This window comes from Talpa europaea (genome assembly GCF_964194135.1).
Source record: "Talpa europaea genome assembly, chromosome: 6".
NCBI classification, from domain to species: Eukaryota; Metazoa; Chordata; class Mammalia; order Eulipotyphla; family Talpidae; genus Talpa; species Talpa europaea.
The window spans coordinates 80,969,971-81,042,059 of NC_140072.1; the positions used below are offsets into that span (position 1 = coordinate 80,969,971).

Here is a 72,089-nt window from a genome sequence, read left to right on the forward strand (position 1 = left end):
TTTTAATCTTAAGCCATTACATTAATGGAAACATGTCTGGATCATTCCCATCTACAAGGAAGATGATAGTCTGTTTCATCATAGGTACATTACTTTTTAGCCAATGAAGTCACAATTCAGCCAATTATTGGCAAACTATGAAAAACATTGTAGTCTTCGAATTTAGGGCAATTCCTCCACATTTAAAATTAATATTAAATCCTTTTTAAATCTCTTTGCTTTGTTCCCAACTCCAGAACAAAGAGTAATTTGTTCCAAATGCTTCATCTCTGGAATGATCTTGATGTGAAATACATGGACTCATTTGTTCTGTCTAGGAGTTTTTGATATTTTTTTAAAAGTATATTTCATATTCATGACATCAATAGGTAAATTATAAACACTTTCAAGGGCACTCTTTTAATTAAATTCCTAGAATTTAACTAGAATTAGGTATATTTCATGAACTAATCTAGAGATTGTGATGAAGAATTTTTTTAAATGTGTTTCATGTTTATGCTAAAAATGAAAAAAAGTCAAGTATCTTTAAAGGACAATCCTTTTTTAAGCCTTTAAAAGTTAGGAATATATAATGAACTAACTAAGAGAAGACTTAAGTTTTCAGGAATGTTACTTTGTCAGCGCAATTACAAAAGTCAACATGAAATTGAATATTACTCTGTAGAAGATAAAACAGTTCCTTTTCAAATAATCAATGTTACTTATTCTGGCTGTTGAACAAAACAGGGCAAAATTCACATTACCAGAAAAATATGTTAATCCTTTGCAATACATTTGCAATACATTATTCAGTTCTTCTTTTCATATGTTTCAAAGAGTATGTTAATAAAAATACCTTACTACTATTGGACAAGTATTTTACTTGCAGTCAGAGAGCAGCTGATATATACTGATTTGATGCTATAAATCAATGTATATCCTTAAGTGTCTTAATTATGATACCATTGGTAAAATTAAGACTTACCAAAAGAGAACCAGACTATTTTTTTAACCTTTTTTTTTTTTTTAAGATTTTTAAATTTTTTTTTTAATTTATACAAGCACTGGGTACAGTCAGAAGTGTGGGAGGGTGAGAGAATTCACCAGAGCCAGAGCAGGGAACAGAACAGGCAGACTGATGAAGAAATACACTGCTGAAGGGAGCAGCAGGCGCGGCAGGAGAGGTCTGCCGCACCATGCAGGACCCTCGCCAGCGGCCAGGGATTGAACCGGCGCTGCAGAGGCTGTGGGCAGCTTCACAGCCCAGAGCTCAACCCCTGCGCCACCAGGTGAGGCCCGAGAAACAGAATATTATTGAAACACATAGGAGGAAGCACAGAGTAAAATGAGCTTAAAAATTAATATTTTCATTGTTAAATTAGAAATATGAACTGAAAAATTTTAGAAAAAAAAATCAAGGTAAAAAGAAACAGCTAAAGGATAACTATAAGATTCTAGTCACCAAGTTTAATGTTTTATTTTTCTCCCTATTTGAGAAAATACTCTCTATACAACTTTTTATCCTGCTTTTGAAAACACTTAAATAAAAAATATCCAACATTTTGCACTTCTCAATTTATTAATTTGTTAGATAGTATATAGCTTCAAAAGGCATCTCAAAAGCACTGCACTGTGGAAAATAGTACTATTGAATTTAAACACAAATTAAATGAGAAAAACTAGGACATTGAGTTATTAAAATTACCTGATATGAATGATTACTTAGGCTGTCATGCAGCCAAATGTGTAATTATCAAATTATCTGATTCATTTGGTTATAGCTGCCCATTTCTATAGATAGTATGGGCACAAATGTGTATTTTGTAGCTTGAATTGCCTGCATTTTCTTGCTACCTTGATTTCATAAAAATAAATTTAATGGGGCCTCCCTGGTGGCACAGTGGGTTGAGCGCAGTGCTGTGAAGCTGTCCACAGCCTCTGCAGCGTGGATTCGCTTCCTGGCTGGCCAGGGAGATACCCACATGGTGCGGCAGACCTCTCCTGTCTTGCCCGCTGCTCCCCTCAGTAGTGTTTTTGGTCCATCTGCCTGTTCTGCTCCCCACTCTGACTCTGGTGAATTCTCTCACCCTCCTGCACCTCTGGCCTGTACCCCAGTTCTTCTATAAATAAAATAAATCTTAAAAAAAAATAATGTTTAAGGGTAGGTAGAGGAGGAGAGAAACACAGATGTATACCTATAGTTGAACAAGTTGGGGTTGTTACTGGTGTGTGAGAGAACACATACATGTGAGAGAACACACACCATGGGAAACTGTGGGTGTCTCAGTAAGAGGGAGTTAAAGGGAATATTTTGAAGATTTAGAATTCAGATGGGTGACTTGGGAGAAGGTCTAAGAAAGCAGGGTTTAACTCTGGATTGGATGCTGCTAGAAAGTCAGCAATTGGGCATCTTAGTAAATCTTACCTACAGGGAGGGGAAACAGGATTGTGAATAAAGTTGTAATTAGTAAAGAAGCAGCAGTCAGTCATTTTGGAACAAGACAGGGCTGTTGGGTATTTCCTGTTTTTTCTGTGCCTGGCCAAAATCACAGAGTGGCCTTGCTTTGGTTCTTTATTGTAGTCTCAGAGCAACCTTGTTTGAGATTGGTATTCTGTGAAATTGTTTATGTCTAGTGGGAAAGTCACAGGGTCTAGTGTGAACTCAGGGCTATACTTCTTAATAGCTACAGTTCAGTAAATAGCAGATCTTACAAGTTGATATGTGGGCAAGTGTCACATTGCCTTTTTTGTAGCAAGTAAAATTCAATTTGGGGTTGGGTAGATAAGAATATAAAAAAAATGTTCTACCAAAAATGACAGTTCAATATACTCACTGGTCCCCTTTCAAAATAGTTGGCCCTTTCAAGAGCTAATCCTTTCTTCTCTCTTCATACTATGTTTGAGTATTCTGCTGCCTTCTCTGCAGCCTTCTCTGTTGTCTCTAAGTGAGCATTTGGCAATAAGACAAAAACAAGTTGGCAGTCTTTTCTCATGATGAAGGTGATGCTAAATGAGGATTTCATTTTTGTTTTGGAAAAAACATTCTTGTAAGTTTTCAATAATAAATGAGAAAAAAATTCTATCATGATGTTAAATTCAGGTTTTCTCTGCTCTGGTCATCACTAAGCATTGCTAATATCATTTAACTCTGAACTGGTCTCCTTTTCATTACTTTTTTTTTTTTTTTTGCTAGAAAATGAATGAAAATCCCTTGCTTCTGCCATTTAGAAGCGTCTCTATGATTCTCTACTTAGAGTTGCTGCTTCCTTGTTATTCTTTGCAGAATGATCTGCTGTCACTTTGTATGTCAGTGTGACTAGTTTAGACTAGTAAAAAAAGTAAGTTATGAAGTATTTCATGATCTATTGGATGTAATCAGTTTGTTCTTATTTTAAAATTTAGGAATACCGCAAGCCACTGTCTGTTACATCAACTGGTTATCTATCCATGTACATGTTCATCCAAAAACATGTACATAAAGCACATGCTTCTTGCCTACACAGCTTTGTCCTAGACATTAGAGGACAGAGTGAAGATTGGGGCTTAGTCATTGTAGTCCCATAGCCTGCCACTTGCTAGTTATGCATGTCATGTCAGACAATTAATTTATCTCCCTAAACCTTAAATTCTTCCTCTGTAAAAAGTGGGGGTCATACTAACACTTCCCCTTAAGGCCATGGGGTAACTGGAAGAGATCATTTGAGTTAAATGTTTATTATAGTGCTTGTCACAGTTAATATTCAGTGAAATAATACTTTATTTATTTTTATAAGATAAAGTAGTGAATTACAAGATGCTGTTCTATCTCAAGGAATGAACTGAGAATGTCACTACCTAGTGAGATAAATGGGTAGATTGGAGGCATCTAATTATTCTTAGGAGGGTGTTGGGTGGTAGGGAGAGCTTGCTACAGAGAAGGCATTGTCTAAATAAGATCTGAGAGATGAATAAAAGTCATCCAAATAGGAGAGGGTGAGAGAGTAGGGGGGAAGAATGAGACTAGTGGAGAACAGGTGGTCCCAGCATTGGAAACACAATGTCAAGTACCCCATGTGACAGAGGGCAGTTTCTCATGGCCAGATAGGTTGAAGAGAGAGGGAGGCAGTGGAAACTGTGACTGGAGGGAGATCTCAAGACCCATGTGTTCAAAGCTTAATGCCTGAGTACCTTGACTCTATCCTCAGGAAACTAGGCCTCTAGATTCATTCTCCATTATCACAACTGGCCTCTGTCCAAGCACTTAAATAATTTCTTAATGAATGGGATAAAGAAAATTGCTTAGAAATTTTTATTACAGCACGAATTAAAAAATTAATTTTTTTTTTGTCTTTGGGCTTAAAGGTCAGACTTAAATTCTCATTCCTATGATGTAGTGAAGATTGTCCATGCGTGCCTTAGCCCATCTTGATTTTTCTTGCTTCCTTGTTCCTTCTGCATCCCTTATCCCATTCCCCTCCATTTTAAAGACACTTTTAAAAATTTTGACACAAGGTCTTAAATATGCATGCATCCTTATAGAATGAATATGTAGTATTATGTGTTTTTAACATACCTCATGGTATTCTGCTATACATTTCTTCCTGCACCTTTTTTTTCTTCTTGCTATAAACCATCAGTGTTGCTAAATGTACTTCTATTCCATTGCTTCAAACTTCTGTATTTCCCATATAGTATACATTGTAGCATTACTTATAATAACAGCTTGAAATACCTAAATATTGGAATGGTTTTCTAGAGAAAGGTTAATTAATGTTGGTACATTAGTAATGTAAAATATCATGCTTCATCAGCAGTGATAGTGCTAGATACCATGGGAAAAATGTGTTTATGACAATATCAAGGGGGAAAGCAGAGTTATTATCTTTACCTTGTGAAGCCACCCACATAAAAATACATATTCTTAAAGCAAAGGGATCTAAAGGGTCAGAGAAAAATGAAAACAGCTTGTATGTCAGACCTAGGGAGTTATGGGTAAAATTTCTCTTGTAGCTTTAATGATTATGGTATGCCTGGAGATCTGGTCTATATGCCATAGGTAGTGTAATCTGGGAGAGAAGAGATCAGAGCAATACCAATTTGCTGCCTGCCTGGGATCTGGGTGCCCCTCCTCAGCCAGAACGGCCTCTTTCTTCTCTTCCAGGTGTGTCCTGCACTCAACTTCAGATGCACAGGAAATAAAACTGAAATTAAATTTTTTTCATAAGGCTTCGATCTAGTATTGTGGACTTTATCTTCAAAATTAAACAAGAAAAGGACGTGCATAAGTCATGTATATGAGTCTTCATTTCGTACAAAAAAGGACAGGTGATTCTGGAAGGTTAAGAAACTGTTAATAGTGGGCCTCCTCTGGTGGTGCAGAGGTTGAGCGATGGTTCCTTCCCCTGCTGACAGTGAGGGTCCCACAAAATAAAAACAAAAACAACCTGTTAATAGTCATTGCCCGTGGGGAGCAGGTATTGGGGATGTGCAGTGAGCAGGAGGCACATTTTCTTAAATGTATGAGAAATAGTTATATCTTCTTTTAAAAACCATGTATCAAGCATCACTTTTCAGTGTTTAAAGCCGATAACTTTTTAAACACCGCTCTTAAAATGCTTGATTTTTAACTCACTACCGAGCCTTCCAAAATAACATTCATATTTTGAGTCTCAAATTGTGCACCTCGCTAGTGCCCACGCTGACTAGCGCTAAGGCTGAGGACGCAGAGCCGCCTCGGAGGGACCCTGGGGGTTCTGGCGCGATCCGCCGAACAAGGGCCACGCGTCAGGCTTCTCCCTCCAAGTTAGGTGCGCGCCACCCTCGAAGGTTTCCTGGTCCCTGCGGCCCCACAGCCCCGGGGCGGGCCTCGCGCAGTCTCCCGCGCGGCTGTCCCCAGGCCGCGCCACCGGCTCGCGGGGGTCTCCGCTGGGTGTGGGGAGCCGGCGCCCCCGGCCACCGCCGCCCACGCCGCGCCCCAGGGTGGCCGCCCCGCCCGCCGCGTCACCGGGCGCGGGCGAGCACCTACCACCGGCGGAGGAAGGACGGGTGAGGCCGCGACCCTTCCCCCTGCCGGCCGCGCCGCGCCGGGGCTCGGGTCCCGTAGGCCCGGCGCTAAATTTAAAAACTTAACCCCTGCCAGCGGCTGCCTCCGGAAACGAAAGCAAAGTCGCCCCAAGGCCGCCTCCCGGATTCTCGCGGCCCGTCGCGCGCCGCGCTACCCGGAATAGACCCTCCTCCCGCCATTTTCTACCCGCTCCGGGCAGGCCCCGCGCCCCGAGGGCTGAGGCCTGCTCGCTCGCGCTGGGAGGAGCCGGGCGCCATGGCGGGCGGCGGGGACGGCGGGGATGGGGCTCGCGCCCGGCAGCACGTGTTCCTGCTCCCAGGTAAACACGCCCGGCCCCGAGCGCGCTGAGCGGCCGACGGGGGCGGCGCCCGGGCGGGCTCCCTCCTGCGGGGGCCCTCGCCTCCCCTGCGGCCCCGGGGCTCGTCCCCCCCGCCGGTTCCGCTCCCCGCGCGGAGGCGAGCGCCCCCCGCACGCCCCTCGAGCGCGGGGGCCTGACGGCCTTGTAGTCCCCACACAAAGTTACGCAAGTTGGTTACACTCTACCCTTTACAGCTTGTTAAGGTTTCAAAGCCGAAAGTCAGGCTCGCCACGGACCTGCGTTCCCAGGCTCGACTTCCTCGCGCACTCGGTCGTGGGGAGGGAGCAGGGCCTGCTAGCGCGACCAGGCTCAGGGTCTTAGGGTGCACGGGCGGGGTCCGGAGCGCCTGCCTTGAAGGTGTAATTTGCTACCCACCGTCCCCCCACTAGGTTGCTGGCCCAGTGTCTGGAGCCCTACAGCGTCGGGATCTAGGGTCCAGTGGGCCAGCAATGGCCTAGGAGATAATAGGGCCCCTGCCCTGGGCCAGGCCTTGGGTGGCTGGGCTGGATGATGGTCGCTTCCAGGACAAGGGTTCTAAGAGACTCCAGAGGGTGTTGACCTTAGGAGTGCTGGAGCCAGACCTCTCAGCCTGCCCCTGGACCAGGAGAAGCTGCCATCCAGGGCCTTGGGCGCTCGGGATGATGGACAGGACAGTCAGTTGCTGTATCCCGAGCAGCCCAGTAAGTGGCAGAATAAAGGAAGTTTAGGGAGATTTAGCTTTTATATCGGATGATGGTTGATGTGATAGTATATCTCTGGTAATAAGAATCCGTTTTGTTCACTGTATTTTTAATTTTGAGATTTAGCCCAGCAAATGCAACATTATTGCAGTAAATATTTCATGACGATATAGTTGCCCAGTAATCTAGATTTTTACTGTGGATATTGAAAATTGTTACATGACAGTTAAGGATATGTTTTGTATGTATGCTTAACTTTCCCCCTTTATAAAGAGGTAAAACATACATTCAATAAAATGTAAGAACTTAAATGTACAATTCAGTGAACTTTTCATATCTAACTCTGTAACTCTCTCCCAGGTCAAGATGTAGAACTTTTCTAGGAAATTCCTCTTGCCTGCTGCTAGATAGCCTAGGCTTTATGCTGATGTCTGTCACCAGCAATTTTTGTTTTTGCCTGTTTAGATAAGTGTGTAGTCCTTTCGCTCAGCATTATGTATGAGATTCATCCATACAGTGTATAGTAGTAGTTTGGTTTGTTGGTTGATTTCTGTTTTCATTGCTGGGTATATTTTATTGTATGAACATTCATAGTGTTTATCTCCTCTACTGTCGATGGAACATTTGGATTGTTTCTACTTTATAACTACTGTGAATTACACTTCTGAGTAAGTTTTTTAATTTTCTCTTTTTAAAGTCTATCGAATTTTATTGATTTACCGTGTATTTGTAAATCTGTGTACTTTAGGGGTACCTTCACATTTCAACATGTGTACATGCTTCACCCACCCTCCATCAAAATTCCATTGCCACTACCCTATCACCTTTATCCCCTCATCTCCTTTTTTCTCTTCCTCTCCTGTCCTCCCTTTCCCTTCTGGTAACCCCGGTAGTTTTCACAGAATCTAAGAGTTATTTTTGTTGTGTTTTGCCAGTTTGTTTTATTTGGTTATTTATATTCCACAACTGAATGAAACCATCAGGTAATTGGCTTTCACTTTCTGATTAATTTCACTTCATTCCAGTTCCATCCATATTGTAACCAAGGCACAATCTTTTTTTTTTTTTTTTAAAGATTTATTTATTTATACAAGTACTGGGTACAGTCAGAAGCGCGGGAGGGTGAGAGAATTCACCAGAGCCAGATCGGGGAGCAGAGCAGGCAGAAGGACGGAGGTACACTGCTGAGGGGAGCAGCGGATGGCAGGAGAGGTCTGCCGCACCATGTGGGACCCTCGCCGGTGGGATCGAACTGGGGCTGCAGAGGCTGCAGGCAGCTTCGCAACCCAGCGCTCAACTGCTACGCCACCAGGAAGGCCCGCACAATCTTATTTTTAATAACTAAGTAGGATTCTATTGAGTATATACATCACAGTTTCTTGATCTGGTTATATATCTGTGGACTTTAGGTTAATTGCATGTCTTAGCTATTGTGAATAATGCTGCTGTGAACATGGGGGTGCATAACTTTTTATTCTAGTGTTTTTGTATTCTTTGGATAAATACCTAAAAATGGTATTGCTGAATCATATGGCATCTCCATTTTTACTTCTTAAAGGGACCTCCATATGTTTTCCAGAGACTATACCAATTTACATTCCCACCAATAGTGAATAAGAATTCTTTTTCTAAGAAAATTCTTGTAGGAAATTTCTCCAGGGTATATACTGAAGAGTGTCATTGCTGGTTCTAGGTACTTCCTGTTGAGCTTTAGTACATGTTGCCCAATGATTTTCTAAAGTGGTTCTACCTTTTTACCCCCACCCCACCAGTGTGTGAGGGTTTGTTGTTTTATGGCCTCACTAGAGATGTTTGTATGGTAAAACAGTTAATGCAAAATTCAGGTTTTTTATTGAATCTGGCAAAGGATTACTTTTATACATGCTTTACATGAGAAAAACCATCCTCTCACTTTTTCCACATTAATGAGTTGTAAAGGGTAGGAACTCTAATCATTCTTTTAGAATGAAATACATGATTATTATTATTGTTGTTATTATTAGGATATACACAGTGGCTGAGGATAATTTTGCATTTCTTATTTTGTTCTGTTTAATCAGCACTGACATTTTCATTCTTAAAGCGTTTGTGTCTTTATTGTTTTAAACACAGAAACCTTCATAATGACATCATTGTTCACAGCCTTGAAAACCAAAAGTTCATGTTTACAACTGAGCTGTGAGAAGAATTTCAGTGTGATTCCAGTTCAAAGTTGAGATGTTCTGTAATCTTTGAACTCATTGGAGGAGTAGGCTAACAGGCTCTTCAGGAACTGATAGGAGGAACTGTGTGGTCAGGCAGGCCAGTTCTGAATACAATTTGAGCTTTTGGTCCTGTAGTTCCTCCGGTCGGCCTCTAGCGCCACCTGCAGACTCTGAGAGTACAAACATTGATGGTTGGGTGGTTACTGCAGAGTGACCATGCTTCACAAACTTGAGGACAGCAGTCAGTTGGGTCCCACCTGTGAAGTTCTGGAGGATTTTTAATGCTTTAAATTTATAAAAAATTCCCAGGTGCTGCTGATGCTGCCGATGGGGGTCAGCATTAGGAACACCTGCAGTGAGACCAACCCTAGGTATAGTGGGGGCAAGGAATGACTCACCTCAGGTTCAGCTGTCTTTGCACTGGGCCAGAACGTACATGGCAGAGGAGTGCATACATGCACACGGTAGGAGGCCTGCCTTCACAGATGTTTTTTTTTTTTTTTCCCCACCAGATGGGGAAATTAGCCCCAGTAGATTACACATTTGAGAGGAGGGGCTATATATCTTTGGCTGAGTGAGTACCTTAGGTATAGTAAAGTTGGGTCCTTAGTGAAAAATACATTATATACCATTTTTCAAAAGTATTTGGTGGAAGCAGTTTTAGAAGACTTCTGGAATACTGGAAAAACTGCTGTATACTGAAAAGTGAGCAGTGTACCAGTGTACCAACAGAACCTTAGAGATTTATCCATGAGGCAAGTGTCAGGTCACCAAGCCTTAGGATGACACTTTTTCCCAACATTTAATTCATATTATTTATTTAATAGCCTACCATAGCATTATGTCAAATCTCAAAGAATATATTTAAAAATATTATTTAGGTCTCTTTGCCTCTTGGCTGGTCCTAAACAAAAGTTTTAATTACTCTAAGAGCCCATTAGTGTCTCTACTTTTTGGAATATGGTAGAAGTCTCCATTCCTCTTTATTGCACTAACAGTAAGTTTAAATCATGTTTTTCTCTAGTCCAAGTCTTGTATAAGGCTGTCAGTTGTCCACTCCACTAAGTTGGAGTGGACCCTAAAGAACAACTGGGAAGAGGGCCTCCCCGGTGGCGCAGCGGTTGAGCGCTGGGTTGCGAGGCTGCCGGCGGCCGCTGCGGCACCGGTTTGATCCCCGGCTGCTCCCCGGCCACAGGAGGAGGGTCCCACATGGCGCGCAGACCTCTCCTGCAGCCCGCTGCTCCCCTCAGCAGTGTACTTCGGTCCTTCTGCCTGTTCTGCTCCCTGCTCTGGCTCTGGTGAATTCTCTCACCCTCCCGTGCTTCTGACTGTACCCAGTGCATGTATAAACAAAACAAACAAACAAATAAATAAATAAACATGCCTCTATTAAAAAAAAAAAAAAGAACAACTGGGAAGAGATGCAGTGAGTATAGGACAAGACTATGTTTTTTGCAATTATAGCTGAACCCTGTTACTGAGCCACCTTCAAGGAAATGTTAAAACATAAGGCAACCCTAAGGTTATATGAGTTAAAAAAAGGAAAGATAGATGTATGAGTTAAAAAAGGAAAGATATGATCTCAGGATTATTAAAGAACTCATTTGGGTCCACTTAGGCCAAAAACATTCCTTAATCAGTCCCCTGATTATGAAGTGCTCAGATCTAACTGGACTTCAGATTACATCTTCAGCTGTAGACAAGTTTTGCAGAAAAATTACTCCCTTTTATTTCATGAAAGTGCATGTTAAAAAGTATTTTCGGTAAGTTTGTGTTTGTTATTTACTTACCCATAGCTAGCATAATTTGAGGGAGCTAAGAAACTCAAGCTTGCCTGCCTTCCTTAGGCATTCCAAATACAGTAAAGAGCTTTTTATGTGATGTGCCATGATTATCACACACAATATATATTTTTAAATATTTATTTATAATACAAGAACTGGGATGTAGGCCAGAGGTGTGGTGGGGGTGTGTGTGTGCGTGTGTGAGAGAGAGAGGATTCACTGAGACTGGTTGGGGAGCAGAACAGGCAGATCTACTGAAATACACTGCTGAGGGGAAGAGCAGGTGAGACAGGAGAGATCTGCTAGGCCTTGTGGGTTAGCTCCCTGGCTGGCCAGGGATGGAACTCCTGCTGCAGTGGCTGCTGATAGCTTGATAGTGCTGTGTCTTTAACCCCTGTGCCATCAGGGAGGCCCTCATACACAATATTAATCAGATTTGTCGCCAAATGAAATGCAAAAAATAGATGTGAAAGCATTGTATGAATGTAGGCTCTAGAACTTTGTTCTACGCAAAGGATTTAAAAAGTCAAAAAGGGAAAACAGATTTTCTGATTTAATGATATATAATTTATTTCAATGTTATTTCTCATTAGTCTTATAACATTTTATAAGCTCACAAACACTTCTTGCTTGAATAAAAAGTAAACGTTTAAAGTATGTGGCAAACAATTACTACATACCTAAATGACTTTTCAGTGACCCTAAAAAAAAACAACAAAAAACCTTTTTCTGCTTTACCTAACTACACATGGTTAATTTCAGAAATGAAAATTTAAGCAGGTTTTTTTGTTCTTTGTCAAAACTGTTTGTATGTATGTTTGTGTTTAGAAATATACCCTCTTGGCTGAAAGCTACCTTACCTTCTAAAGAATGTATTCACATGGGAGGAACTTGCACTCATCTTGGCCAGGGCTAGAAAACCTGGCCAATTCAAATGCTGATTTTAGACAAGCTCTGAATAATTAAGCTGGGTTTCTTGGAAGATGTGTCCTTTACTGCATAGTCTCCTGCAGGCCTTGAGCAGTGTGGAGCCTCTGAGTTTTCCAGCAGGGAACCTGTTTAACATTTTCCACACTGATCCTGGGTCTGGCTTTGTCTTTATGAAATGTTTTTTGGTGGGAACCCAACTGACCTCTCTCAGATGGCCGCTGGATCTGCTCCCCCTCCTATTTGAACACGTCCTGAAGTGGATGGACTTAATCAGTTGCCAGTTGGTTTAATCAGGCTGTTTCCTGTGCCTGAACTTGTCCTGCTAGTAATTGTTCCAAAAGACCTGAGACATTTATTAGCAAGAACTCGTGACTCCCCCAGGGCAGAAAAAAAGTCATAAAAGGAAAGTCAGAAGTGTTCATCATTTTTTATTTGAATAGCAGAATGGGGACTACATGGATTTCCCCCATATCTTCTGAGATGTTAAGAAACCAGGATCCGTCAGTGTTCTCTAAAGCCTGGCTATAAGAAAATACACCTACAAACTAGATTTATGCTATTTGATAACTCTGTATCCTCGAAATTTGTAAAGCCTTCATTTCTTCATCTCAACAAGCAAACAGTACTAGTCTCCTGGGTTGTTGTCCATTGGCACACATTACACTTAAGCTCCATTGTACCTGAGTTCTTTGCCCTGGGCCAGGGACAGAGTAGGTAAACAGTTACCAAAAGAATAAATGTCTCACATTCCATTTCTGCAGTCTTTGTCTTTGTTTACACTTTCCTTTTCCCTTCCTTCCACTTCTATCCAATTTCTATGGTTTCTGTAAGGCTCTGTTCAATTGTAGTTTCCACAAGGCTAAGCCAATTGCTCTAGTTCAGTTTCACTTCCTTTGAAACTCCTTGACTTTGTATCTCTCTAGACCTGTACTCACTCTTCTCTGCCTGGCAAATACCTGTTTATCCTATAAACTTAGCTTCAGTGTCACTTCCCCCAGGAAAACTTCCCAGGGAGCCGTGTTAGTGTAAACATGTTAAGGATACTTATTTGATTACCTATTTATATTGTCATGTTGAGATCACTATCATTTTTTTTAAAAAGCTAAACATACCCAATACATGACAGTAGCTGGAAAGAATCTAAAAGCAGTTCTCCACAGTGAAGCTTCTCAGTGGGGAGTACCTTGATCTTAGGAGACAGAGCACACATTGCCCAGGATTCTTGAAGGGAGAGCATGCCACTTAGGACTTCAGACTTTTTTTTTTAATAGAGGCATGTTTTATTTATTTGTTTGTTTGTTTGTTTATACATGCACTGGGTACAGTCAGAAGCTCGGGAGGGTGAGAGAATTCACCAGAGCCAGAGCAGGAGCAGAGCAGGCAGAAGGACCGAAGTACACTGCTGAGGGGAGCAGTGGGCGGCAGGAGAGGTCTGCGTGCCATGTGGGACCCTCCTCTGGTGACCGGGGAGCAGCCGGGGAGCAGCCGGGGATCGAACCGGTGCTGCAGAGGCCACAGGCAGCTTCGCAACCCAGCGCTCAACCGCTGCGCCACCGGGGAGGCCCAGGACTTCAGACTTTTTGTTCAGAGGTCCATTTCCCTTTTAAATATCTTCAAAAGTAACTTTTTTTTTCTACGTATGACTTTGCCAAAATGGAATGAGCTACCAAGCAAAAGGGTCAGACCTGCATGTTTTGTTACCTATTTGATTATCTTCTTCTGAAACAGCGTCCAGGCTCTGTGAGGTCTCTCTAGCCAGAGCTGATTTCCCTGTGAGGGTCAGAGTCCCAGCAACATTTGGTGAAGCTTTCTACTGTGATTAATTGCTCTTTTAATCTTAATTTTGACCTGCTAACTCTATTTACACAATTTTTTCTCCCAGTTTTTAATAACTTTTTAAAATAAAAATAATAGTACATGCTCAGTATAGAAATTTTATTAATGCAGAGCAATATAAAGAAGAGATGAATTTCTCCATCATCCTGACAGCCAGAAGTAACAATTTTAGAAATATTTCTTTCCAGTTTTTTTTATGTTGAGTGTATCACAAAATGAATACTTGTATTTTTCAAATTTTTGTCATCTTTCTGTTTCTCTATTTCATTATTTACTCTTCCTACTTATTTGTGAAACACTCAGGGATACTGGGGTTATAGTGTATGGTTCTGTTCACTATGTTTCCATTCAGAATTAGAGATGATGCTTACATTGATGTAACAGAGAGTTAGGTGACTGAGATTTTTTTCCTCTCAATTTTGGTAAGTAGAGGTGCTCACACGATGACATGAAAAAACTGACAAGAGAATTTATAGGTCACACTTTGAGCACTGAAGAGGCTTTCCATATATATATTTATATTGTAACAAATATATCAAATAAGTTTGTTTCCCTTACTTGATAATAGGTATACCAAATAAGCACTGTTGCACTCTAGAGAGGTTATTACATATTTGGAGTAGATTATCTTTAAAAGCAGGTAAAGACTGGAAATACAAATGGGTGGAAGAGAGGCAAAGATAAATTCACAGAACCACTAAACAACTTGATGGCAAAATAGGATGTTTTGTAATCCATTTGAGATTGATTATACTGTCTCCCTGCACACATACCTGGATGTACTTACCAAAAATCGGATGCCTGTTTGAATGGACCATGGATCTACCTTAGCATGAAAATTGCTATTTTTTTTTAATGTGCGGCCAGTGCATACTGAATGTATGTTAAAAAATCATATACTTCTTTAAGGAATTCCTTAGTGGATTCACATATTCTTGGCAAGTGTCAGCTATGTGTTGGGAACAGGGGTGGTGGGGGTCTTTGAGAAAAAAAGGATCTGGAACCACAGTGCTGTACACCAACAGATCCAGGGCTTTTGCAGCTCTGAAAATTAACTTCCTCTTCTCAAAATAGCTTCCTCTACTTAGTGGGAAACAAACTGTACACTGCACCCAGGCCTCAAATCTCCTGGTATCTGCTGGTAGAAGCTGCCCTTCTCTTAGTTCCAGTTGTAAACCTTTCTTCCTTTTTTTTCAAAAAAGATTTATTTTTTATTTATTTACGAGAGGTTTCACCAGAGACAGAGTGGGGAGCAGAAAAGATGTATCTACTGAAATACACTGCTGAGGGCAGCAGTGGATTACACGAGAGGTCTGTTGCTCCATGTGGGTTAGCTCCCTGGCCTGGTATTGAGCTTATGCAGCAGTCACTGGGGATAGCTTGATAGGGCTGAGACTTTAACCCCTGCGCCACCTGAGAGGCCCTCTAGTTGTAAGCTTTTCAAAGCAGCCTTCTGACTGGCCTTGTAAGCTTTTCAAAGCAGCCTTCTAACTCACATATAATATCACATATAACTCACCTTCCTGTAGTCAGTACGGGACAGGCACAAGGTAGGAGAGGGGGTGAACAAAGGGGTGTTTGAGGGGTGCTTTTCTAGAAGAAAGGGTACAGGGTAGACAGCATAAGAACTAGGAAGTGCCATCACTTACCAGTGTGTCTGAGCTCTGTCCAGAAACATCAGCTACAGTGACCTGACCTGTCCCAGATGGGCATGCTGCGTTTCTCTTTAACTGGATGGTATATAGTTATGATTGAGGCTTATCTGTATAGGGAATGGATTTTGGCAATAACTTATACTGTCCATCATTTACCCAAGGTTTATATCATATTTAGAAGTCCAACACCTAGGCCTGTATTTTCTGATCTTATACCTTTGCAGTATGCTTTGATGTTTGTTTTTATCATAATGACCTTGGGAAATATCAAGTGAGCTTTGTTATCACTATTTTATAAGACTCAAAGACATGAATTAATCTGTCCAATACACAATAGGAATTAAGTGGCAGGGACTGTTGGTTCTCCTGAGTCATCCAGAACCCCTGCTATGTGCCAGATGCCACTTCTAACTGAATGGTGGTGCTCACCAAGTGGGAGAAGTGGAGGTAGCCAGGAAGGGTGGAGATCCCCTCTGTTGTCAATGTGATGATCAGTGTGATGACAGGGGTCAGGCACACCTTTCCTAGAGACAGTCCAGATTGTTACTAAACATCCCAGTCAAGGCTGTCCTTTCTGCCTCTCTGGAATTTTCCTGCTTCCCAGATATTTCAAGGCCTTAACTTCTTCTCTGTGTTGCTGGTCTCTGTAATCTGAGTTGGCTGCAGACCTGAAGTTTTCATCAGTTTCTTTTTCAGTGCACAAGCCAATCCTAGAAACACGACTGTTGATAAGGGCAGTCCTGAAAGAATGAAAATGCTATCTTCTGTGGTCTTGGTGAAAGCCAGTTTTTATTTTTCTTCAAAGCTTCAAAATAATTATGTAGTCATAGAGGAGCCCATTACTTGGAAATTATTTTTCTAATGTGTTTCTCTCTCTGGCCTTCTTGGTATGCCTCCTGTAGTGTTTAAGGAAGCTGGGAGCTTCAAAGCCAGGAAAATGAACCAGATCTCTTTGATGGCATATTGTTATTACTGGTTAGCATTTCTGGAACTAGCAAGCAACTTGAAAATTATGCCAATTTGTCTTGTATGCATTGAACTTTTATCCTAGCAGTATTTCCAATGTGATATCTCAGATGGTCAGGCAGAAAGAAACCAGAGGGTCTGAGTGTATTGTTAATGACTGAAGTCCAAACAAAGTGAACTGGGACCTATTTAATACCCAGTGTAGCATGGCCATAACAGTGATATTCTCTCCTCTTATTGGATCTTCTTAAATTTAAATAGTCTTGATGTAGTATATAAAAATACTGTGAATGGTGTTTTGATGTCTGTCTTCTGCATACAATAATGGACATATGTTTCTCAGAGCTATCTGCCGTGTGTCCAAATCAGACAGGGTCATGAACAAATGTCCATTGCTTCCAGGTCACAAGAACAAAAAGGTCACTCACTCTCTCTCCTGTCCCATATCTTTAAACTTTAAATGAGATGAAAAAACTTGTCTAATCAAGTGAGGGATAAAAAGAGCTGTCAAGTTTAAAAACATGGTGATGAATAGCTTCGTATCAAATGTGCAACAACCCAGACTATAGACTGTAGGTAAAAAGTAATGTTCCATTAGGCATTTATATACTTCATGACTAACTTTGCAATATTACGGAATGGTTAAGTCTGTGTGTTGATACATTCTGTGTATCCTACTTTTTAAGCATTGAAATGTCACAATATAACTGTGATAGTATATTGTCACCTCCAACAGGAAGATCGGGTTTATTTTCCTTGCCATTGGTCCAACTTGACTTTATCTTTTTTTTTAATCACTATACATTTCTTGTACCCATAATAAATTTCTTGCCTCCAACTTTGTTTTATTTTGATTCTGCCGCCTTCTCATTCTCTCCCCCCAGCTTCCCCTCTCCTTCCCCGCTGCCATGCTTTCTCTTTGGCTGCACCCTGGCATAGTAAGATACTGGCTGGCTTGGAGTATGGGTAACTGATTAGATGACTCTCTGATCTCTGATTCTGAGGAGGAAGAACAAGAAAGGGACAGGGGTTTGGGATGTTTGTATCATTAGAAGAACTGTCACACCAAGATAATGATTGTGCTTCAGAGCTGCAGTTTCTGTTTTCTTTTTTTTTTTTTTTAAGATTTGTTTATACAAGAACTGGGGTACAGTCAGAGGTGCAGGGGGGTGAGAGAATTCACCAGAGACAGAGTGGGGAGCAGAATAGGCAGACGGACTGAAGACACTGCTGAGGGGAGCAGCGGGCAAAGCAGGAGAGGTCTGCCGCGCCATGTGGGTAGCTCCCTGGCTGGCTGGGAATAGAACCCATGCCACAGAGGCTGTGGACAGCTTCACAGAGCGGCGCTCAACCCGCTGCGCCACTGGGAAGGCTCAGTTTCTGTTTTCTGAGTTAGAAAGAATGGGACTTGAGATTAAGAGTTTCTTTGCAGTGTTGTAGTATTAAACCGTTACCTGAGTTTAAATTGAATAACTGAATAACTGTGACCTTCAACAGGTTTCTTAGCTTTAAGCAAGTTTCTCATCCAAAAAAGTGGGAGTTAAAAATAGTACTGAGATCCTAGAGATGTCATGAGGATTATAGTATATAGCCTCCATAAAGGACATTGTCTGGTATATAATAACTGCCTGATACATATTAGATGTTGTCATTTTACATTCATTGGACACAGTTGTCTCTATGCCATTGGTATTTTTTCTTTAAAGTTCAAATATGAGGAAAGTGACAATTTCCTTTTGTTGGACTATTTAGATCAAGATGGTAAACAGATGCAAGATTTGCTGCTAGAGTTCATGGAGACCAGTGGGGCATAAAATTGGATCTTTACAGAGAACACAGAGACCATAAGAAAGCTGCTGTGGAATTGGTTAGATGTAAGAAATTGAGACTTGAGATCCTTGGAAAATTTAAGATATCATTGAATCTGAAATGGCCAGAAAGACTGAGTACCTGCTTCTGATTTATCTGAAATTTTTCTATTTTTGTAAAAATATTCTTTTCACCAGCATGATTTAGGTCTTTTATGGAGGAGAAAGGATAAAGCTTACCTTTTTTTTTTTGAACTTATAATGTAGAAGTATTGCAAATACAATTTTTTTCCTCTACCACCATCTTATACCTTTTTGACACTTTCTCCCTTTCCCCACACCCCAGTTCTTGTATACATAAGTAAATAAATCTTTAAAAAAAAGAAATAAAAAGAAATAATGATCCTAATTTAATATCTTTTTGGAAAAAAGGTAATTGTTAGCCCTGTAATTAAATCTGTACTAAGAGCTTTTGACTTTCACATTTTGATCTTACTATTTCCTATGCATCGTTGATGTTTTCATGTGCTTGAGGGAAAGGGAAAAGATTCTTAACTGAGTGTTTATTATGTAATCTAGACACTTTTCCATACATTATATTTAAGCTTACTAAAACCCTGTAAAATAATTACACCCATCTTTATAAATGAAACTCCCTGAGGCTCAGGGAGTTTGAATAGTTGCCCATGGTCACACTGTTGGATCAAAAGAGGAGTTGGGTTTAGACAGAGTATGGATTATGTCTGACTTCAGATCTTCTATGCTGACATTATCAAAGAGATAAAAATCAATTTTAAAAAGACTTGCCTTTGTCCACACTCCCATTTTCTTCTATGATTCTTCCCTACTATCCTAAATGCTGGCTTTTTTTTTTTAGATTTAGTTATCCGTCTACTGTGTTTAATGCAGGTGAAAGAGTAATAGTTAAAAAAGATGAAACGTCCAAGCTTATAGAATAGTCCAGGGTTTTCCACATTTAAATGATAATTTAAAAACTCTAAATTTGATGGAGTCTTTTATATAGTCAAGAGTGTGCCTAAGACAGATAAAAACTAAGGAATTTAGCAGAAGTATCATAGCAATATGAGTTCATTTTTTTCAGACCTAAGCCTTCAGAATCTGGTGGGATAAATCCCATCCCTCCATAAAAGCTATGAAAATATTGGTAAACATAGCCGAAATCAACTTCTTCAGAACTCTTGAAAATTAGCCAACGGCTTCCAATAATTTGAAGAGTGTTTATTCAGGAAAAACTGCTGAATCTCGTTAAGCAGGGTTTGTGACACTAACTTGAACAGCTCCCATCTCCTTCTGCTCAAGTCTGTAGTAATCTTGAAAACCGGCAGTATTGCAAATATGGTACTTGTAAAAAAACCAGCAACCTTGCAACCACTCGATGGAGCAGGCTTTGTTTGGAACTACTCAAAAAGTCCCATTTCCAGAGCTTTATTCTTATTTGACCTATTTTACTGTTCTCTGGAAACCCCCCTTTTAGGGCATTGTTGTATTTGACCTGATTTGAAACTCAGGATTTGCTCTGTAGGAAAGTCTTATCCCCAGGGCCTTTGTCAAATACAACCTGTGAGGATTATTTAACATTATAGCTGCTGAGGGGGCAATATCAGTTGGGCAGATAAGAACCTGGGCAACGACCTAAAAGGAAGATATGGGGTAAGATATCTGTAAGGTTTTTTTGTTTGTTTGTTTGTTTGTTTTTTAAAAAGCCTGTCATATTCTTAGGGAATCAGAAGACTGTCACTATATGCTGGAGTGCGTGCATGCCCAGGAAAACTTGAGAGAACCCCAGTTTCTAACCTGTAACCTTAGGCAAGCAACAAATAAAAGATAAGGCAGTAGTTTGAAGTGCTTAAGTATTCAGGGCATTCCTAACACACATACAGAACTCATCAGCAAATGCTGGGAGACTTATTGGTACAGAACATTTTAAAAAAACATTAGGCTCCTCATTAGCTAACATTAAGCTAATTGAAATATCAGTGGTTAGAATTCAGAACTATAGGAATTCAGACCTTCTAGAATCCATTCAAGAAAGCCACCATACTGACAGCAACTATTATAATGGCAGTAAAAAGCACTAACAACAGCAAAAATTGGGCGGAGTTGGGAGAGGGGCGCCTGATTTCCAGAATTGCTAATTCTGTTATTATACTATGTGAATATTTGCTTTTCCAGAGAAAGATATAAGACACATGAAATAATGGGAAAGTGTGGTTCTTACACTGGGGAAGGTGGGGGGAGTCATGAATAGAAACCAGCCCTTAATGAACCCAGATGTTGGACTTATTCTACAAAGATTTTAATCAGTTATTATATATTCAGTGAGTCATAAAGTAGAATATATAAATAAAGAGATAGAAATTATAAAAGAATATATAAATTCTGGAGTTGAAAAACTATAATTGAAATGAAAAACTCACTAGCAAGCCTGGCACAGAGATTCGAGATGGAAGAACAAGTAGCAGACTGAAAATAGATGACTTGAGATTATCTAGCCTGAGCAACAGAAGAAAAAAAAATGAGAAAACTGCACATAGTTGAAAGACCTGTGGTCACCCTATGTTTAATGGAAATCCCGGAAGAGAAAGAGAAAGAGGGGGCAAAAGGAAATAGTTTGAGAATTAATAGCCAAACTCTTCCCAAATTAATGAAAAACACTAATTTATACATCAAAAAAATCAACAAAATCCTAGTAGAGCAAAGAAGATTTATGCCTACACATGTCATAATCAAATTGTCAAAAGACAATGACTAAGAGAGAGAAGACAGCAAGAGAAAAATGCTATCACACACAAGGACTCCTCGATAAGATTAACAATGAACTTCTCATTAGAAACCATAGAGGGGCCTCCCCTGGTGTTGCAGACATTGGGCGAAGTGCTGTGAAGCTGTCCGCAGCCTCTGCAGTGCTGGTTCAATCCTGGCCGTCCTGCGAGGGTCCCACATGTTGTGGCAGACCTCTCCTGTTGTGCCCGCTGCTCCCCTCAGCAGTGTATTTTGTCAGTCTGCCTGTTCTGTTCCCCACTCTGTCTCTGGTGAATCCTCTCACCCTCCTGCGAATCTGGCCTGTTACCCTGATTCTTGTATAAATAAATAAATAAACAAATAAATCTTTAAAAAAAGGAAAGAAACCACAGAGGCTAAGAATTAATGAGATGAAATATTCAAGATGCTGAAAAAAGATTCAACTAAGAATTCTATATCTGACAAAACTAAAAAACTGAGGGAGAAACTAAGGTATTTCCAGATAAAGAAAAATTAATAATTCATCGCTAGTAGAACTAGCAGATCCACAAAAATCATAAAATGGGCAGTTTACATTGAAAGGAAAAAATACTAGATAGTAACTTGAATCTACCAGCTCGCTGGTAAAGTTAAAATATAAATTATAAGATAATAAAAGATCTATTTTTGTTTATAACTCTTCTGTTATCTGACTTAAAATGTAATTTCATAAGGAAATAATTATAAGACTGTTGGGCCTATAATATATAAACACATAATTTATATAACCTTAATAGCACAAAGAAGAGTGAGGAAAAGTTATATATTGCAGGAAAATTTCTATATATTATTTCAAGTTCATATTAATCTGAACAACATTGTTGAAACTTCAGATGCTAATTGTAATTCACAGGTCACCTCTAAAAAAAAATAACTCCATTACCATAACCAAGTTGAATTCATCCTAAGAATTCAAGGGTGGTTCAACATCCCCAAATTAATCAGTGTAATACACCGTTTTAAGAAAATGAAGGTCTGAAACCACATCATCATCTCAATAACAACAGAAAAGGCACTTGAGAAAATCTAATATTCTTTTATGATTAGAAACACTCTCAACAAATTAGGAATAGAGAACTTCCTCAGTCTGACAAATGGCATCTGTGAAAAACCCTTAACTAACATCATGCTAATAACACATTTCATATGACAATTTTTTACATGTTGAAATTATTTTAGATATATAAAACAGAAGTTGTTTTTCCTGTTTTTAATGTGACTTTTAGAAAAAAAAATTGCCTAATATGGCTTACATTTGTAAGATACATTTTATTTCGATTGGACAGTGTAATTCTGAAACCAGGGCTTGCACGGCCTACCAGATCTGGGTCCTAGTCTCTGCCCCACAGGAATTGGATGACTAGATATGAGGATATAAAATAAGTAGACAGTGTACAAAGAAGGAAGTGTATTGAATGCCGCCTTTCCGTGAAGAAAGGAGGCTTTGTTTTTTTTCACAGCTGTAGCCTCATTGCCTAGAAAAGTATCTGACCTGGTGACATAAATAAAATTGGTTGTATGAGAAAAGATTCAGTAAGATGGTGGTGTTCGTTATTTATTTATTTATGTTTATTTATTAAGCATTTGCTATTTTCTAGGTACTGCTGTGGGTACATTGAATCAAGCAAGTAACAAGGTAGTTTAGTGATGGCAGACAGGGCCTGTGATAATCACCCAGCCATGAGATGAGAATACAAGATGTTGTAAAGGAACTGGAGAATGGTAGCTCCATTTGACAAATTACTTTTGTTGTTGCTAGATTTTTTTGTTGTGCAAGGCAAATCTTTAATGCTTTTTGTAATTAGGAAAGTATATTGTCTGACTTATGATTCCCAAATATTGGAACCTAATTTAAATTTTTTTTAAATGTTCATATCAATCAAAATCCTTCTGTGCACTGGGTTTGGCCCAGGAGCCAACTAAAGCTTCATCAGGTAAAGTGAATGTGTAATTCCAGTGACTCCTTACCCATTGAAGCAAAGAATTTAACTAGTGCTACTACAGCAAGCCTTCCCTGGCTTCCTCTAACTATTGTTAGGTTTCATACTCCATGACACTTGTTACATGGCACACAGTTACATTTACAGTCTAATTTATGTCTGTGATTGTTTATTATCTATCTGTTCCTTGGAACACTCAAAAGTTCCCCAGGTATAAGGGCAGGATCTGTTTTTGCTAATCACAATTGATAAGTAGATGAATGAAGTGGACAGGCGAGATTAGTTTTGAAATGCATTCTATAAAGAGAGGCAAAACAACATGAGTATAACATCTCACTTGGAATTCTGTGTTGAAAGACTTAGTTCAACAGCCAGTTGTTTTCTCTGCACAATGTGAGAAAAGATGACTTTTTTCCCCTACCAAATAGTGTTATGTATGCTAAAGTAGGTCAAAGCATATTTTGGGAACACTAGCATTTGCAGCAGAACACATTAATGTCATGTTAGTATTTATTTGTATTTGGTAATTCTAAAGTTCTCAGAGTTTGACATTTTAGGCTATAGCTAATCCTCTGGATTTACTGCTCTGCCTGGGAAAAGCAGAAACACTCTTCCCTTATATGGTTATTAAATATATAATTTTTGGATTCTCAGTATTGGTAAATTTTAATTATTTTAAACTCTGGAGGAATAAGAAAGCTGAAGCGAGAACTGGCAAGGTTCAATAGAAAAGTTTTCTTTGGAAAAAAGGAAATAAAAAATATTAATAATTCACCAAGTTAAAGTTGACAGATTTACTGTAGTACTGAAATAAAATAGAAGTGTATACTGCTGAACTAGAGAGGCCATCTTTTTATGCCTTGAGATATAGTAAAAACATCTGATGCTGGAAAAGTGAGAAGCAGCAGGGGGTGAAAGGAGAGAAAACCACAACCTGTTTTAGTTTTTTTGGAAAAGTTTTAACAGTGCTAAACTTCACCCTTTATATTTTTATAAGCTGCAGAAAGTCCTAAAAGATTCTTAAAATGGACTCAGTATGGTTCCGTTTAGATAGCACTCTCAAAATGTCAAAATTATAGAGGTGAAGACACATTAGTGGTTGCCAGGGGTTAGAGATGGAGCAGGGAGTTCTGTCAGTTCTTATTTTGTGCATCTTTGGGAGTGTAAATATTTAGGGTTGTTAATTCCTCTTGATCCTTCTATCATTAAGAAAAGACCTTCTTTATCTTGGCAGTGTTCTTTGCCTGATATTAAGAACCATTTCGTCTTTCTTGTACTTATTACTAATAGGATAGGCATGATGTATCTTCTTCCTTTCTTTTACTTTTAATCTGTTTGTGTCTTAATATTTAAAGGGTGTTGCTTTTAATTGGATTGTACAGATCATTTGCATTGAATGTGATTTTCTGTATGGTTAGGTTTAACTCTGTCCTTTTGCCATTTATATTTTGTTTGTCTCATCTGTTTGTTTTTTTTGGTACGTCTTTTACTCCCATTTTGTCTTGCCTTGAATTGAGTATTTTTTTATGATTCTGTTTTCTCTCCTTTGTTCTCTTATTGGTGATGGCAATTTTGTAATTTTAGTGGCCACTTTAGGTTTTATTTTACTCTTTTAGCTGGTCACATCTACCTTCAAGTAGCAATGCATACCCCTTCACATATAAGAATCTTGCAGGAGTATGCTACTTTTATTTCTTCCCTTCCAAGCTGTCATGCTGTTATATTTTATTTATATGTGTATAAACCCCACTCTCTTTGTTTAGTCAGTCATCTTTAAAGAGATTTAAATAATAAGAAAAATTCATATTTGCCCCTGTAGTCACCATTACTAGCGCTCCTTGTTTCTTTGTTTAGATTCATATTTTTATCTGGTATCATATTCCTTCTGCCAGAAGGACTTCCTTTAGCATTTCTGGTAGTGCGGGTCTGTTGGTAATTCTTTCTTTCAGCTTTTATATGTCTGAAAAAGACTATTTATCACCTTCATTTTTAAGTGTGTTTTCTCTGGTTTCATCATGTTTTAATACTTTAAAGATGTTTCTCCATTGTCTCCTGTCTTGTGTTTCTCATAAGAAATTTACTGTCATTTTTAACTTCGTTTCTCTGTATATGACGTGTCTCTTTTTCCCCTCTCTATTTGCTTTAAGATTTCTTTTTATTACTTGATTTTGATATATATGTATTTAATCCTGTTTCTTATGTTTTGGGTTTATTGAACTTCTAGGATGTGTAGATACATATATAGTTTTCATGAAAGCATTGTTCAGTAATGCTTTCTTCAGATTTCTTTTTGTTCCCCACCTCCTCATTTTCAGGAATTCCAATTCTTTATATATTATCAGGATATATATAGTTCACTGATAATCTTTTAATTTTAAATTCTTATTTTCTCTGTGTTTTCATTTTAAGTAGTTTTTTTTCCCCCCCAAAGAGTTATTTATTTATTTATACAAGCACTGGGCACAGTCAGAAGCGCGGGAGGGTGAGAGAATTCACCAGTCAGAGTGGAGAGCAGAGCAGGCAGACTGATGAAATACACTGCTGAGGGGAGCAGTGGGTGTGGCAGGAGAGGTCTGCGCACCATGTGGGGGACTGTCGCCCGGCTCGCTGCGCCACTGGGGAGGCCCCCATTTTAAGTAGTTTTTAATGCTGTCTTCAAATTCATCAATCTTCTGCGATTAATTCTATCAATTTGGGTTTTTTAAAAAATCTTCTATGTCCCTGCTTAACTTTTTTAAAGTGAGGGATACTGTTTTTAATGCCACTGTGTGTTAATTCTAATCTGTCTAATATCAGTATTCATCTCTTAATAATTGATTATTTTTCTCATTATTGGCCATATATTTCTGCTTCTTTGGTAATATTTGAATAGATACCAGACATTGTGAATTTTGCCTTTTTGGATGTGAGTACTTGTTTGTTCCTATAAATAATCCGAGCTTCATTCTGGGACATAGTTAAAGGTTCTTGGAAACAACTTGATGTTTTCTAAGGTCTTGCTTTTAAAATTAGTTTGGTAAGACCAGAGGAGCATCTAGTCTATGACTATTTATTCCCTACTAGTGAAGCAAGACCCTTTTGTGTTCTCTGCCCAATGCTCTGTGAAGTTTGAGGATTGAGGTTCCATCTAGGAACAGACCCAATTCTGGGGCCTGAGTGTGAGTTACTTTCTCTCTAATCTGTTCATATTTTTCTCCTGGCTCCCAAGTAGTTTCATCAGTTGGATGTACTGACAGTGGAAACCGGTAGCTTTGTAGATCCCCAGGGTTTTCTTTGTAGCCCTCTTTTCTGTATGCTGATTTGGGGACTCTAGCTGTGATGTCTCCAGAACTCTCAGCTCCATCTCTTCCATTCAAAGAGTCTGCCTGGCTTCTCCTGGTTTCTCGCATTCTGTGTTATGATCTGAAAACTCTCCCAAGGCAGTAAACTGGGGCAATCTCAGGACTTACCTGATCTGTTTCCCATCTCTTGGAGACCACTGTCCTACATGGCTTAATGTCCAGTGTCTTGAAAATAGTAATTATGTGTGTGTGTTTGTTGTTTCAGGTGGGAGGATAAATTGGGTTCCTGTTACCCCACTTGGTTGCAAGTGGAAATCTCAAAATTAGATTTTTTTCTTCATGTATTTAATGTCACTATTATTTTATTTAAAAAGTTATATTTTAGCTATTTATGAGTAAATCAATTTCTAGACATGCTTGATATACACTAATGCTAATGTATATACACATTAGTAGGCCAAAGTAGAATGCCTGGAGACTAACTCATGAATGTATTTTAAATATTTAGTATAAAGGAATTATTTCAGTGGGGCATTTTTCAATGGATGATAGCGGTACAACTGGACAACTCATTTTAAGAAGAAATTAAATTTGGATTTTCTTCTCATGTCTTTAGCCTACACATATCCCAGATAGGTTAAAGATATACTGTAGAAGTATGAGAAGAAAATACAGGCAATTCACAAAATCTTCAGGAAGAGAAAATCTTTTTAAGTAAGACACAAAGGTTACAACCATGATGAAAAATATTGATATGGCTACATAAGGATTTTATATCTTTTATAAGGCAAAAAAAAAAAATACTAGAAACATAGCTGATAAACTTACTCTGTAAAGACTTCTCATTTGATAGTGAAAGAAAGAAGACTATCCCACCAGAAAAATGGGCAGAGAATGTGATTAGGTAGTCACAATTATAGGCAAAAAATGTATGTCCAGTATTTATTCTTAAATTGTGCTATTTCAGATTAATATTAATAGTAACAATAAAAATAATTTTTCAAATTCAACATTTCTTTCAGAATATTTCAAAGATGCTTCAAAGAAGGCAAAAAGTGGACTTATGATTGTAAAACTGGTTAGCCCATGTACAGGTATGTTCTTTCCTCCCTTGGATATTTTTAAACATTGTGACTAGAAGGAGTATATACTAATTTGCTTTGTGTATTTACTCTTTCAGAATAATTTTTAAAGGTAAGATGCCTTTATAAGATGGCAAAAGCAAGGTAATGACATTACTAGTCAGTCTCCCCAGATAATTCACTGCATCTAAACATTTTTTATTTCTTTTTATAATTTTTATCTATAGAACTAGAACTATTCATCAGAAATACTGGCAAAACAGAAAAGTAGTATGTTTGATTTCTCTCTGAAAACTTGGGCTTTTTTTTCTTTTTTAATTTATTTTTGCATAGAAGAACTGGGGTGTAGGCCAGGTGCGGGGGTAAAAGGATTCACCTGAGATAGAGTGGGGAGTAAAACAGGCAGATTTACTGAAATATATTGCTAAGAGGAGCAGCAGGTGAGACAGGAGAGGTCTGCTGTGCCATGTGTAGATTATCTCCCTTACTGGGCATGGAACTCAGGCCATAGCAGTGATAGTGTGACAGCACTAAGACTTAACCCCTAGGCCACTAGGGATGCTCCTGAAAACTTTGACTTTCTTAAACTAACTTTTGTAGGAGTAATTGTCTAACACTGGCCTCTATTTTTATTCATTTTGTGGTATAAGTAAAATAAACAACCAGAGTAAAGAAAAAAGAAGCTTTTACCTGGCTTGCCAAGATTTGGGTAGTTTCATTTTGAGTTGTATTTTGCTTTTTTTCTCACCAAAGAGTAATCTATTTTTGCCTTGTGGAAGGGTAATTTTATTTTTATTAAAAGCCTTGTATATTAAAGATACACATTTTATTGGAAATAATTTTATTTTACCTTTATATTCAATGTATTTTCTGTTTTGTTCTCTAATCTTTAGGCAAAGTATTAAAACATATTATAAACATGTACTGAATATTGGTGATATTATTTATCTCTATGTGGAATTATTATTCCATTAATCTTTTTATAAGATTTATCAGGTTATTTTATAAGGTTTTACATAGACACTTGGTATTTAAAAATCTGGAGCATTCTCTTAGTGACTATAACACTGATCAATGAAAGCAAGAGAAAAATCAAGGAGTACTGACTTGTTATTGTTAGGAAGATATAAATAGCAGCAACAGAGGGAAAATTTTTTTTTACTTCCTCCAGGTTTCTCTTCAAAATGAAATCAAATGTAATTGGTCAGCTGTATTATTTGGAACTTAGTTATGCATAAGACTAAGAGAGGTAATAAATGTTTCTTCAAGAGGTTTAGATAACAGGAAAGGGTTTTTGGTTTTTTTTTTTTTTTTAAGATTTATTTATTTACTTATACAAGCACTGGGTACAGTCAGAAGTGCGGGAGGGTGAGGGAATTCACCAGAGACAGAATGGGGAACAGAACAGGCATACTGATAAAATACACTGCTGAGGGGAGCAGTGGGCGAGACAGGAGAGGTCTGTCATGCCATGTGGGACCCTCACCCATGGCCGGGGATTGAACGGGCGCTGCAGAGGCTGCGGGCAGCTTTGCAGCCCAGCCCTCAACCTCTGCGCCACCAGGGGAGGCCCGATAACAGTAAAGGTTTCAAGGCATTTAAAAAACGTAAAGGTACCAAAAAAATTGATCTGATAAAATTTGTTTTATCTGAATGTCTAGACAATGGAGAAACAAATGTTTTTGTTATATTGACTATAGAAAAATTAAGGCTAACATTTACTGTACACTAAGTGCTGTTCTAGGAACTTTACATAGATACTGTCATTTTAATCCTTATAAAAACCCTGTGAGGTTAGGTTCAGCATTGCTCCCATTTTACAGGTATGGAAATAGAGCCACAGAAAGTTTTGCATAGCCTCCTGAAGGGCACATGCTAATAAGCGTGTGATGGAGACAGAGATACTCAGAGTCTTTCATGACACTAAGCTAAGTCCTTGTATTGAAGGAATAAAGCCTGCAGATGTGCATAACACCCTCTTCCAGCCTTTTTTTTTTTTTTTTTTAAGAATGAAAGAGAAAAGCCATCCAATTTAGTGGATATTCCTTATAGTTTGAAGCATGTTATTGTTTTAGGGCCCTTACCTTTCTCACTTAGAGCTAGCCATTAGGGTTTGCAGACTCAGTCCATATGTTGAACCCTACATGTAGGGTGACGTTTGTTGCCCTGGTGACAGGGACCCACATGTAAGCTCAGTTCATCTGGCTGAAATACTAGGTTGGGGTAATTTAAGAATGGATTTTCCCTCACAATCTGACAGAGGATTCAATGAGCGCCTTTGTAGCAGATAAGATAAATGATTTGTACTTTTTTATTTATTGGTTTAAGTTCAGTGAGGATTAGAGAGCTGGAAAGTAAACATCTGTATATAATAACTATAAGGTTTTCTGGAGTCAGTTTATGTAGAATATATCTATGTATGTTTATGTTCATTTTAAGAACATTCCTCAGAACTATTGGACGTTTTGTGATTTTTTTTTTATGTGTGTGAAAACTTACAAATAAAAAGCAGATTTATCTTAACAGGGGAAGGAGCCATGTACTTGTTCAATATGTATCTACAGCAGCTGTTTGAAATAAAAGTTTACAAGGAAAAACACCATTCTTGGTTTATAAATCAATCAGTTCAATCAGGTAAGTGACTAGTATATATATATATATATATATATATATATATATATATATATATATACATAAATGTATGTGTATCTCCATTAACTAAACTTTTACATTTTCAATGAACATGGGGGTTTGGGTCTGTCCCCTAGTTTGGAATCTGGCCAGGGTTTAGCCTTCCTTGGCATCAGAGCAGGCTTGAAAAAGGAATGATAATTTGAGCAAATTTAGAGCAATACCTGTGTGGTAGGAAATTTTAAACTAACGACTCACATTGTCTCCTAAAATACTGGCACACCCTTAGCAAGAAGTTAGATGACTTTGTACCATGGAGTAGTACAACAGTGTGTTGACAGGCAGCTCTTTGCTGTTATCTTTGTTTGAGGATCTTAAGTTTTTATCATCTTACTTCCTTGAACATTGATATGATATATTCTATAGAGAAAACAAAGATTTTTTTTTTAATGTCTTGTCATATAAATTACTACTGCCACTCCCTCCAAACCTCCAACACATGTACCTATCCAACACTGAAGTTCTGTTTCTTTTAATGTTTCTTTAATTTGGGAACAATATTGACTCAGTAGGAAAAAGGATACCGTGTGTTTTCTGATCTGTTTTCTGGGATCAGGCTGGAGAGTCATAGGATAGTGGAGGCAGTCTGCATCCCCTCTACCCATTCTCTCATTGTTTCCAGAGAGTGCTTCTTATTTTTCCTTAAGCCCTGTGCTGTCTGTGACTGTGTAGGACGTCATTTAGTGCTAAGGCAGAAATGCTACTTTGCTTTCCTTCTAAGGCATCCCAGTTAAGGGGTTTATTACTGGTAATAGATATCACACACCTCTATGAAGGAGAAGATTTTATGTGGCTTTCAGATGACCAAATATAATAGTCTGTATTTGCCTGGTAGGTATAAAGTATATATTCTCTTTTATTCTTGCTGCTAATACTCATTTAGCAATATATGAGTTCCAATTTAAGTGAAATACATTTACAGTTGGGTTTAGCTAGATCAACACAGTAATATCCAAATGAAACTAGAAAATATTAGGAGGCAATGATCAAAGTTCTCTTAGTTTTTTGTTTTTTTTAACTTAATGAAATAGATTAATATATATATATAATTTAGGTCTGTTTAGATAGATTGCTGTGCTAGAGAATGAAAGTAAGTACATGTGTTTCCTGAAACCGTACTAATAAGTATTAAGATAGATGAATTGTTTATTGTTCCATTTGATTTAAAAAAAAAAAAAAACACCTCTGCTGGTTCTCTTCTGTGGAAGGGGCATCTGAAATGCTTAGAGGGACATGCAATAGAAGAAAGATACTTGGAAAGTAGGTAGTAGGCTAATTTGTTTGATTTGCCCTTTTTCCTTTAAGCCTGGAGATCACCGTTTACTTACTGTAGAGCTCCCAGTTTGCTTATGCTCAGTCTTGTTAGACTCCTGCCCTTTGCTTTTTTCTTCTAGAGAAGGGGATAGAATGGGGTCTGGTGTGGGTAACAACCATCTGAGCTTTGAGTCGTTGGCAATTAGGGATGTGAGCCCAGACCATAGAAAGGAGCTATGTACAAAGAGTAATGTTGCTTTCCCATGGCTTCTTCCTAAAAAACACAGGAAATTACATTTTACTGCAACTTTACTTATATAGGTTTCTTAGTATTTGCCTAGTTTACATTCTGGCTGTATTCCCTTCAACCACCACTTTTTATGAGGAGGGAGGTAAAGGAGGAGGACCTCTGTTAAAAAAGATTTGAAAAGTTAAAGGTCAATTTTAGTATCTTGGCTCCCTTCTATACTCATGGATTTGAAGACCTATGGTGTAAAATCTCATGGACTACTTTCTGCCTTTTGAGAGAATCACATAGAATCTTGGGCCCATAAAAGAAAAGCTTCTGGATTTGAAGCTTCACATAATTTTTCATCCTTTTTTTTTAATATTGGGAGTAAGATGAAATAACAAAATCGCCCTACAAAGACATTTAATTTACTTTGTTCTTATTTACTCTGTAGGGGGTCTTCTCCACTTTGCCACACCTATGGACCCTCTATTTCTGCTTCTCCACTACTTTATAAAGGCTGATAAAGAGGTGAGTTTCCCAGCTTGGGATATTGACAGTAAGGAAACAGATTAAGTTTTTTTTTTCTTTTATCGCCTCTGTCCTTTTAATGTTACTAATGTAGATACCCTATACTTCATATTTGATGTGGTTGGTGTAAAACGTGTGTATGTATGTGTGGTACAGATGAGAGCACTGACACACAGACCTGACAACCAGCACCCTAATCTTGGAGTTATTTAAAACTTTGCATGCTTTCTCCTGGCACAGCTTAGCTTCTTTTATTCTCCCCCTTTCCTACATTCTCTTGTCTTTTTCGTTGTTTAGCGAAATTCTATTCCTTGTTTGATCATATTTTCCTTTATCTGAAAACTGCATGGTAGCCAGTAGAATTAGGGCATACAAGCAATGAGGCTAGTAAACCATGTGTCTATAACAAGTAGAAATGGTTCTAGGCATGACCAGTGTTCAGAGCAGAAACTTGCTCCTGTTTGTGGTGTGTCCTAGGATAAATTAACAGAAAACCACCAGCCTTAATGACTTGGGAGGATTAATCCTCATCTGAACTTTGAAGTCTCTGGATGCTATGACTAAGAGATTCAGATGCAGAATGAAACAGAAATACTGCTAAGTTGATGGTTGCCTCTCGCAAACCATCTCACATTCTTTTCAAATGCTAGAAATATACTTTAAAATAACTCATGATACATGTAGTTATTTCCTTCCCTACATTTTAGATGTGACCTTTTCCTATTTCCCAGCACTCAACCGCTGCGCCACCAGGGGAGGCCCACCTTTTCCTGTTTTGTTACAAAAAATATTGGTATGCATATTTGAGATGTCCCTTCTTAATCATAAAATTTATTTTAACATCAGTAAAAATAACCCTTCTTCTTTAAATTTTTATTTGTTTAGTTATTTTTATTTTACTTATTTTTATTTTACTTATTTGTTTACTTATTTACTTATTTTTTACTTATTTATGCAAGGTATGGGGGTTGGGGGCTGAGAGGATTCACCAGAGACAGAGTGGGAGCAAAACAGGCAGATCTACTGAAGTATACTGCTGAGAGGAGCAACAAGCGAGAAAGAGAGTTCTGCTGCGCCATATGTGGTTTAGCTACCTGGCTAGGGATCGAACTCAGGCTGTAGTGGTGATAGCCCTGAGACTTAACCTCTAGGCCACCAGGGAGGTCCCCTAATAATCCTTCTTTTTAGCTATCTCAACTCTTAATTAACTTTATATTCAAAGCAAGTTGCTTGTTGCATGCCCTTTTTAAGTATATATGATTAACAAAAACAGGGTGAAACATCAGTTAATTATGAAATTATTATCTTTATTATTACTGTGTGGTAGTTCATCAAATATAAATAAAATATTGTCTTAAAGCATTAAATACTTAGAATATTGACTATTACTCTCTGAAGGAAAAGGTAAATTAAATTGAGGTATTTTTGCCTCTTATTAACCAAACGGAAGGTATGATAAGTTGTCACACATGCTCCTGAGCCAATAAATATATTTCACCCTTAAAAGAAAAGGTACATTGACAGAAAGATAACTGATCAGACACAATTTTTGTCTTGGAGTTACCACTAAAGCAGAAAGGTAAAGTTAGAAGAACAGGGGCCAAATCATACACCTTTAATGAAGACTGCCCTAATAATTTAGACAGACTTGCCTTTTTTTTTAAGACTTATTTTTATTTATTTATGCATATAAGAACTGGGTTGTAGGCCAGAGGTGAGAGAATGAGAGGATTCACCAGAGACAGAGTGGAGAGCAGAACAGGCAGATCTACTGAAATATACTGTTAAGGGAAGCAGCACCATATGTGGGTTAGCTTCCTGGCTGGGGATTGAACTCATGCCAGGTGATAGTTTGATAGCCCTGAGACTTTAATCCCTGCTCCACCAGAGAAGCCCAGATTTGCCTTTCCATGCTGCTATAATAGTAAAGTTAAGGGAAACTAAACTTATGTACAAAGAATGTTCTCAATTCTTGTCTACACTTAACGCCCATTGGCTATGAACTCTTATAAACTTGGCTGAGACTGATTTTTTTTAAAAAACAATTTATTACTATATTTTTTTGCATAGAAGAACTGGGTGCAGGCCATAGGTCCCTGGGGATAGAGGTGAGAGCATTCACCAGAGACAGAGTGAGGAGCAGAACAGGCAGATCTACTGAAATACACTGCTGAGGGGAGCAGCGGGCAAGACAAGGAGGGGTCTACTGGGCCATGTGGATTAGCTCCCTGGGTCGGGATCAAATTCAGGCTGTCATGGTGGTAGTGCTGAAACTTAACCCCTAGGCCACCAGGGAGGCCCACTGAGCCTGATTTAATGTCTGTGCAGCTTCATTGCACTTGTCCCTCTACTTGTTCCTCTCTTTGTTCTTTTATTATGATGTGCATTTGGGAGCATTGGAAGACAGCTCTTACAAAAGATTCACTTTTGGGGGAGAGATGGTTTGTGTGTCATAGCACTTCTTTCTTCAGCCTTAGACCAAAGATCAGGAGGAGGGGCATGTATACCCTCTTGGCTTGTTCCTGGCAGTGTTAGCATGTGATCAGAACTCCCACTCTGTAATCTCAACTGATTCTTCTTCAAATTGAATGGATTGAACCAGTCCTACATTTCTGCCATCTTTGCAACTTTTCTGTGCTTTTCCAGATTTATTCTTCCCTATTTCATCCAGGGACTCTAGCCCTGAGATGCACTGGTTAGAACCCTAATGTTTCACCATCTTCAAAAGAGAGCTGAGAGTCTGTTCTGGCACCTTTCCCAGGTTAGAGATTCTTAGATGGAATGAATGACTTTGAATTTAGTTTAAAGGTCCAGTCCGAGGTAATGTATCTTTTTCTCTTTTAATGTGAGTGTGTTTACTAGAATGTTTGTATTCTGACTGAACAAAAATCTTTTTTCAGGGAAAGTTTCAGCCCCTAGATCAAGTTGTGGTAGATGATACATTTCCCAATTGCATCTTATTGCTGAAACTTCGTGAACTTGAGAAGTTACTTCCACATGTGACAGAGGAAAAAGGTATGATATAGAACCTTGAAACCAGGGTTATGGATGCTAAAAAGACTGGGCATTTGTCTGAGAATGTAGCTGCTTTTCTTTTTTCCCCAAGTCCTGAACATGTACCAACTGTATAGGCTGCACTGCACCAGCATTCTTGGGAGGAGAAAGTAGCTTCTTGATGGCCCACTGCATGTAATACTTACTCTAATCAGTCATAGGGGAAGCTGTCATTCATAGTTGCTTCCACATGTTGATACTGGTCCTCTGTTGCACTGAAGTGTTCAGTGTTGAATTCCAGCCAGTGAAATATGATGGCCTGTCTCCTATAGTCCTGGGATCGTGAAGCTTAAACTTAAGTCTCAGTTCTTTGAACTAGTCTGTGACTTTAGGTAAGCCACTTAACCTAAATGACTCAGATCTCTAACCCCGATCTCTTATTCATAATATTACATGAGACCTGTATCTATTGATTAAAAAAGGATTTATTGAGCACCTACTAAGTAACATAGGTTGAGCACTAGTGCTAAGCTCTGGGAATAATTATAAATATGATGTTATTCTTTCCCTCACTTTACTTCAAGTCTGATGGAGGCAATGAAAAGTAGCCTATAACAATAGAAAGTAATGAAAATGAATTTTGGGTTTTCTGGGGAGGCACATGACTGATTTATAACCTGACTTGTGTTGGTGGGTAGATGGGTATTGTGTTGCTTTCCTAGGAGGAACAGCCTAACTGGAGTCCTGGCATGTGGTCAGAGTAGCACCATACATATATAGATGTATGGAAGTTTTTCATGTGCAGGAAGTTCCAAGGAGTTGAGTATAACAAGAGTATAGAATGCTAGGGATGAATTTAGGTTCATAAGGACTGATGATGTGGGAATGCTACGCAAAGGTTCAAATGGAGAAGGGCGTTATATATGTCTGATCTTTACCTGATGGTAGTGGAATGTCAATGAAGTTACAAGCATGGCAATGCTAGAATTGGGGAATATAATGGAGAAGCTAAGGCTAAGTCCTCAGAGGCCACTGTAATGGTCTAGGCAGGAGATGATGGTAGCTCAAGATAGAACTAGAAGGAAGTAGCAGTGTGAAAATAGAACCAACCTCATTTAGTGATTGGATGGTGGTCAGGGAGAATGAAGAATCAAAGATAACTTTGGATTTATGCCTTGACCAACAGGATGTGTGGTATTGGCATGCTGCAGTCAAGGAACTTGGGTGGAAAGAGCAGCCTGGGGTAACCAAGAGATAAATTTTAAATAACTATTTATTTGTATTTTGAGAGGAGGAAGTGAGGCAGTGTATGTGAATATGTTTTGACAGGTTAAAAGTGCTATATAAATTTAACATCATTGTCTCAAAAAATCATCCAAGTAGTTTTAGGGTTAATATGGAAACATAGTATGAGAACCAAAACAACAGGCTGATATGTTGTGGTTATTTGGGGTCACAGATGGTTTGGCCAACTATTACAGTTCTTCTGGGACCAAGAAAGTGGTTATTCCAAGAAGTGTAAGCTTACGGTGGGAAAGGAGAGAACCTCCCTGATTGCATTTCACACTTGAGGGGTCTACTAAATTCACACTTGGCCAGACTTTGAGCTCCATTTTGGAGTTAAGGGATGTGTGGTGCCAAAGTTTTATCAAAGCTGTTCCATTTAAATACATTCCCTGATGCTGAGCTTGGCAGGAAACAGCAATCTTTTTGTTGTTGACAAATGAAGTAGCTCATAAGCATTTCTGAAAGCTAAAAAATGAGGAATAATTATAAGTCACTTTAATTTTGCCAAGTTAATATATGTTGAAAATGCAGTTAAGTTCATTGTCCAAAATTCTTACATTAGCTGTAAGGACAGTTAACTTAAACCAAAAACTATTAATACACTGGCATTTGTTAGCTTACAGCCTGTGTTTCAAAGCAAGAGGTATTCTCTCTCTCTCTCATTTCTTCCTTCTTGCGGACCAGACCCCTGGCCATTTATTGAAACATTATCTGAACTCTTCTAATCTCCGTCACTTCTTAGCATTACCTGACTTTTTAGACGTTCTCCTGTAATAGAAGTGCACTACACTTATCTTGTTTGACCAGATCTAAATAACCAGACTTCAAAGTACTGTGCTTTTCCCTTTGGCTCTTCATGGGAAAAGATGTCTATCTCAGTATACTGTCCTTGTATACACAGCTGACATCAGGAAATATAGTTCACATATTTGTGTTCTGGGTCAGGGGATAAAGCTAGTAACATGGAATTGCTTATGTATATTTTGATGAAAAGGCCTCTTTGAGGATGAGGTATGAGAGATGTTATTTTTCTTTTTTGATTTTATTTTTAAGCCTTCCATTACTTTAAATTTGCAAACTATAGTTTATTAGGGAAAGAATTTGATTATGAAGGAACTGCTAAGTCTCCCAGAGAATTGCATACATCTTTTGCCATGTGAAATTTAATCTGAATTACTTTGTGTTTTGTGTTACTACATTAAATTTAAATAGAAAAAAGGAAAAAATTGAGGGCTAGATTTTCTAGAAAATTAGTATATATAAATGTTGATAATACGCTTTTGAGAAGGAAAGTGTGTGGGTCAGGTGAAGCAGCTTTTTTTTTTTTTTAATAAATTTTATTTTTATATTCCCCATACAATTGCAACCCCCTTATTTTGACCCCAATCCCTCCCCTCCCGGCCCCCCACCCCCCATAGAGTTCATAGTTTTTTGTTGATTTTGATTTTCACTTTCTTATAGTTATTCATTTTCCTGGTCCCTTATTTAAGTTTTCTAGATTCCGAAGCAGCTTTTTTTATGTAAATGTCTTACTCTCCTTTTTAGAGAAATTATTATATCCGTGCAGGTTGGGGTAAAATTTTATTTCATTGTGGTTTGATTTGCATTTCCCTAATAAGTAGTCTTTTTGAGAATCTTTTCATGTTTCTGTTGGTCATTTGTGTCTGTTTGTAAATGTGTCTATTTGCCCATTTTTTAAATGGAAATATAATTGATCTATAACATCAGTTTCAGGTATATAACATAGTGAGTCAATGTATGACTATATTGTGAAATGAGCACAATTTTTTTGATATCTGGTATTATCCTCTGTTAATAATTTCCCTTTGAGTGGCAAAGAGAGAGCGAGCTTTGATAGCTGAATGAAAAATACTGTTCTCATCTTGAAGAGTGAGCTTACTGTTTTAATGCAATACATTACCCTATTTTAGTGATTGCTTTGGTCTAGTTAGTCTAGTTAACATCCATCACCACATATAGTTACAAATTATTTTTTCATGTGATAAGAACCTTTAGATCTACTCTCTTAGCAACTTTCAAATGTGCAGTACAGTATTTTTAACTATAGTCACCATGTCATACATTATATCCAGGACTTTTGTACTGGAAGTTTGTACCTTTTGACCATCTTCACAACCATTTCACCCCCTCTCTACTAGCAACTACCAATCTGTCCTATCTTTGAAGTTGTTTAGATTAAACACGTAAGTGAAATTGTGCAGTATTTTGGTCTTTTCTGCCTGACTTTTCTTAGTACAATGTCCTTCAGGTCCATATAGGTTGTCAGAAATGACAGGAAATTTTCTTTTCTTTTTTTTTTTTTTAATGGCTGAATATTGATTTAGTTGTCTTTGCTTTTAGTTCAGTGATTTTTTTTCATTTTTAAGCTACAGAATTTTTTGAAGTTGTATATTTTTTTTAATTTTGAAGTTATAGAAAAACTCAGAGGGAAGCTTACAGGTATCTTTTGTACCCAACCCAAATAATCAAATATTAATATTTTGATATATTCACTTCATATTTCTTTTGGGGAAAGAATTTCTTTAAGAATAATCAGATAATATAACCTTAGGATCTCATGGCCTGCAAGGAAAGTTAAAAATGTATTTGATTATAGTTTTTAACAAGTCATTCAGACTTCATTATCCTTCATCTGTAAGATGAATAGTTTAAAGGGTTGAATATATGCCCCATATTCCTGCTATCCATTATAATTAGTACTCTGCAACATTGTTCTAAATCAAAAAGCTTTCATTCTCTTAGTTTTATTGTATTGAGCTTTCTGATGACCAACATATGGACATTATTAAGTATTGCATTTAATAGTGTCTAATATCTATCAAAGAGATTCTTTAAGAATTAAGTAAAATAATGTAATTTAATCAATGCCTGCAGAATGCTGTATGCATAGTAAATGCTCAGTAAATGTTAGTACTATTAAGACTTCTTAATTAGAAATTTTTAATTATTTGCTGATGTTTAAGTACTGGGCACACAGTGAGGTGACCAAGAGACGTTTGTTTGATAGTTTATTGATTAATATATATTCAAGTGATTTAAGGAAAATGAGAATCAGATAACATTACAAATATTTACCATAGATTGAGAAAATATGTACTACCTTTGGGCTTACAGTTTTATAGACATTATTATGTCCTTGTAACAACTTCCTTTCCTTGTTCAAAGTCTACATTTTTACAAATGAGGATACAAGTTGCTCAGCATTTGCATAACTTGACCACCACTGAACAACTTGAAGTGGTAGAAGCAGGGTTTGAACCCACTTCTGTCTGACAGCAACTCTCTCCCTTCTTATTCTTATAATTGTATAATGCTTTGAAAATACTCAGAGTTGTTGGGTGTTATGAAAATAGAAACATTTTTTTTGATGTCTGGTATTATCCTCTGTTAATAATTTCCCTTTGAGTGGCAAAAAGAGAGAGAGCTTTGATAGCTGAATGAAAATACTGTTCTCATCCCGAAGAGTGAGCTTACTGTTTTAATGCAATACATTACCCTGTTTTAGTGATTGCTTTGGGTCCTGGCTGTTAATTTGAATTTGGATTATTGTCTATTTTTAAGTTAGTGTTTGGTTCATTCTTGGTATTTCATTGTACAGATTATAATATAAGAAAGAAGAATACTGTAGAGTGGCTAGGTAATATCCTTGACAGTAGGCAAAGATAAAATAGAAAGCTGATGTTTTTTAACTTCTATCATCTCCACAAGCACTGTGTGGCTAGAGTAAAATCTGAAATCCTCAAATTCCCCAACCAGCTATTTGATATTAAACTCCAGATGCTGTCTCCAGAAGTCTGTGGCATTAAAGATCTGGTTAAGCCTGCTAGGTTTATGAGAACCTTCCCACCATTGCCTTCTCCCTGCCGAATTAACCCAGCCATGGTTGTTTGTATCTGAATGATGATTGGCAGTGACCTTAGTTAGCACTGCCTGTTTTATTAAGAAGGAAATGATGTGTCTTTGTTTGCTAACTCTGGGGCTCAGCATGTTTCTTGCCAAAGGAGCTCACATTCAGTGGAGAGATGATAGGGGAAAGGACTAATAAAGGGTTATGAACTTCATCTTGAGTGTAACACTGTGTTTCATATTGCAAGCAAAGCTGCACTGTGCTGTCTGATGTGATTAACTGGAAGAGCCAGGAAAACTTACCTGATTAAAATACCCCAAGTATGTTGCCAAGTTTCTATCCCCAGGAGGCAGGAAAAAAAGGAGACCGTATGAGTTTCTCAGTTATGGAAAACATTGAGAAAGTAGATGTGAAAATGTGCTCCAGGCAGTTTGTTCAACAATACATCGGGGAAATTCAAGTTTGTGAACCGATTACCCAATTGCTGAACATGTTATTTAATTGTAGACTCACTTTTATTCCATCTTTATTTTGTAAACCCAGTCTTTCCAGATGTTTGAGACCAGTTTTATAGGCACCATACACAGGGAAAAGAAACTTTTTCAGTATATGCACATATTATCTAATCACTAACTCCACAAATATTAAATTTAGTATGCAAATGAACATGCCATCATGTTTTTCATAATTGTGGATAATCTGTGGTCTTTATGAATATTATAAACTTCCTTGATTATCAAAATTTATAAATTTCAAAAGTAAGTAGTGGTTTTTACATTGACCTTTGTGTGGCGTTCTGGGATACTCAAGCTGGGTATTTTTTAGTCATCATCTTGTCCAGGTAATGTTTAATTAAAAATAAATTGATAATTAAAAAAATTCCTTGAAAAAACTTAAGTCCTAACTGACTTCACTGGTAATTCTGCCATAATTTAAGGAAGAAATAATACTCAATGAAATAATAAATCTGACTCAAACTTTTTCAAAAATTAAATGAGAAAGGACTGTTTCCCAATTAATTTTCTAAAACCAGAATTTTCACAATAGCAAAATAAAAAATATATGTTACAAAAAGGAAACTAGTCCAATATCCCATTTGAACACAGACTGCAAAATCATTAGTAAAATATTAGCAAACCAAATACATGAAAAAGATAATTTATTATAACAAGTGGGGTTTATTGAAAGAATGAAAAGTTGAACATTAGAAAACCAATCAGTATAAAAAAAGAACTATCTGATTATCTCAATAGATGAAGAAAAAGCATTTGACAAAATTGAATCATAAAATAAATTCTCCACAAATTAGAGGTAGAAAGGAATTTCCTCAGTCTGATACAGGAACCTGCCTCCCTTATTCAAGGGGGATACATTCCCCAAAGGATGCCTGAAACCATATATAATACTGAACACTATATATACCATGTTTTTTCCTATTCATACCTATGTTAAAGTTTAATTTATAAATTAGGCACTATGACAGATTGACATTAAGTAATAATGAAATGATTATGATATACTATAATAAAAATTATATAAAAATGAATATGGTTGCTATCTTTCGCTCAAAATATCTTATTGTATATGATATTTTTGAACTGTAGTTGACCACAGGTAACTAAACAGCAGAAAGTGAAACTGTGGATATGGGGAAATTTCTGCAAAGGGCATCTATGACAAACCTAAGCTAATATCATGAGTTATCTTAACGGGCTGAACACACTTTTCTATCCACCATAATAATAGAAGTCCTAGAAAGTTCCATAAGATGAGAAAAAGAGATAAAAAGGCATACATTTTGAAGAGTAAATAGTGACACTAAATTTATAAATAATGTGGCCATATATATAAAGAAGACAGAAAAATCTACAAAAATATTCATTAGAACTAAGGTCTTAGTATACAAGGTCAATGTGCAAAAATCAGTTGTATTTCAACAACAAATGCTGGCAAGGATGTGGAGAAAAAGGAACCCTGTACATTGCTGGTGGGAATGCACACTGGTCCAACCACTATGGAAAACTGTGTAGAGGACCCTGGGATTACTAAAAATTGGTCTACCATATGAATAATTCAAAAGGTAACCTTCACTCGTATGTACATTGCAGCACTTTTTACAATGGCTAAGATATGGGAACAACCTAAGTGTCCAAAAATAGATTACTGGATCAAGAAGATGTGGTGTATGTATATACAATGAAATACTGCTCAGCAATCCAAAAGATAAACTCATGCCATTCACAGCAACATGGATGGAGCTGGAAGGGATTATGCTCAGTGAAATAAGTTAGAAGGAAAAAGGAAAATATTGGATGATTTCACTTATAGGAGGTATATAGGGAAACCAAGGAGGCAGTGAAGAAAAAAAAAAAAAGAGACAAATTTGGTAGGCAGACTATATCAGAGATATATAATAGGAGAAGTGGAGGGAAAGGGATTGAAATAGGGGAGGGAAAAGCACAAGAGACTATAGTGATGGTTCATGGGTGACTTGGTGGTGGGAATTTTATGGGGACTACACCTGAGAGGAAAAATCAAACATTATACAAAAATGAATAATGATGTTATATATATTTTAATTAAATATATTTACTAATAAAAAATCAGCTGTATTTATGTATACTGGTAGTGAAGCAATGGACAGTGGAATTAAAACACACTCTGGATAATGTAAAAAAATGATAGAGTTCTACTGATAAATGTAACACAATTTGTACAAAACCAGTATACTGAACATTAGAAAACATTGCTGGGAGAAATTAAAGGAGAATTAAGTAAAGAGGTGTATGATGTTCATTAATTGAAAGACATAATATTATTACAGTGTCCTTTCTTTCCTATATTGATCTGTAGATTTTATGTAATGCCTATCAGGTTTTCTTAATTTTGATAGAAATTGATAAGCTAATTCTAGAATTTATGACTATGCAAATGACCTTTAATACACAAAATAATTTTTTTTAAATATTTATTTTATTTATTTATACAAGCACTGGGTATAGTCAGAAGCGCTGGAGGGTGAATGCCATAAAAATCAATTAAAGTTCACCCTCACCTCGTAGTCATACCAAAAAATTCTCTCAAAATGGATCATATTTAAATACAAAAAATGAAAACATTGAACTTCTAAAAGAAAACTTTGTGACCTTTCAGGATAGGCCACAAAAAGAACTAGCCATAAAAAATTATAAGTTACATTTCATCAAAATTAGTATCTTTGGTTTTTAAGAGACATTAAGAAAAAAAAGAAAATAAGCCATAGATGGAAGAAAATGTTGAGGCGACATACATCTCATAAAAGATATATCCCAAATACAAAGAATTTGTTTAATACAATAATAAGATGATATACAACAAAAATTTGAACACACACTTCATGAGAGAAGATTTTGAATAGCCCTAGGTACATGAAAGGATGTTCAATATTATTAGTCACTGGGAAAATATAAATTAAAATCACAAAAGTGTATCATTAATATCCACCAGACTGGGTAAAATTTTAAAAAAACAGACAATAAGTGGAACAACTAGAATTCACTCTCCTGACTGGTGAAAGCATAAAATGCTATATAATCACTTTACAATTTCTTACAACTCAGTAATTAGATCTCTAGGTACTTACCCAACATATGAAAAAATATGTCCATGCAGAGACTGTGTAAGACTATTCAGAGAAGTCTTTGTTTTTGTAACAACATTTTAAAAATAGTCAAAGCCTGAAAACAACCTCTATGCTCTCCAGTAGGTTAGTGGGTAAATAGGGAAATCCGTATATGGAATACTACTTTGTAATACAAAGAAAAGAACTATTGCTATCGGAAACAAAAATGGACAAATCTCAGAGAAATTACATTGAGCAAAATCTTGCTTGAATAAAGGCAGGAGTAAGTAACAGTTGTGTGATTCAAGCCTGGACAACAAAAAGGATGGTTTTGGGAGAAAGGTATATAGTTTGATTTCAACCCATAGGGCTCAGCACAGGGCTTCAGGCTTTCTGCTTGGTTTGTTCAGCCTTGTTGATCCAGGTTGACATCTCCCTGGGAGAAAGGTTCAGCTGGTCTTGAAACAGAGGAAGCAGAGCCAGAAAATAGTAGAAAAAGTCATCAGAGACATAAAAAAATGGAAGAAAGAGGCTTTATAGAACCATGGAGGAGAGGTTTTTCCATGAAGGGCAGGGTCAGAAATACTGAGGGTGAAGACCTCATTGATCCTGGGTAATAGATACTTCGGAGTCATAGCTTTGAAGTCAGTTTAAGAATCCTATTGCTCCTGCTTACTAGCTAACTTTGGACAGTTATTTTCCAGCCTTTTAAAATGGGTATAAATAATGGTTTTCACCAAAGATTCATTCTGAACATTCAGTGAGAAAAGCTGTATAAAGCACTTAGCACAGGCCTACCTAAATATACTTTAGTTTCTGATACTGTTATCATTAGCAAGTTGTCATTTCATAATTTTAACTAATATTAAGTATGTGCTGTGTGCCAGGTAGTGTGCTTTTGGATTTGTATGGATCATTTCATTTAATAGGCGACTTCCCAGGGTGACATTGTGCGGCAGGCATGTAGGAGTACAGGCAGTCCAGCTCAGAGCCTGTGTTCTTAGCTTTTTCCAAAAGAGCATTTTCAGGAGGGAAAAAACTTGCCTGCAGTGTGCTTAGGGAGTGGGAAAGATGAAGGAAACTGACAGATTGCAGAACATTATTCTAGGAAATTTTAAGGTAGAGCAAGGGAGAAGAAAGAAGTGGAGTCAAGGTTGATTTCTGAGGAGAGACCTGAGGCAATGAGCTTCTTTGGAGATTAATTGTTTTAGGCAATGAATAGAATGTCTAAAATCCATTCAGTAGCATGCATTATTTGAGTGACTGCTGTATATGCTTAGATTTCCCCTTAATGTAAATGGGTTAGGACATTGTCTCTAGGAAAGTCGACTCCACTGCAGGCTGTGTGCTCAGATGATCTTGGCCCCAGATAGTAGGTGTTGTCCATGGAGTTCTTAAACTTCTGTTAGAGTGCCCTTAGCATCTGTCCCTCCTTTTTATTATTGCAGTGACAGGTCTTTTGAGAAGATGGGAGCAAAGGTCAAGCCCCCTGCATTTTATTACCCACCATGTTGACAACCACAGGCTGAAATGTTGAGGAAATGGACAGGAGCTAAGGCCAGGAAGTTGCCAGACCCTCTCCCATATAAACCATTTAGTGCAACTAAAGCTGTTTAACACTGCAGAAATCACTAGGTAAACAGTTTTTACCACCACAGGTATGGAGGAGAAAAAGAGAAAATATTATTCTGTATAATCTTGGACAGTCCCCACAGAGTTACATTTGGCAAGTTTGCATCTACTCATAGGATTTCCATTGATCACAAAGATAACTCCTGCCTGGGAGCAGGAGGCAGAGAGTTGCCTTGCTGATTGTATGGAAATTTAGAAACCAGTGAATAAAATGTTACCTAAGAAACAATGGTTTAATAATGGTGTGTATAAAGTTAGATGGATTGTGAGGAGAAGTATAATTTATAAGATGTGAAACTTTTATCCCCATAAAGGGCAAGATTGAGTTTACCATAAATATAAATTCCCCTGAAATAGGTGTGATTATATTGTTAATGCATTAAAATACTCCACTAATTCTACCAGGACAGTACTAAGTAGTTAACAAAATTTTTCCCCCTGAATTTTTGCAATGAACTTAAAAAGTATTAAAAATAAGGGCAAGTGTGAAGTGTGGCTCTATAAAGCATGTATTTATGTACATATTTGAGTATCGGGCTGCTGTGTATTTCTTACTGTGGGCTGTGGAAAAAAAAAACAAGTACCTTTGAAAGCCACTTATCTAAAGCTGTTGTGCACTTTCACATGATTAAGAAACTCACCAGATCAAATCTATTGATGACAAAGTTTTTATAAGTTTCACCTAAATTTAGTTTCGGTTTTCCTTCTTGGCATTTCCATTTTATTTCAGAAATCTTTCATTGACAACATTGTGGTGAGATTAAAAGTATTCAGAGAACTGAAGGTTGTTTGGTGTTTACTGAGTTTTTTAAGTTACCTTTTCTATAGATTTGCTTGTATAATTTGATGTGTGTGTGTGTGTGTGTGTGTGTGTGTTTTTAATTCTCAATGATTAGAAGAAGTTTGAGATACTCAAATTCTGTTTGGATTTTTTTAAATGTCTCAAATATACTCTCAGGAGCTTTTCAAGAATATAAATTATTGTGAAATATTTTTAAATTTTAACTTGTGTATGATTTTACATATTGCTTAATCCAATGCTGTCTTTTTTTTTCTTTTTTTAATTCAATGTAGAAATAGGCAACAAGAAATATTACAAGTACAGCAAAGAGAAGACATTAAAATGGCTGGGAAAAAAGGTATAGTGCCTCTCCGGTACTTGTTGGCATAAAAAGTGTAATTTCCTTTTAAATAATTGGAGAAGATGGTAAATCTGAATCCAAATCCCATCTTGTATATAACACTAAAGAGGAAAATTTTCAAGCTATCCAAGTGTGAGTCGAAGTCTTTTGCTTTTTATCCTCCCTAACTTGTGATCTCTTGATTTACCTCGATGTTTTCCTGTCACCTGCAACCCATTTCTGTGTGACCCAATAAATAAAAAAAAGTTCTTGACATTTGTTGGTATAGATTTGAGTCTTCCAAGTCAGACAGTACAGGCCTGATGTGCATTTGCTCTTGTAAATCCGACAGTTATCTTAGAGGTTGATGTTACCCATACCAAACCAGGCAGGGCACTAAGACAGTGGGATTCACACCTAGAGGAAGTGTGTCCCACTCTCGGTATCTCCATGCTGCAGTGGGATCATCTTTCAGGCAAACCTTGTGTCTTCCAGATCCAAAATACCAGACTTATATAAGATCTGGAAAAGTAATTTTCAAATCAATTTATAGGTCATTACCTATATTTCTCTTGGAATGGGAAATGTTAGGGTAGGAAAAGATATATTAAGATAGAGTACAGAATAAGGACAAGTGTGAAGTGTGGCTCTATAAAGCATGTATTTATGTATATATTTGAGTATCGGGCTGCTGTGTATTTCTTACTGTGGGCTGTGGGAAAAAAAGAAATACCTTTGAAAGCCACTTATCTAAAGCTGTTGTGCACTTTCACACCATTAAGAAACTCACCAGATCACATCTGTTGATGACAAAGTTTTTATAAGTTCTATAGATACCGGTACTGATTCTTCATATGCTCTATCTTGTAGGTGAAAACATACTAGTTTGTAGGGGTCCTTGGGTTCACTCTGGGAAAGGTTTCACCAGAGCTCCTGTTTCAGTGACATGCAGCGAGTTTTCCAGGCGAGTTGCTCCACGAGACAGAGACATTAGTTATATTTAAAGGGCAGGTTTATTAGGGAAGGGATAAAATAGTTAGACACTTGCATAGACACAAGTGGGCAGGAAGAGCTGCCCTAGAAGGGACAGGTTTGCTAAGAGAAGCCTGCATGTTTGCAGGCGGGTGGCAGAAAGCTGCTACCCTGTGGAGGGAGAGAGTTGGTGAAAAGAGGCACCTTCATAGTCACACGTGGACAGTGGGATTGCTGCCCTGAGCCAGTGCAGAGACTGCTCTGATGTAGTCTTCTTCTCTTTGGGAGGGGCTCACGCCTTGTGAGCCCTCAGTTGGTTGCTAATTTTGGATAACTATGTAGAATTTGAAAGGGGTTAGAGATTCTACAATGGGCTCAATCTCCTTGTCTTTAACTTTGGGGTCTGTTGGGCTCAATCTCCATATCTTTAGACCATGCCTCGGGATACTAGTGTTGTCTGGGCTTCGGGATACTAGTTTCTGCATCTGGTTATAATAATCTCTTCTGCCCCCACCTCCTTATGTGAGCCAGGTTTCTGGTCTTGTGGTGCACCTTTTTAAAAGTTTTTTTCTCCTATTCTTGTCCTCCATCAATGTTACTGGGCACACTGGACTTGGAAACATGGAAATGAACCCTGTAGAATTAGGCTCCTGCTATAAAAAGTAGTGAAAAGGTTTTAAAACTGCGCTCACATTTCATTTTTCATTGATCTTTGTACTAGAATTCTATATAGATGTGTAGATATATGTATATACAGTATAAATGTTCATTATAAATGCTGAACAGAATCTTGGCATTTACTTTGTATTTTAAGCAAATGATAATGACATAAATAGCAAGTTTGCATTTATTGTTACTATTCTTAAATTCTTAGAAAGTAGGAAATTTATATTAATCTGTTTAGAAAATTATTACATATATATGTTGTACTTGGTTCTGTTCTAAGGACTTTACTCATTTAATCCTCACAGCAATCCTAAGATAGGTACTATTTTTACTCCCATTTCACAGATATAGCACAAAAAAACTGAGTAACTAGCCCATGATTGCAGAGCAAACCCAAGCAGCCTGACTCCAGAGTTAGAGCTCTCACTTGCTACAATATGTTCTCTCAGACTGGAGGCCTGAGGACATCCATGTGTTGAGATGTCCAGAGTGGTGGTCTTTTCTCAACTGTCCTCTCTGATCTTCTGATATCTGGTAAAGATATTTCTAGGCCCTCAAATACTTCTCTTAAATGGATTGGCAACCATCTGGAAAGTTATAGAATTTTAAAAGTTGTTATAGTTGAAAATGCCTTTTGGTTATTTTGTAGGTTAATCAGACTGTGGCAGCATTAAAAAACAATAATGTGAATGTCAGTGCCCATGTACAGTCAACTGCGTTTTTCTCTAGTTGCCAAACTTCAGATGACAAGGAAGGTAAGTAAATTGTTTCATCAGAAAGGACTTTTTTGTCTGGAGTAAGTTGCTTGTGTATAAATGCCTGTCTCGTGATCTTAAAATCTTAGTGTCTCAGAACTTTGTTTTTTGGCTAGTGTTCTTGTAGAGCTTGTGGCAGGTATGCATTTCATTTTAAAACTAAGTAATATTTCTACCATAGTTCACTTATGTCACTAACTGATACTTAAATCATTTGGCCAGCAAATATTTCTTTTACTCTAATAGTAATAGCAACTCTAACAATCCTGGCTATCATTTATTGAGGATGTATTGCATGCCAAGCCTTTTACTAAGTTGCCAGTGTACATACATCTCATCTGACCCTCCTTGTAAGTCTCATTTTACAGTAAGAGTCTGTGTCCAGGCTCACCACAGGTAAAACTAAGCTCCTGATGGAGCTTGCCTCACTAAGTCCACACTCTTAACCATTTTGCTGTGCTCTTCATGTGGCACATTGTCTCCAATGGACTGCATCTGTTTGCATCAAAAAACATGTCCTATTGTGTCTCAATGTTTTGTTTTTAGATGAGAATTGACTCACTTGGCATTTTTCCTTTTACATTATTAATGTACCTTTTGTTTTTGCCACTGTAGTATCCTCTTATTTTTATGTGTGTAGCTAAATAACAGTTTTTTTTAAAAGTTATATAATGCAATCAACATTCTCAAGTGATAGGACAGAAATTATTCTGGCTTTAAGCTCCAAAGCAGTGTTCCTAGTTCTAAATATTCAACTCTGAAATATCTGGCGTTAGTCATTAAGAAAAATAAAAACTAGAAACAGTAACCTCTTTGTGACTGATCCAACCTTTCGTATGCAGAAATCTGCCTTGTAATACTTTTTACATAATATTGCTTACCTTTATCATTTTGGGAGTAATGGAAAGTGCCTTTTCCATACAGATTTACCAACTGTCAGTGTCTTTGACTGGCTTTAACAAAAGAGAAGGGGTTTAATTAAATGGATGTGTGGATGGATGGATGGATGGATGGATGGATGCATGGATGAATGGATGGATGGATGGATGCATGGATGGATGGATGGATGGATGGATGCATGGATGGATTGATGGAAAGATAAAATCATAGTTTTTGTTTTAAGGAGGAGGCATTTCAGGGGTTATTTAGACAGATCTCATTTAAAAAATGAAAAACTAATGTCTCAGAGAGGTAGATAACTTGTCCAAGGTCACCCTTTCTAGCTCTAAGTCCAGTGCTTTTACCACCACTCAGTATAAGGGCCTGGGTATGTATGGTTATAGTGCCATAAAGTAAACTTTATACTTTTTAGACTATTTCCCTTTTTCAGATCTTTAGCTTAGTATGCTACCAGAAGCAGCAAATGATATGTTGGCTTTCTTAAAATAGTTTTGTCTGCTCATGACTCAATGGATAATTACTAACCCAGAACCATAAGCACATTTAAGAAGGACCCAGTGATAACTTTCAACTCTACACTGGCCTTGGAAATCTCTTACTGAGGCCTCTTTGCGATCAGGAGGTTCCTGTAGCAGTACTTTCTAACTAATATTGAGGCACATTGTTACCTTAGCTTCAGGGCAGAAGAGAAAGAGGAAAGAAAGAAAAGCAGATGACTAGCCAAGCAACAAGCCTGGAATATTACTTTTGGTACTTTATATCCCGTGTGATTATTCCATCTTATGATTTAAGTTTACTTATCCCTGAAATACTGAATTAAGGAACAGGGCTTGAAAACAGATTTTATTATTTTATGTAACTGTATTAAGTTGATATCAGAGCTTCATTTTAATACTGAGGATCCAGATATTTAAACTTAATGATTATCCATTCTGAGGATTTTGGTTTTAATATTTTTAAAAGCATTTTATTTTGGGGAGGGGAGAGTGTGTGTGTATATAATGTTTAGGCCTCTTGTGAAACGAACTTAATAGATATCTAGTTTTTCCTCTTAAATGAACATATTTATTAGTTGAATTTATTCTCTATTGAAACAGACCTAGGAAAGATTAGCCTTTTAAAAAGATATGAATATTTCATTTGTTATAGCTGATTTCTGAACTTTATTTGTATTCGAGGATCTCAACTAAGAAAACAACCCTGAATTTTTGTTTTAACTATCATTTAGTGGATATTACTATATTATGCTTGTATTATCATCATATCTTTGATATTGATACCAGAATTGTCAGGCCTAGTCTCCCAGTCAGGAACAGATCCCAGGCTGCAGGTGCAGCGCTGAGTCCCAGCCACTAGACCACCACAGGTTGGTGTCTCACGAAGCCACAGCAGGAACTTTGCAGACTCTCAAGCAAGCAAGTGAGAAGAGGCTGGTTTGTTTAGAGAAAGAAAAAGTTTATTGAAGAGAAAAAGAACAGAAATAAAGTGGGACTCCTAGGCCCTGAAACCAGGCCAGGGAGGGGCAAGGAAGCCAAAGTGCAGTTGTGTCTCAGGGAATATATACCTTCTTTCCCTCATTATTCTAAAGCTCCACCAGTCTCTCTGTGATTGGTTAATTCTCGGTTGTCTCACTTAATTTGCTACTGAGCAGGGGATCTTTACATTCCTTATCTAACAGGTTTGTCTTTCCCCATTTGTTGCATCTTCCTCCTTGTTTGATAGATTTATCTTTATGACCCAGTCTCCCAAATGAGCGCCCCTGCATTTTAGGGAAGAGAAAGTCAAACATCAGCTGTTGAAGAAAAACAGGCTGGTGCCCACCGGTCTCAGTGCTGACCCCTTCTCATCTCCCCTTTGCATAAATATCCGTGCACTCTGTCAAAGGGCAGGACAGTGGTCTTTCAGATATGAGTCTGCTGCCTTCCTAATTTGTCAACAAATTAAACCACTCTCCTTTTCCCAAATTCCACCTCCCTTTATTAGCTGAGGGAAACTGAGGCCTGCGTTTGGTAACAATGTTGACCTTAGTCTTGGAATGTTTATTATTCCCAGCGGAATTAGTTACATTCCTCTTGTTGCCCTTATCTCTGAAGCCTTCCTTGATTCTCCCGAGGTCCCCACCTGCACTGTCCTTGAGGCTGCCTAATTCTCCCTAACTTGCTCTCGGATTCAATATCATCCTATGTCATATCTTATCCATAATATCACTCCACTACTCTGACAGACAGGTACTAGCACCCCCACTTTACAGATGATGAAACTGAAGTTAAGGCTAAATAAAAATCAGAATTTGAAAACTGGATGATCTAATTATAAAACTACCATGATTATTGCTATTTTTTTTTCCTTCATGCTACATTCTGTTTCTTTCAGAGGATTATATTCGTTATGCCCATGGCCTGATATCTGATTACATCCCTAAAGAATTAAGTGATGATTTATCTAAATATTTAAAGTAAGTATTGCATGTCTCTTGTCATATTTAGTAAATAATTTTGTTCTTCTTGTTTTCCCTAGCACTTTATTTTTTTTATGGCTTATATCTGTTTCTGATAAGAGATTATTAGCAATTATGTTATAGACTGTATGGTCTGTGGAAAATTTTTAATGGACATTGATTGGAATAAATTGATTTGGTGGATACTGATAGTGGGAACTTGTGAGTATTAGATTGGAATGATAGGTTGGTGTGATTTCAGGTGGTAAAACTGTTACAATTTTGACCCCGGTTAGATCTTATTAATTAAAGTCTTTGTGAGCATTTATAGAAATGACAGCAGAAAGAGTAAATGGCATGTAAAATATTTTTGCAAATTACATGGAAAGGTTTAATATCATTTTCACTGTTATGAGATGTTCAGTAATAACCTTTATTATGACCAGTATTTAGAGCTAAAGAAGTTTGAAACACAATCTGTCTTTGAGAGAGGGGTTTGAGAATGACTTGATTTGTGTTCCTTTCTTCATGAAGATCTTTAATATAATATAAACAGTTGGCTTTAGGATGAAAAAAATCTATTTTTCGGATCTTAGCAACTGTTCACATTTTTTCTGTGTGATAATTTAATAGATTTTTCTGGTCCTTATAAATTCTTTTTCTCCTCCAATCCATAAAGATAAAATGACTTTTAAATAGATTTACTTGCTATTTTTAGCAAATTACATAGGTCCCACTTAAAAAAATTAGTAGAAGGTTGTATCTATAGTAAAGTGTATTGAAAGCTAGCTTTAAACTAATAATCATATCCTTCAGTTTAATATCTTCATGTACTTCTTGTCTTACTAGAGAACATATGTCTTCGTATTCCATTATTTTTTGGATGTTTTTCTTTCCACTGAAATTTTTATATTTTGATTAAAGATTTGGAGAGAAAGATATGTCCATTAAATTTCTCTTTAATAGAAGAAAAGATAAAGTTTGTGTGACTTTTTGCCTGTAGTTCAAATAGTTTTCACTTGTAAAATATACATGCTAGATTTCATCATTTATGAAGAAAAAAAGACTCCAATGACAAAATGCAATTTTATAAGAACTAAATAAAAGCAATTCCATTTCAACAAATGGGTTCTAATTTTATTTCTTAGTTCAGACAATTCCATATAAGGAATTAAGTAGCCCAATGAAGAGGTTTTCATTTAGAGAAATTTCATTCTTCATACTGAGGTGATTGTACAGTGAGATGTGTGTGAAGGTGACACTATTGGATGAAAGCGGGACTCACTAAGTTTTAAGTTGGCCCAGTCTTTTTGTGTGCTCGTCTATGAAAAATCATGATTATGATTCTTATCTTTCACTTCCTAGACTTCCAGAAACTCCACCTCCATTGTCAGCCCCTCCATCAAAGGTAAAAAGATGTGACTAAGATATGTTTGGGGACTTAGAAAAATAGTATACTTTTACCATCTAACTATAGTTTCTTCTGGTATATTCTAAAGCATACTATTCCACCTGTACAGAGGGATGTTTTGTGGAATATCAATTATAATAATAGGCTCTCCGCCAATGTATTTTAGTTTTGTAGCTCTTCCCTTAATGTAAATACAGTGTTAGGAAAACCAAGTAAGAGTTAGTTTTATCTTTATACCTATGTAAAATTATTATGTATATATAAAACTAATATTAAGTCATCTAGATGTAATTAACTCTATTAATCACCAGGAACACTCTGTATAACTAAAATTCATTTTGCCAAATCGAATTTTTACTGACACGAATGAGCACAGAGCATGTTTTTTTTTGTGACACAAAGAATCTTTAGGGCAAGGATGACCACTCTTTTTTTTTATGTGCTTGAAATGAGCAATGCAATTTGCGTGTGATCTTTATCTCTGTTAGTGGAAAACCTTTCCCCTTCCAGATATTCCCATATTGCCACCCTTTGCTCTTTGATATCAGGACTGCAATCTGTGTTTATTCCCAGATGTGGAGAGTAGAGAAACTAGTCATAAAACACTCCTGATGGAAAGCGTAGCATCCCTCAGTCCAGGCCTGACTTTCAGACGAGTGAGACCTGAGGAAAGTAAAGTGAACAATAGCACTAGCTTGTCAGTGAGGTCATTCTCCAATCAACAAAATAATGAATGCCTTGAGAATGGACACTGGACACTTCACGGATGTTAAACAACTTTCCTTTTTCCCTGCCTTCAAGGTGGCCAACATACTCAGAATTCTTTTGTATCATATCCTGTTTGGAGGTAGTGGTGGCTTCAAAAACATACGTGACTTTGTCGGGAAAAGGACTGAAAATTTAAAGTGCATCAGTGTTAGTTGTGGGCCATGTTCAGCAGATTTTCAAAGGAGTGTTATCTTTTCTTCTCTGGAGAAGAAGCACTTAGCAGAAGTCAAGTCAGTTGCTATGCGATCTAAGAAGCTACTGTAGGTCAGACCCATGTGAAGTTAACCTCTGACAGTAGCTCTAGGTGACAGAGACACAGTTGTCTTGTAACTAAAAAGATACACATATTGACTTATTTATTTTTCTCTTTCTCTAGAAAAAGTAAGCTTATTTCTTTCTCCCAAATATCTGTTTTCCTTAGTAACTTAGAGTTCATGAATGGACCCAAACTTGTTCTTGAAGATTTTAACCTTTGATACTTTCTGGAGTAAGGTGTTTCATAATTTTATTTTTTCTGACTCAGTTTTCTATTTTCTCATTTTAATTTGTGATTTCTTTATTTATGGCTTAGATCAAGGGTGAGCAAACTTCTTTAAAGGCCAGATGATAAATATTTTAGGCTTCATGAAGCAGATGGTCTCTGTCACAGCTGCTTAGCCCTGCAATTACAGCAGAGACAGTCACAGATATTCATAAATGAATCAGCACGGCCGTGTTCCAGTAACACGTCACTTATAAAGACAGGCAGCCGGCTGCCTTTGGCCCGTGGGGTGCAGTTTGCCAAACCCTGATTTAGATCTCAACATCTTCTTTCTTCTAAATCTCAGCTTCATCTTCTGAATTAGTTGCTTTTTGAGGTCATCGCCTACTTTATCATGTCTTCCTGGGGCTCCAGTGTACCTCTTGCAATCTGGACTAGATGAGGTACTATAGTTTTAAACAAGTGAAGGATAATGTTTTCTGCTAGCTCTCCTGTCTGTCCAGGATTTGATTGATTTTTACAGTAATATAGTTGATTGTTTCCAGTAAATAGGTTCTAGCAGCTATTACATATCTTTGTGTCTGTATTGTAATCGATAGCCTGTTGTCATCCTTAATGTGTTCTGCATTATTTTTCTCTTATTATTATGTTTGTCTATGTTGAAGCTTAGCTTCCAACCTTTACTCCCTTCAGTCTTTTAAATTTATCACTGTGAACTGCCAGAGCTGAATGTAATCAGTGGATTTGGAGGTGCTCCTGAGTTCCTTCTTTTAAGTCATTTATAAGAGCAGTCCTAGCACTTATTCCTTTGGCCTTCTGCTCTTCTCATTTCACTTCACACCAATACCTATTTAGTCATATGCTTTGTTACTGTCTTTCTGATCCACATTATTTCTTAAACACTTTTTTCAAGTCTGTGCTGATTTGGTCATTTAAATAACAAAAATTGTTTAACAATTATGTTTTTCCCAACATACTCAACAACATGCTAGGAATAACATAAATTCTAGGTATGTGCAGAAGCTACCACAAGCATTTTTGTTGTTGTTTGGTCATCACATATAACTGGTATCTTGAGAATGAGCCATTAAAACATGTGAACAAGTTAGTCATCTTATTAAATGTTTTACCTTTATTAGGAAGCAACTTTCAGATTAAACTCCCACCATAAATACTTTTTAATTGACTTATCAGTGAAAAGTAAACATATACAATTGTTTATAATCACATCTGTATCAGGGATATTTTGCCACCCAGAAGGAACACAAAAAGCATCCTTATAACTTCTAAGCTTTTTGTGATTTGAAATTATAGCCTTCATCATTATTACCTGTGAGTTCTACTCTCCTGCTTAAAGGTAATTTTCTATTAAAAATACACATTACCTACATAACTTTTGCAGAAACATATATGTTTAAATATATTTAAAGGGCAGGTTTATTAGGGAAAGGGACAGAAAAGTAAAGTACAGAAACAGATCTTAAGAAAGTTTCATCTATACATTTCATTTGTATGGTAGGTCATTTATACAAGATAAATTAGTCTTTTTCTTTTTAAAATTAACTTACTAGAAGTTAATGCATTGCCATGAGAAGTCTTTCCCACATTGTGTGATATATTCCAGGATGCCCTGGCATGTCATTTTATCCCTTCGTGTTATATGTGCTATGACATCTTTTAGCATCAATTCTACCAGTTCTTTGTTTGGCAAAAACTGGGGTATGAAGAATGTAACTGGTAATAAATATGCATTCCTTCCAACCAATTCATGTTGGGTCTTGTTAACCTGGTATCTCCACAAAGAACTTGAATTTTTTTAAACTATGTTCATCTGATCACCATGTAGCTAATTCTCTATGTTAACCATCAAGGCTTATCTGCTCTGTGCCTTCTACATGTATCACTATTCCTTCTAAGTTATGAACATTAAAGCTACAGTCTAGTTCTTGACAAGATTCTCGCATTCATTGGTACAATGTGCTTGTGTGAAAGGTGAAAATATGAAATAAAGACTGACTTTGTTGCACAGGACCTAATTAAAGAGCACTTGGTATAAAAATTGAGATTTGTCTCCAAGTCTTCTGCTAGGTGACCTGAAGCTATTCATTTAATCTCTATGTGCTTCCTTCTCCTTGTCACTGCTTACTTTACCAGGTTGTTCTGTGTGGATAAAATTAGATAATTGGGGGCCTCCCTGGTGGAGCAGCGGTTGAGCGCTGGGCTGTGAAGCTGCCTGCAGCCTCTGCAGCACTGATTTGATCCCCAGCCACCGGCAAGAGTCCCACGTGGCGCGCAGACCTCTCCTGCTGCGCTCGCTGCTCCCCTCAGCAGTGTATTTCATCAGTCTGCCTGTTCTGCTCCCCGCTCTGGCTCTGGTGAATTCTCTCACCCTCCCGCGCTTCTGACTGTACCCAGTGCTTATATAAATAAATAAATAAATCTTAAAAAAAATTTTAGATAATTGGGTTGCAAAGAGATAAGAACATGAAACTATACAAAGGTGATAGAATGATGTCATTCCTATAGTCCTACATGGGCATTAGATCAGTCCAGGAGGTGAATGAAGTGGTGAATCTGACTGGCCTCCTGGTACCCCCCTGGAGAGAATGCTTGGCTTGACTTGTTTGCCTGCTTCACCTCCTTAGACTGTCCTTGAAGTCAGTAGTCACCGAGATGTGCTCTGTCTCGGTGCATGCAAAATATATGGTCAGTGTTACTATAGATTGTCCAAGAAGGTGGCTCATAGACTTAACTAGTCATTTTCCCCCGTTTACCAACGCTGCTTCTCAGAAGGGATGTGCAACTTTGTTCCCAGATAGATAGCAAAATGTGAAGGAGCACATAAAAAGTAAGCCTTTTGCATGGTCTGTTGCCTCAAAGTAGGTCCAAATTGAACTTTTTTTGAATGCATGGTCTAAGTGTCAAGGTGACATTTGACCCCACTTCATTGCTCTGAATTGCAGAAAGTAAAGTTATCACATGAGCCCGTAGAAGCAAAAGAAGATTACACTAAGTTTAACACTAAAGATTTGAAGACTGAAAAGGTATGTTTGTCCAGGTATAGTGGCATACGAACCCAATGGGGCTTGCTGCATGATGACACAATTGCACTCTTGATCGTGATTGTCATTTTAACCCTAAAGAATTGTTAACTTGAGTTTTTTCCTGACTTAAAAATTAATTCAAACTTGTGAATGACAATGAAAATGTTAGGCAAGGAAGACTTTTTTATGACTCAAAGAAAAGCATATTTAGCCAGAGTGTGCTTAAGCTTTGCTTTGTATTGAGTGATTGGGTGGGGCAGTGGGAAGAGCTTTTTGTCAAATCTGCTGCCCAGAGCTTCCCGGAAATTATAATGATGATAAAAATTATTAATAACCTCACCATTCAGCAATCACCCCAGCAAATATTTTGGTAACATTTCTTACTAAACTTTATCTTATACATGCCTTAAAATTTATACATAATTTTAAAAATTGACATTATATGTATTTTAGTTTTGATTCAGCCTTTTTCACTTATCATATTGTGAAAATGTTCATGTGTCATTAAATATTCTTAAAAATTACTAATAATTTTATTCAGTCCTGTGTGAAATACAATTTAATCATTTTTGATACATGTTACTTGTCCTTTTTAAATTTTTTGTTTTTGCAAAGTGATAAACATTATTATTTATAGTCTATATTTCGATTATTTCATTAAACACAATTAGAACTAAGAGTAAGAGCTTAGAAAACATAAGCTCTCACATGATTATTGAGATATATGATATATAGTAAAAATGGTTTCCAAAAAAGCCATTGAAATTTACACTTCCAGCCATAATTGCTGGTGAGTATTCATTGTACATTCTTAATATTGAATATTATTATTGAAAATTTCTGTCTGTCTAATTAGGCTACATTTCCTTAACAGGAAAAGTTAGTTGTTTCTCCAAGTCCTTATTTTCCATTTGCATTTTTGCAAATTGTCAGTTGATATCCCTTGCTTGTTTTTATATTGGGCTTAGTAATGTTTTTCATGTTGATTTCTTGTTGATTTAGAGCTCACTCTAAAGTTAGGGTGATTAATACTTTTCATAATAGAGGGTACAAATAATTTTCCTATTTGTATTTAGCCTTTTCAATTGATTTTTAACAGTTTCACTTTTTTCTAGAGAATTAAATATAGAACTTGTCTTTACTATTTTCTTACTATTTTTATACTTCAAAAAACCTTACATTTCCCAAAATAAGTTGACTTCACCTAAATTAATAGCTTTCATTCCACTTAATGTCTTAAAAACATTTTTTCTTTAATTTATTTTCTTTAATTTATCTGACTGTGTGATATGAGAGGATAATCCAATTTAAGATAGCTGGTTATCTCAATGCTTTCTATAACAGGGACCTTTTTTTAAGCTTCTGAAGTTCAGGCTATCATTTACTAAGATAGCCCCAGGGCCTAAATAGTGCTTACACATAGCAGATGCTCAGTAAATATTGCTTGGCTATAGCATTACATGTCCACAGAATCCCTTTGTCTGCAGTCAATTCTCATACTTGAAAATGCTTTAATAAACAACTATTAAATTAAAGAACATTACCATGCCTAGAAGAACCAGCTAATAAGCAGGGACATTTTTTAGTTTCTCTCTGAAAAATATTTCTAAATGCTACTTCTCATTGTAATCTACTTGGGCATAGCACCAGTGAGATGAGGGGTTGGACCAGGATGTCAGTTAAATGCAGGGGAGAGCTTGTCTCAAAGAGACTGTCACTTTTCACTAGCCAGTCAAAAAATAAGCCTACTAAATTATAAGTGACAGAATGTGAGAAGCACCATTTCAGGGACCATATATTGTGCCCTTAAAAGATAGTTTGACAATGACTTTGTCTCATAGTCCCCAGGGAGACAGCTAATTTTTTATTCTTTGCTGATTCCCATAATTTATGATTCTGCTGAACAAGTAAAATCAGCTGCTGTTTATCTTCTGTTAATGCTTGTTATAGTACAGGATATAGCAAAAGCAAACAGTGACCAGGAAGAGAAATTTACAAGGCAGCGATATTTGGAGTCAGTTTTTTAGAAATTATTTATTTGTAGTATGGCAGCTATCCTGCTGGTCTGGGAGGCTTTGCAATATGGGTCATCGTTTGAATACAATAGTGTAGTCCTTGGTTTCCCATATAGCCCATGAAAAAAATCAGATGGTAAATTGGTATGAATTATTCATCATGTGGTAATACAGGCTATAATTCCTCTCTGACAATTGCTGCCTGTGTCAGTTCCATTGTTTGTTACTGAACTTAATGTGCCCCATTGGTTGTAACATTCCATTCCTTAGAAGGCGGCAATTTTGTCTCCTGCCTCTTTTCACATATTTTGTTCCTTAGGTTTGAATTCTGAATAGAAATCAAAACTTTCTAAGATATATCACTGTCTTATGAAGCATGTTAGCAGGGAATGTTTACCTCCCTATGAACTTTTGAAACATGCAAGGTCTTGTTTGATTTGCACTATCACTTGTAAATGTTACATTTGTAACAATTTTTTTCTTATTTTCATTAACAGAAAAATAGCAAAATGACTGCAGCTCAGAAGGCTTTGGCTAAAGTTGACAAGAGTGGCATGAAAAGTATTGATTCCTTTTTTGGTGCAAAAAATAAAAGAGTTGGAAAGATTTGAAATTTTGAAAATGAAATCTAGCAAAAATATTTGCCTTTCACCTGATTCATTTTCATCCTTCATACCACACTGTACTTAGCTTTCATTACCACCTTTTGGGAAGAAAAAGGGTGGGGAAGCAGTTTTTAAATTTACTTGAACATTTCTTTGTATTTGATTTTTATGTTCCTGAAGAAAATATGGGAATGTAATTATGTAGCTTCATGTCTTGTTTTACATAATGAAAAAATAAAAATAATTAAGTCAATAGAAGTAGCATATAGCATCACAGTTTCCTCAATAAACTAACAATGGACAATATTTGAATGTATGTCTGTTATTTTATACAATTTTGCCACATGGTAGCTGTAGCTCTAATGTTTTCAATATACTGAAAGAAGTTTGATGACAGAACTCTCAGATAAACTACTATTCTACTATTTAGCTTTCATTTTTCGGTAAACCCTTACTGGTATTTTCTGTTTTATGAATATATATGCTTTGTAGAAAATAAAGAATATCTAAGAAATTATTTAAAATAATTTAATATAAAATAATTTTATAACCTTTTTCTTGGCAACATCATTTGGTGAGCATTTTCCCAGACTCCTAAAGTATTCTTTATTAATATGCCTTTTTAGTGACAATAATTTTTAATTATTTGGATATTTTATTTAATAATCATAATCCAATTTTGAATATTTAGATAATTTAAAAATGTTTACTGTCTAAAGAATTAGATTATATGTAAATATTTGTCCACATCTTCTGTTGTTCCTTAGAGTGAATTTTTATATGTAGGATTATTAGTTCATAACTAAGTTTTCCAAATATGTATTTGTGAGAATATATTTCATAGAAAAGTTATAGGATGTTGCACTCTTAGATGGGGGTGTGATATCTTACTCAGGGCCACCTTGTTCTAATCTTATAGTTGCAAACAGGTGTGGGAGAGGCATTTTATTGTGGTTTTCTTATTTTTCTGTTTAATAATGATATTGAACATTTTTTTCCCATTTTCTAAACATTTGTCATCTTAATAGAGAATCATCTGTTTATGTCCTTGTTTAAATTGTTGGAGTGCCCATATTTTTCTTACTGATTCTAAAAGTATTCTCAGACTTAAGGAACATTAATTTTTACAATGAACCAGTTCGTTGTGAATTTATTTCTTGGCTTGTAATTTGACTTTAATTTTGTTTATGATTTTTTTGTTGTTCACATTGGTATTATAGTTGGAGAATGTTTCCCTTTACCAGAAAATTAACTGGTCATTTATTTTCTTCTAATTTTTAATAGTTAATCTTTACTTTGTGTTTAATTACTTAAATCATCTAAAGAATTTGTGTTTAAATATGCTGTAAGATAACACTCTAATTATATTCTGACCTGTTTATTTTTCTTAGATGAGCTCTGTGGGATGTGTGTGTGTGTGTGTGTGTGTGTGTGTGTGAAATTCTAAGAGGAAGTTCCAGTGCAATTCTTCTTGATATTTTGTTAGAGTTATTTTGGGAAAAGTGGACATCTTTAAAAATTCTGTGTTAAATGTTCTCATTTTATCTTTCACTAACATTTGGTGCTTCTTTTTAGGGAGTATCTTTAGGTATTTTTATTGCTATTAATGATATCTTTTCTTTCAGTTAGATCTTCTGTTTTGTGATAAAATTTTACATTTTTATATATATTATCTTTTAAATAGCCACCTTACTAAACTATTAAACTAATAGTGTCCTATGTGTTTCAAGTTGGATTTTTTGATACACAGTATAGTTTGTAATCATACTTCAAAGAAATTGTATGCAATTCTTCCTAATAGTCATACCCCTTTTATATCATATTATATGGGTGAGAATATCCAGAACAGTGTTGAAGAGTGTGATGGTAGTCATCTTAGTCTAATTTGTGATTTTATTCATGTGTTTTACTATTAATCCTGACACTAGCTGTTAATAAGATTAAGAATATCCATCTTTCTATACATCCTTTTACACTTAGTTTCCTTAAAGTTTATTACATTAGTTATTGTTGTTGGTTGTTGTTTTTGGCACCTATTGAGATGACTGTGTGGTTTTTATCACTGTTAAACAACAGTGCCATATGGCAGTAGGTAAAGGATAGTATAGTGGATTCTTCTATCAGACTTAGCCATTATCAAATCTAGTTTTTAAGACTTTCATTTAGGATTTTTTAATTTATATATAAAGTAATATTTCTGTTAGGTTTTAGTACTATAATTATACTAGTTTACCATTTTTCTCAGTGTTCTAGAATGAATAATTTTGTATAGCACTATTCTGTTTCTGGAAAATTTTAAAGAATACCAGTGGTAAACTGTCTTAACACTGAACCTTTCTATTTTGTTTTCTTATAGTCTTTAAACTGAAGAATTTCTTTTTTTTTCACATTTTGAAACTATTTAATATTAGCATACATCTTGAAGATACTTTTCTTTGCATCAGTTGTAATTTTTTTTAATTTTATTTTTATATTCCCCATACAATTGCAATCCCCTTATTTTGACCCAAATACCTCCTCCCCCGCCCCCCCATAGTGTGTCTCTGGTTCATAGTTGTTTGTTGATTTTGATTTTTTCTTTCTTATAGTTATTCTTTTGCCTGGTCCCTTATTTAGGTTTTCTAGATTCCTGCTATGAGTGAGACCATCCGGTATTTTTCTTTTTCTTTCTGGCTTATTTTGCTGAGCATGATCCCTTCCAGCTCCATCCATGTTGCTGCAAATTGCATATGTTTATCTTTTTTGAAGGCTGAGTAATATTCCATGGTGCATATGTACCACATCTTCTTGATCCAGTCATCTATTTTTGGGGCATTTGGGTTGTTTCCAAAGCTTAGCTATTGTAAATAGTGCTGTTATAAACATAGGGGTGCAGGTGCCCTTTGGAATTAATGTTTCTGTGTCCTTTGGGTAAATACCTAGGAGTGGAATTGCTGGATCATATGGAAACTCTATCTTTAGTAGGTTGAGGAATCTCCACACAGCTTTCCATAGTGGTTGGACCAGTTTGCACTCCCACCAACAGTGCAGGGGAGTTCCTTTTTCTCCACAACCTCGCCAACATTTGTTTTTGCTAATTTTTTTAATATGTGCCATTCTCACTGGTGTGAGATGCTATCTCATTGTACTTTTGATTTGCATTTCCCTGATGACAAGTGATGTTGAACATTTTTTCATATGCCTGTCGGCCATTTGTATTTCCTCTTTGGAGAAGTTTCTTTTTAGCTCTTCTGCCCATTTTTTGACTGGATTATTTTCTTTGTTTTTGTTGAGTCTCATCAGCCATTTGTAGATTTTTGTGATCAGTCCTTTATCATTAGTGTTGTGTGCAAAAATGTTCTCCCAGTCGGTGGGGTTTCTCTTTGTTTTTGTTATTGTCTCTTTTGCTGTGCAGAAGCTCTTTAATTTGATGTAGTCCCAGCTGTTTGTCTTTGACTTCACTATCACTGCTTTGGGTGATGTGTCTGTGAAGATGTCTTTGAGGTGCATGTCATGTCGAGTTTTGCCTATATTTCCTTCTATATATTTTATGGTTTCAGGTCTTGTGTCTAGTTCTTTAATCCATTTTGAATTGGTTTTTGTGCATGGTGTGAGGTAGTAATCAAGTTTCATTCTTTTGCATGTAGCGACCCAGTTTTCCCAGCACCATTTATTGAACAAACTTTCTTTGCTCCAGTGCATATTCTTTGCTCCTTTGTCAAAGATTAGTTGACCATAAATCCGTGGGTTTATTTCTGGGTTTTCTATTTGGTTCCATTGATCCGTGTGTCTGTTCTGGTTCCAATACTATGCATAAACTAAAGAATTTCTTACCTGTTCTTTGTTTTACGTGTCCTTGGCATTTTTGAATCATACAGGCTACTTAGCTGGGATAATATTCCTTACTTTGAGTTTCCTCTTGAATAGATTAAAGTCATATCTTTTGAGTGTGCACAGAGATAATATGTCTTTCTTAGTGCCCCATCGGGAGTCCCAGTGTAGCCAGTGATATTAATATTAACATTGCGCACTTGAATAAGGCAGTGTCCATGAGTTTTACCCACTGTGTAGAGTTTTCTTTTTCCTTTGTAATTAGTAAATTATGAACACTGGGACTTGTAAATATCCTATTGTCAGTCACCCCAAAATTTTAGAATATACTAATTATTTTTCTATCGCCATCATTTCTATTTTTATTTCTTTTATTTTTAGTTGAAACTTTTCTACAAGGATGAGCTTTCATTTCTTTAATTATTTACTGATTTATGAACTTTATCAGTATGGATATATAGTTTCTTATTTTTTTCTTTATAATTTTTTTTTTTGTGGGACCCTCGCTGGCAGCCAGGAAACGAACCAGCGTTCCAGAGGCTGCAGGCAACCTCGCAGCCCAGCACTCAACCGCTGCGCCTCCAGGGGAGGCCCTCTTTGTAAAATTTTTAATTGAGCTGACATTGGTTTACAACTGTGTATGTGATGCAGAGGTATAGGATCACACCTTTGCAGAAGTATGCTTCCACACCATAGCCTCCAAGTGACATGTAGTCCCTCCACCATAATCCATTGTGCCCCTTCCACACCTTACTGTCCACCCTTGCTCTTTCACTCTGGAAACCAAAATTCTTAAAACAGATATCTAGGGTTTGTTATTGCCTTGGTTTTAATTGAGCCGTTGTTTCATTTCTATATATTCCACATATAGAAAGGAATAAAAATGAGACATCCTGAATTGTCGTTCTCCTGATTTATTTCACTTAACATATACCTTCCATTTTCATCTGTGTTGTTACAAATGGCAAGAGTGTCTCCCTTTTAATAACTTAGTATTTCATTTAGTGTGTGTGTGGTATGTGTGTGTGTCACATGGTACTTAGGTTGTTTTCATAATTTGACTATTGTAAAAATAGTGCTCCAATAAACATAGGAGTACATATAGCCATTCAATTTTTTTGAAGAGTTTGAGAACAGGTATTAGTTTGTCTTGAAGTTTTGGTAGAACTCACTAATGAAACCATCTGTTCCTGGACTTTTGGTTTTTGGGAGAGTTTTCATTGCTGTCTGATTTTCCTTATTTGTAATTGACCTGTCCAGGTTTTCTACTTTTCAGTACTAACTCTCAGAAAGTTGTATTATTTCTTAGAATTTCTCCTTTTCTTCTAGGTTGTTCAATTTACTGGCATACATGTATTGGTAATAGTCTCTTATGATCCTCTATTTCTGAAATGTCTTGTGTAATCTTTTCTCTTTTGTATATGATTCTTTATTAAAACATTCTCCCTTTTTTCTTTGTAAGCCTAACTGGAGGTTCATCTATTTTATTTATTTTTCAAAGAATCAGCTTTTGGTTTTATTGACCTTTTAGGCTATCTTTTTTATATGTATTTCATTTCCACTCTAATTTTTATTCCTTCCTACCTTCTACTGGTGTTCAGTTTTGTTTGTTCTTTTTGTAATACCTTAATGTGTAAGGTTAGATTTTCTTAATATGAGCCTGGATTGCTATATACTTCCCTCGTGGTACTGGTTTGGCTGTGTCCTATAGGTTCTGGTAGTTCATGTCTTCTCATTTGTATCCATGCTTTTTAAATTTTTTCCTTTGATGTCTGTATGTATCCACTATCTTGAGTCTCTGCAATTAGAGGTTTTTTCTGCCTTCTTTTTGTGGTTGATTTCTACTTTGATACCATCAGTATCAGAGAAGATACTTGATACTCATTTCAATCTCCATGATTTTATTGACACTTATTGTGTGGTCCATTGTGTGGTCTATCTTTGAGGATGTTCCTCAAGGGAAGAATTTGTACCAAGCTTTTAGGGAGTGCAGTGCCCTGTATAAATGTCTGTTAACCCCACAACCTCTAGTTCCATGTTTAAGGCTATTGTTTCCTTATTGACTTTCTGTCTGGTTCATTTGTCCTTTGATGAATATGGAATGTTGAGGTCCCTAGTACTATTATGTTGCCAATGTCTGTTTTCAGATTAATAAGTTTCCTTATATATTTTGATGTTCCCTTTATTTGATGTATATGTTTTAATGAGTGTAATTTCTTCATGTTTGTGGTTGGATCTAGAGAATTGTTTTCTCCTTGTGATGAACTATTCATCTGTTCAACTATTCATTACAAGGTCTCAAGATGCCATTTGTTGTGGTTTTTTGTCTACTCATTTTGCTTTAGAGTTCCCTATTTTTTTAATCTGTAGTAGTAGCTTATACATTTGAATTGCTCCTACCTTTCCAGCAAGTAGCTGTGGTTTTTATATACTTTTTAGATGTTTGGGTTTTCCAGGTTTCTGTAGGTCTGGAGACCTGATCTTGCATTTACTGAGTCAGGAAAATAGGCCTGGAGGAGTCAAGCCACTGTTTTGAATGTTCAAGAGTAGGGGTTAGGCAAGCTCATGCCTGTGGCAACAGTAGCCCTCCTCACTGGAATTTCAGACCCAAGACTGCTGTTAGTGCAAGCTCTCATGTGCTTCACAAAATCAGTACCAGTCCCAAGGGGTGAGGCTGATGTACACAGTCCAGTGCACTGTCATTCTTCTCACTGAGGACCTGGCCTTGCTGGGAGCACCCTCGTTCTAACTCACATATTTCCCACAGTCAAGTGTTTGTGCCTCCACAAGGTTCAGCTATCCCCTCCCCAGGACCACTGCTTGAGTGACTGGCTAAGTGGCAATGCTGCAGTTTGTACCTTGGCTTCCCACCCAGAGCACAACATCCGGGTTTCTCTCTTCCCCCACCTCTTACTCAATGAAGCATGAATCTCCTCTGTCCCCTCTGGTATAGTCTGCTTGGTCTCTGATATCCAAGAACTGTTCAAGTTTCATGCTAAGCCATGAAATTTTCTGGGGACTGTATCCCACAGGTTAATAACCTGGATGATCTTCTGGGGTGTGAAGCAAAGAACCTTCTCTGACACTGTCTTGGATCCCTTCATTTCCAGTTCATTCATAGATATTAATATATTCCAGTGGATTGTATCATGTTACATTATTTTATTATTTATTTTGATGCTGATATTGTCCCAGAATGGCTATTGGGAGCCCCTTCAAGCTGACTCCTTTATCTTTTTGATATGTTTCCATCATAGTTTAATATATCCTTACTTCTGTGGTTGGATATTAATATAGACCCTTCTTATACTTTCCCTGCCCAACTTTGGAATAAGCCATTTTTTCCAAGAAGCCAAGTTCCTTTTAGTGGAGAATAATATTTAGAAATCAGGATCTATGCACAAGGCATGTTCATTGTTCCTGTTGATAGATGTGTGTGGGTTTTACAGATTTATCAGGTCGAAGAAGTACCACCCCATTGTCATTTCATTGAGAAGTTTTATATCAGGAATGGGTATTGAATTTTGTTGAATAATTGCTTTTCATCTGTTGAGAAGAAAATGTCCTTTAGTAAAGGAATATCTTTTGGCCTTTTTTTTTTTTTTTTGACAGACTAAAATTTATTTTTTAATTGTATTATTTTTAGTGAGGTAAATTTGGTGTACAACACTGTATGTATTTTGGGATGTAAGTTCACACCTCTTCAACTATATGTTACCACAACCACATCCACTCCACATCCACCCCACATCTACCACCCATAATCGTTTAATATGTGAAGTATATTGATTGATTTTTAAAGGTTAAACAACTTTAAATTCCTGAGCTAAGCTCTGCTTGGTCCTGGTTTATTTCCTTTTCATATATATATTGTGTTTCACTTTGAATATTTTGTTAAAATTTTTGTCTCTGTTCATGACGGATATTGGCCTATGCTTTTCTTTATTTTTAATGATTTTGTCTAATTGTAGTATTAGAGTAAAACTAGATTTATAAAATAAGTTCAGAAATATTCTCTCCTCCTCAAAGAGTTTATGGGATGTAAGTATTGTTTCTTCTTTTTATGTTGGACAGAATTCACCAGTGAAGTCTTTTGGGCCTGAAATTTTCTTTCTGGAAAAGTCTTTAAGTTACTAATCCAATTTCTATAATAGATATAGAACTATTCTAATATCCTTTTTTCTTGTGCCAATTTTAGTAATTTATGTCTTCAAGATATGTGTCTGTTTCATCTAGGTTGTCCCATTTATTGGCATAAGTTGTTTCTCATGTTTTCATTTTCCTTTAATGTCTGTGGATCTGTAGTGAAGTTCCCTCTTTCATACCTGATTTAGACATCTGTGTCTGCTTTATTGTTTACTAAATTAGTCCAGCTAAAGCTTATTAACGTCTTTGATCCTGTCAAGCAGTCATTGTCTCCTGTCTTGTATAATTTCTGATAAGACAGCTGTGATAATTCTTCTATTCCTTCCCATTTATATAATATTTTCCCATTCCTGCCTGGCTTCTTTTAAGAATTTTGTCCTTATTAATTTTCAAGTTGATTATAATGTGTTGATATGGTTTTCTTTGTGCTTATCTTGTTTGTGGGTTCTTTAATCTTAAATTTTTAAGTTTATAATTTTTGTTAAATTTGGAAAATTTATGGCCAATATTTCTTCAAATTTTTTCTGTTCTTTCTCCTCCTTTTTTCTTCAATTCTGTGTATGCTAGCCGATTTGTCCTCTAGGGCCTTTCAGTGAGTTTTTTGGGTTTTTTTTTTTGTTCCATTGTAGATCATTTCTCTTGCTATATTTTCAAGATTACTTTGTCTTGTATTTTTTCATCTTCTGTTAACCTGTTAATGAATTTTTATTTCATATATTTTTATTGTAATTTTCAGTTCTAGTGGTTCCACTTGGGTATTTTTTAAAATGTCTTATAGGGTCCTCCCTGGTGGTCTAGGGGTTGTCTAAGTGCTATCACCACTAAGACCTGAGAGCTCAATGCCCGGGCAGAGAGCTAACCCACATACGATGCAGCAGACCTTCCCTGTGTCCCGCTGCTCCCCTCAGCATTGTGTTGCAGTAAATCCCCCTGTTCTGCTCCCCACTGTCTCTGGTGAATTCTCTCACCCCTATACCCCAGTTCTACAAAAATAAATAAACAAACAAATAAATCTTTTAAAAAAATGTCTTATAGAAGCATTGGTTTACAACATTATATAGATTTCAGGTATATAGCATTATACTATGTTTAACACCAAAAGTCTGGTTTCAGTCCTTCACAATTAATCTCTTTACCCGATTTGCCAGTCCATCTTCTCCTTCCCTTCTGGTAACCACCATTTTGTTCTTATTTTCTAAAAGAGCTGGATTTTGTTTGTTTGCTCATTTGTCTTGTCCCTTTATATTCTATATATGAATGAAATCACAATGTTTGTCTTTCTCTGTCTTAATCATTTCATTTAGTACAATACCCTCTAGATCCCTCCATGTTATTGAAATGGCAGCATTTCCTTTTAAAAAAAAAAAAATATTTCAATAGTATTCCACTGTGCATGGAGAAACCACATCTTCTTTATTCAGCCATTTGCTGCTGATGGGCACTCAGGGTGTTTCCAACTCTTGGTTATTGCAAATAATGCTGCAATAAACATGACTGATTTTGAAGTTCACTATTCATTTCTAAGAGTGAATTTTCCAGGGACAGATTCATAAACTCATTTATTAACTGCTTATTTAGGTTCAAACAAAAGTAAATAAATATGCTCTCTAATCGTTGTAGATAAAAGGGCTATGACTTTTCTTCTGTCAGTTAATTGAACTACACATGCTGTAGTGATTTTATCTGTGTCACTAGATCTGAAGTTAGAATACATTGTTTATATGGCAATGCTAATGTTACTATCACGTTGTTAACATGGCTTTAAAGGTTATTTATATCAAGCCCACAAGCAAAACTATTGAAGTTTGAGAATACATGTGGTCTATATAAATACTTTAACTTCCAAGGAGCTTTATCTTTTCCAGGTTTATAGAGGTATAATTGACTAAGATAATGTGTATATTTAAGGTGTACAGTGTGATGTTTTCATATATGTATACCTTGTGAAATGATTTCAATGTACTTAATTTGTCACCTCACATAGTTACCTTTTGTTTGTGTGCATGTGTGTTTGTGTGTGTGTGATGAGAACACACAAAATCTACTCTCAGCACATTTCAGATATACAATACAGTATTATTAGCTATAGTCACCATACTATACATTAGATTTTAGGAGCTTTAAACAGGAATTTATGTCATATCTTAGCTATAAATCATCGATTTTGTTTTCTTTCATATTTGACTTTACCTTTGATGCCAAAGATAAAGAACTTATGCTTACTTATAATGTATAGCATTAACTGGGAGTTGAATAATAAACAAAGAATAAAAAACTGAAGATGTTGCACACATATTGGAGAATAATATTAGGAGCAAATAATATAGGTTTATATACACAAATAACACATGGATTCAAATATATAATTAGTACAAGGATATATCTATATCCACACTTATATATCATATTCTTTCAATTTTTTTAAGGAATTGCAAACTATCACTTTTTAAAGAATGTTATTATACCAAACACTAGGAGACTTTAGCTTACTCAAATCCTTTGACCCTTTATTCTCTTACATCATTTCTCTTTTTGATTAATGTGCTGAGTTTGGGTAAAGCATTAAAAATTTCTGCAAACTATAAAACCACTTGTGTACACAAGAGCCTCCATCATTTTCATCAAACCATACAGATCACTGAAACTGCTCTCAGATTACCAACATTCTTTCCTTTTTAATGTCTGTTTAATCTTCAATTTAAATTCTACTTTTACTCTGGTTCTGTGACTCTTTCATCTTTCAAGGTTTGCACTTCTCTGGTTATGTACCCCTAAGGATACTGTCCTCCATCAGGTTTAACATGGATGTCAAATGGAATTGTGTATTGTTGGTTCAGGTCTATTTCTAGTGTACTACAGTCCATACTTAGGATTTTATTTCTCTTGTTCGGGTCTCAGCAAAGCACAAAGGCAATCTGAAGGTGAGAAACAAAAATATACCCATTTACTTACTAGATGTACAGTGTTGTTTCCATCATATGCAGATTTGTGACTACAGTGAACAGATATCTTAATCTTTAGGAATGCAAATAAAGTTAAAAATGGTCAACTATGTTTCAAACAATATTAAAATGTTTACTTTTAAAAAAATTTAAAATAAAATCATCTACCAATAGAAATGAATTACCCTACAGTAGTGGGCTATACCTAATTGTATTCCCAATCCTATCTTATCTCTGTGACCCATGGACAAATTACTAGCATCAATTGTCCACAATCACATCTTCTGTGTGAGAGAAAACTAAGTCATGGAGTGGTTTTATGTCCTTCCTTGTATCCCTGCTACTTGAGAAGCTACTTCTCCTTTATGCCTGCAAAGAAAGTACATTTAGAGTTAGCATCCATTCAGACCTGACGCTGTCAGACATTCCTCTAGGCTCTTTAGATGCCTTATCTCATCTGTTTCACTGGAAGGAAATACACCAATATGCTCATTCTGACGATTGTGGTGTTTGTAGTATATACTTTTTCCTTTCTTCCTTTTCCTTAGATCACATTGCTCTGCAGTTGAAAGAAATGCAAA

The 72,089-nt window shown here is 36.7% G+C and overlaps 1 protein-coding gene across 1 annotated transcript; it reads left to right on the forward strand.

Moving 5' to 3' along the window:
* Positions 1 to 6,170: 6,170 nt before the first annotated feature.
* Positions 6,171 to 60,616, forward strand: RNASEH2B (ribonuclease H2 subunit B; the record flags this gene model as incomplete). The annotated part of the gene is made up of 11 exons (XM_084235798.1): positions 6,171 to 6,341; positions 27,289 to 27,360; positions 29,875 to 29,982; positions 31,977 to 32,053; positions 34,954 to 35,068; positions 46,510 to 46,574; positions 48,844 to 48,949; positions 52,223 to 52,304; positions 53,652 to 53,694; positions 57,910 to 57,990; positions 60,503 to 60,616. The coding sequence occupies exons 1-11, from the start codon at positions 6,278 to 6,280 to the stop codon at positions 60,614 to 60,616; spliced, it is 927 nt and encodes a 308-aa protein (XP_084091924.1). The 5' UTR covers positions 6,171 to 6,277.
* Between the last annotated feature and the right edge of the window lie 11,473 nt (positions 60,617 to 72,089).